Source organism: Dermacentor silvarum, chromosome 4 (assembly GCF_013339745.2).
Source record: "Dermacentor silvarum isolate Dsil-2018 chromosome 4, BIME_Dsil_1.4, whole genome shotgun sequence".
Taxonomy (NCBI): Eukaryota; Metazoa; Arthropoda; class Arachnida; order Ixodida; family Ixodidae; genus Dermacentor; species Dermacentor silvarum.
Genome location: NC_051157.2, coordinates 32,881,029 through 32,953,117, shown reverse-complemented (window position 1 = coordinate 32,953,117; position 72,089 = coordinate 32,881,029). Strand labels below are relative to the sequence as shown.

Sequence of the window (72,089 nt, the reverse complement as noted above, 5' to 3'; positions counted from 1 at the left end):
TGCCGTCCGCCAGAATTGACCTGAAAAGTGTTTCTACTTTCAAGCACGTACGACAGGCGCGCCACCGAGGGAAGCTGCTATATTCTGACTCGTCGGATTGCAAAGACGAGTGAATCTCCTAGTGTCTGCTTTGCTACAAATTGTTTACCTCCTAAGGAAAGGTAGAAGCGCTGAGCGCATGCACCTGCCCCGCAATCTGTCTCGACAACTCCATTCCTACAAATTCCACGACGAATAAGAAATAATAATAATAAAAAAAAACACCGGGCGGCGTAGTTTCCGGATTTTAACACCCAATGATGACGCGAATTTAGATGGCGTTGTCTCGGAACTATAGTCACTGTGTATCGATAAATAAGGAGTGCGTCGCGTTCGAAAGAAACCAAGGCCCACAACCTAGCAAAGTCTGTGTACTTTTGACGAACAACGACAGCCCAAATATGCGCAAACACTTTGCGTTCTTCAGTGTCCCTCCGAGAAGCCTTTCTACATTACAACAAGCTTCTTTTTTTTTTTTTTTGTCGCTTGGTTGTCTACGACGGTCAGAATATGATAAACCTAGAGGACGCCTGTTCAGGCCCGCGAATTCCTTTGGGAAATTCGTTCTCTCAGTTGTGCACCACAGGCTGCGAATAAAGAGGATGTGAGAAATACTGTTTGCGTCTCTTCTGGTAGTAAAGCGTATTACTTCCGACAGTGGCCTGTCTCTGAGTGCATCGTAAAGTGACAAGGCAAAACTAATTTTGATCCGCCATATTTTCTGCCCATTCGTATAGCACGATATGTAAAAAAAATTGGGAGGACGCTTAAGCTTCGCTTTTAAGAGTGGAACGCGATATCATTCAAAGATCCCTGACTGCTACTCATGGCTCCCGACGACTGCACCTTATGCAACCGTAATGGTTACTGGCAAACACTGGTGGCGAACGCTATGCACGTTCGCCACCAGCGAGCGTTTTGGTGGAAACGCGGCCTCTTGCGTGGGCCGATCCCGGAGATAGTGCACAACTGCGCCAATGAAATTACATCATTTTCAGGTTTCCGTATTTGTTTCGCACTTTTAATAATTCAATCTGAGAAGATTTACCATAAAAGGCATGTGCTGTGGGTGTTTTGTTTCATGACATTTGTTTGTGGATTGTCGTTCTCAAAATTCCGTGAAATAGCTTTGCCAAGAATGCAAGACAAGGTATGAGCAACATTAATGATAGAATGGTGTGGTATACCTAAACGTGGTTGGGGCTGACTTTCTCGGCCGCGGGCGCCAAAGCCGACGTCGACGGCGACGCCGGATTTTCTGCGACACGGGGCCCTAAACGCTATCGCGTTAAAACGTGAGCCACTCGCAATTGCGGTATATTTCAGATGTTAGCATGTTGTGTAGAAAGTCTCTAAAACGGCGCGCCCAAAGTTTGAGTACCAGCGCGTTTCCGGATTTTGTTTGCTTACTTCCAATTTGAGTGAGGTTACGGGAAAGAGGATCTAGGCTTCTTCTGTGAATCAGAGACATTTACAGCCTCGCATTTCCCGGGGATATAAATGCGGGACTCGAGAGGCGAAAGATTCAAGAGAATGCCGGTATATATAGCGTTCCACTTGCAAGAAAACCATACAAGAACTGGCTTTGAACAATCGGAGAAACCAACCGCCTGCCGGAAGGCATATTTCGTTCAGAAGAAAGCCTGCTTCCATAGTGCGCTTCACGAGGCTTCATGCGCTTGTAGTCTCCCGAATTCTTGGGAGTGGAGAACAGCGCGCGTTGCCATACATATGCGAATAAATAAACGAATACAATCTGTATTCAGCGTGTCAATAACGAGCGAGGTTTCGTTTTTCAAAGCATTCCGCGAACGAAGTGAACGCTTTCGAGGAACGATGGCCCTGTGAAAACGCATGGTTCTCTGCATACAGCACCATACGTTGTTGTATTATGTTAATGCAGCCTTCTAGCTTGGTTGTTGAAGAAAGCGGATATGACTTTCAATGTTATTGAGTTACAGCTACTAGATACGTCCATGCCGCCCGCGAGAAATGCCGGCACTCTGCCGTTGTGGTGCTCACGCTTCTATCTTGCACCTATGGATTTTATCGGACCAATGTAACAAGCATCTGTACCGCTGGCCTCTTCTGAATATTACACCGTGTTAAATATACAGGGTGTTCATTTTTTAGTATTACGGAATCTTTAGAAATCGTCTCTGGCAGATAGCATAATTCTTATCGTTGAGCTGGGTTATTTGAAGAGTTGGTCATTAGTAGCACGAGAAATCCAAGCACACATTCAACTAATTAACAAAAATTGACTAATGAACTTCTTAGTTAATTACTTTACGACACATATTGCAATTTACGAATTGTAGCCGGTTTGCAAGACGTATCCACTTGAAATGAATTTCCAGGATGACACCAATTTCCCAAAGTGTGGGACGAAATACAATGGACGTTCCAGTTACTTTTGTGCTTCAATGTACAAAACACCATTTTGGTAAGGAACAACAGTGCATTTTTACGGCGAATTTGATGGCGCATATCTCCAAACCAGTGTCATTCGGGATTCAAAGTGGATACGCCTGACAAGCTCACCGGCTACAATTCTTAAATTGCAATATGTGTCGTAAAGTAATTAACTAAGAAGTTCATTAGTGAATTTTTGTTAATTAGTTGAATATGTGTTTCGGTTTCTCGTGCTACTAATGTCCGCCTCATCGAATGGTAAGAGTTATGCTTCCTGCCACAGGCAATTTCTAAAGGTTCCATAAAACTTAAAAAATGAACACCCTGTATGTGCATTATCACACGCTCCATTCGCGGACTTCGTGGTGGCACTGCTGGATGGATGACGCAACATTGTCCCGAAGGGAAGCGCGAGAGAGGAGCTCGTTTGCGTACGCGCCTCAGACATGCCGCGTTTCGGCGTTGGCAACACTGTGCGTCGCTACATTCTTCAATGCTAATCGATTTGACGTCGACATTCATCTAGCGAATATTTTAGTGATTACATCAGCTCCTGCCATAAAGTCAACTCAACAAGACCAAGTATAAGCAGATAACAAACAGCAGGACATCTTTACATCATTCAAGCGTGCCATTTAAGACAGTTTATGTCGCCTCCAGTGATCTGAATATAAAAAGCGAAGGTGTTAAGAAAACGCAGTTGTTTTTAGTGTGAATTTACAAATGCATTAGAAAAGCACCGGCGAGGCCAGCGTAGGAGAACGTGGACACACTGTCATAGCCACTCTGAATAGAGGAATGTTTAACGGATTGGAATGTGTAGTATTCGACAATGGCTCTGCATTCAAGAGCTAGGCATTTGCACGGTGGGCAGCAGAAAGGGACGTTACTCTGAAGTCTAAAGCCCCGTACCACCCATCAGCCAATGGGCTCGCATAACGGTTCATCCGAAACATAAAGCAATTTATAAGTTTCTCTCCGGGATTCCCAAGAGGCTCAAAGTGTTGTCTGCAAGCAGCAGTGTCGCACCACAACAAGTGCGTTGGGATGCAGTCGTCAATACCCCACCTTTAGTGAGCCAGCGTACCTGCTTGCTGACGACATACTCGGTCTCACAGGGAAGTTTCACCTGGAGTACCAAGGAAACCGTAGAAAAGCAAACAAAGCACAGGTAAGTGCTGAGACGAAGACGAAAAATCAACATCGTGCTTGTATTCTGTTTAGCACAGTCTCGGAAAGTTAGATAAGAAATGCCGGCTGTAACATTATGACTTGTCGGGATCGCCGAGATGCCGTCGATTGCCATTGGAATGATGGGTCGATAGCCGGAGCCGCATGACGGTGTTGCATCGATGAGTGTAGCTGAAGAGTCACGAGATGTTCTGCGCATCTGGTAGCAATCTTGACCGAATCTTAAAAAGTCACCACGAAGCATGATCGGAAGCTAGACTGTTTATGGGAATCGCGGCAAGTGTACATGCTTTCTGAGGCCAAGGTTATACCCCTGACACACGGGCACTCTAAAGTCCTTTAGGTAAGGGGACATCTACCGGAAAGGCGTTCAAGCGCAGTGACACACGGCAAAGGAGTATCACCCTCCCGGCAAAGTTCTTTGCGGGAAAGAAGATCGGGCATCTACTTTTCGAGCGGAAAGGTCTACTCTCGCATACAGCGTGCACAACTCATCAATAGACGAAAACGTGTTACATAACTTCGGTGCCCCGTAAGTATCTTTTTACCTTGGAAAATGTATTAATCTTTAGCGGTAATGAGATTTGTCAAACAGTAAAGATTTACTGTAGCTATGCTCTCAAACGCTCGCACCACGTCGCTAGCGCGGTTATGTTGAATTCCGAATAAGCGCATTAGAAGCCATCAAAAATAGGGAAAAATGTTTTTAGGTTGTACAATCACTACATGTAATCTACATGCGCAGCTTCTTGTAAATGTTTTCTCGCTTGCTGCTTTAACAAGCAGCGCTTGTTTTTCTTTTTTTTCTTTTTTTTTTGCGACGTTCATTTGAGGAACCACCTAAAGGAGTTAGTGCGCTCCCGTGTGTCTTCGGCGCAACTCCTTTCTGCAAAGGGTCTTTCGGAGTAACAAAAGGGCTTTCCTCCAAAGGACTTTACATTTGGCTGTGTGTCAGGAATCGACCAGCGTTTAGTGATGATTGCAGGAAGCGCGGGCAAGTTCGTTGAGTACTGTTCAATTTGTTTCTTAGGCCGTGTAGCTCCGGTTTGTGAAGTTCAGTTGATAAATAGCGATTCGTCCGCGTTAGCCCTTTCCGCACCGAGAACGAGCCAGGCTAGTCGCCGAGATTTGTACCGCTCCTACCGAGGTCAAGCTGGGCTCGTCCACTAAAATATGCAAACACAAGTTGGGTTTCACCGCGCATACAGGGTGCTTCAGCTAACTCCACCCAAGCTTTCAAAACCCTCGTGCGAGTTACAAGAATTAACCAATTTAATATTGTTCGCTGTCCTCTTGAGCAACTTGAAGCATCTTTTTACCATGAGCTTAGGTAATTAACTAACAAAAATAATTTAACCAACTTTTACAGTATTAAATTATAATTAGAATCTTCTATGCAGGACCTGTAGGGCCTACTTAGAAATATCATAATAATTTCTTTCCATGATGATAGCTGCCGTGGTTTAAAGTTTTCTGGGCTGCAGAGAAAGCGCGCGAGATTTAAAATAATGTCCCGCGTGACTATGCCCTAACGCGCCATGACATTGGTGTCCTCAAACATTCTACCAACGAAGGATTGACGCTGCATGCAGACTGAAGGCATGAATAGGCCACAAGAAAAAGATCGGCCAGGGCCACACCCGTCATCTTCAATACATCGTCATCCACCACCTAAACGTCCTCGCCCTTACCGAAGCTTCAAGAAATGCCATGCGTTATTTATCGCATATCTCATTGCTTCAACCGATACGATATCTAGGCAAAAGTGGAAGCGAAGACCATTGTATTCGATCCATCTTCGTTACTCAAGGCCTGTTGGTGTTTTTGGTCTGCGTGCCGCATCGATCATTCGTTAGTGGCTTGTTTGAGGGCGCCAGTGTAGCTGCGCGTGAGGCGCGTTATTCACGCGGTATTTCTTTAAATCGCGCACGCTTTCTTTGCAGTCCGGAAAAAATTTAAACCACAGCAGCTATCACCATGAAAAAAAAAATTATTTGGATATTTCTTAATAGGCTCTACAACTTCTACATTGAAGATATTGCGTTTAAATGAATGCTTCAAGGTTTGTTAATTAAATGTTGTTAATTAATTACCTAAGCGCATAGTAAAAATGCTTATAGTTGCTCAAGAGGACAGCGAACACTATTAAGTTGGTGGAATTCTTGTAACTCGCACGAAGATTTTTTTTAAAGCTTGGTTTGAATTAGCTGATGCACCCTGTATATTAGTTAAGGTTCACTGTATGCGTTTTTCAACGTTGCGTGACAATAATATATATATATATATATATATATATATATATATATCGACAAGTGCACCTAGTTTTTGGAGCGGCAAGTTCTTGCAGTAGGCACAGTTGATTGTGGAGTGTAACAACACATTGGGTGGTGTCCTCAGAATCCATCAGAACCTCACTTACAACCCTATAGCGTAGCATACCAGCAGAAAGTTATTACCATAGAAATGTCCAGTAGATCTACAGATATGGCTCTTTTCAATGCCTTTGTCTGCAAGAAGGCGACTGGTCGGAACGAAACTTATGTAGGGTTTCACCCGAGTCTCGTAGATGCTCTAATTGACGAGAACTCCCTACCTCAACCTCACAACAAAGGGTACAAATCCTCAGAAGCTCAAATATGTCACTGCTTGTCGCTCGCTATACTTCCCCAAATCTGTTTCGCGAACTGCTAAAAGTGAAAAGCAAACAGGGGAGAGCTTCGTGTGTTCAAAATTATCCTTATGTGATTGGAAGAGAAGAGTAATCGATAGAAAACCACGGCGTGATGCGAAGGCTGCGGTGTGGCACGGTCACGGAGCAAGAAACCTTTAGGAGTGGAAACTCCGCCAGTTGCGGCGACCAGATAATGTCACAAGCCCGCGGAGCCACTATCATGCTGGCGGCACCTGGCGGCTGAGAAAGAAATTACCGCCGTCTTGGTTGCCAAGGCTACCGGTCACATGTGTTTCTCTGGTTCGCGGCCGCGCGCGTTGCTCCCGTTCGGCCGCGCGCCTCACAACTTCTACTGAGGGCACTCACACATCCCACCTGCATCCCATCTTAGGCTAGCAATTTCCGAACAAGGGTACACTGCACGTATCAGCGCTGTTAGTATTACGGCCCTCGAACAGACACCGACAAGAACAGTTACTGTTTGACTTAAAGGCCCACAAAAACAACGCTACGGCGTGCACGCTGAAGCGAACGCCGAACGCCTGTGTGAGCGCGGGAGACACGGGCGCCGCCGAAGAGAACGCGCCCGAGCGGCACCACCGATCCGCCGGGCTGCTGCTCTCTCTCTTTTTTTTTTTTTTCGCTGCTGCTTGCATGACGTGCCACAAGGCGCCGCCACTGCATGCGCCCCCGTCGACGCATAATAATGTGACGTTATCTGGTCGCACACGAGCGCCCGCGCTGACGGGAGTTTCTACTCCTAAATAATCTTCCTCCGTGGGCACGGTGCACTATTCCTTGCCTTGAAGCGTATCACTTAGAGGCCAACTTATTGAGCGGTATATAATACAAGCAATACGGGCAGTCACCGAAGTGATAAGTCATTCTATTTTAGTGCAATGAACACACCTTCTCAGCTAACCAATTAGAAGCTTGAAGCTATGCAGTGAACTTTCTATTAGTACTACCGTTAAGCATACCTCCAGATTTTTTCAGTATTTCTTTTATTGCGATAGCAATTATATGGACACTCAAAGAGGATTTCTGCCATTGGCGTTGCCGTCGCCGTCGTGGTCGCCGTCGCCGTGAGGTTCCGTATGACGTCAACGGCGATGAAATCGTCGCCGCGCGCCGGACGCTTATGTGCGAGTGAAAGGGCGCGAGGGACGCGCGCTTTCACGGGGAGCGAACGCACGGCGAAGAACAAACGCGCGTTCTGCGCCGCGATGTTCTGAAGGGCTGCAGAATTAAGCGTCTCTTTCCTTCTTTACAATCCCCATATATATATATATATATAGAGAGAGAGAGAGAGAGAGAGAGCAAATGCGACTTCTTCCGTCGCACGAAAGGTCGTGGGGGGGCGGGCTGGAGGGAGGGAGGGGAGGCGACGTTTAGCTGCGGCACCAAATACGTATTTATATAAAAACGTTGCGAGGAGAGAATGTGGTAAAGACTTCCGACGCTGCTTGACGAGTTTCCCGTTCTGATCTCGTCGAAAACCTCCGAGCCGCCCCCAGAGGCCCTGGCAACAGGCACCAACGCCGCGCGCGTTCAGTGCGAACGCGGGCAAAACGGCGACGGCGTCGACAAACGTTCTGCGCGTTGCTGGTGCTGCTGCATGTCCAAGTTTATACAGCTGATAAAACTACTATCCTTACTCCGTATAGCTCTCTACTAATTGATGCTTCGCCTTTCGGGTGAAACTGCGACAGTTTTTTAATATATTTTTTTCAAAGCCATCTACTAAAATAAAGATGTTCAATAATATTTTTATTAGGTATTTTATTGTGCTTATATGTTTGTTTGAACCATTAAAAACAATTGTTACATTTGGTTCGTTTTTTCCAGAAAGTGCGCGGTAGTGAAGGGGTTGACGGCTCCTCTGCTTCCTGCTCCTGGAAAGGGCTACTGTTGACCTTTGCCAGAAGCTTCTTACGTTAATAGGAGCTTGAAACAGCAGTTTTGCTCAGTGTTCCATATATTCTAGAATTTTTCGTTATGTCCACACGCAAGAGGAGGAGGAGGAATAAAGTTTATTTAAGGAAAAAAAATGTCACAGTTTCGCCCTAAGGGCGAAGCAATGAATGCGATAGCAACACAGCAATGTCATACGAAGTAAGGTGAGCGGCTTTGGTAGCAATATGAATTGTAGTAAACATGAGCTGATTAAGTAAGCAGGTGTGCTGCGGCGTAAGTAGACCGACATGAAGAGAGACTGGATGACCACGAGAAGGCGCTTGTGAAACGGTGGTGTTGATGAAAAGCGCTTCCCGTGGGCAGCGCGTGCGAAGGGACACACCTGTAGCGCTGCACTGCCGATCCGGGCAGCATTGCACGTGTAGCGTGCGTTGGAAAATGTGGCCCGACTATTACTAACTGTGGTGTGAGCGCGCACAAACAAACATGAATAGATCACACTGAATGACTGCAGACAACGACTGTCAAAACGCTGGCAGCAAGCGCATATGCGCCGCAGCGGGCGAAGGTACGTGCGGTCTATCGCTTCAACGGAAACTGAGCGGCGAATGCACAGTGCATAAAGGTCAGAGCCGTGTGGAGATAAGAGACGGTGCGGGCCAGCGACGCGCGCGGTTGTTGGCAGAGTAGAAGTGCCCGCCCCCCCCCCCCCCCCGCTCCCTCCGGCGCTCGCTTCCCGCTTCCTTGCTTGCGCGTGGGAGACTGAGTGCGTTCGCTCTCCGTGACAGCTTGCGTGCCCGCACGCTTCCGCTCGGGCATACGGCGCGCGGCGAAGATTTTATCTATACGGAACCTCACGGCGACGACGACGGACGACGACGGCGACGGCGACGCCGATGGCAGAAATCCGGTGGAAGTGTCCATATAATTGCTATCGCAATAAAATTACGTATTATATGAAAATATCTCTGCATGGCTCATCCAAAATATTTATGTTGGTAGAGCGGGAATTGATGCGTGGGGTCGCATTGATTAAAATGACACGCCGGCAACAAATGCTCCAGTGGAATCGTTGCCGAACTTGTAGCGAGGAATCGGGTCTTTTTTCTGATTGGTTCATCACACGGATGATACGCAAAAGTAGTACCTAACAAGCTTAGCTAGTGCACTACATTGTGCTAACAGATTAGAAATTATGTTTACCCCGAAGCCTTCAGAGCTAGAGTTTGAAATTATTGCTTTGTGAACTTCACTTGATTTTTTTTTCTACGCCTGCATTTCTTTTGTGAAACTTTTTCGAAAAACTTTGATATACGCTGTTATTTTTCAACGAACCAGGCTTTTTGGGGCTTCCCTTGTAGTTCACGCACAGCCCCATGTATGTATGGCACCCGAGGTCTAGCGGTGAGAAATATGCAAGGAAATATCGCACCACAAGCGAGTGTGGCTAAAGGAACGAGCGCACCTTCTTTTTCTGCTTAACGCTGGGAAGGCGGCAGTAGGAGAAAGACGGAGAGCCGACTTGATGAAGAGGAGGAGTGTCCATGTTGTTTTCATGCAATAAAGATACCATGTCAAGATATTTCATATACTGCAAAATCCACATGCCTTTGACCTCTAGATTATGCGGCATATCTTGCGGTACCAATATAGGTACTTTGCACCGGATAGAAGGCGCTATACGATGCTATCTTTTATCAATCCAGCATCGCCGAAGCTGCCCGCTAAAGGCGCAAAAACTATGAAAGGCCATTGCAAACGACAACGACCCGTAAGACATGTTACGCACCGAGCTTCGTCGAACTGGAAACCCCAGCAATGTTCAGCCTGCGATATCGATCGCAAACATGCCAAGTGAAAGCGGAGTGTGCGCACTCCGACATTTTCTGAGACATCGGACACTATTGAATAGTGATTAGCGATCGAAAGCGTCACGACGGGACCAATGTACCGCGCGGTCCTTTGTTAAAGGGAACACTGAAATGTGCACCTCTCACTTTTCTGGTGTCATACAGCTGCAAGTGCCTGCAGAAGCAATGTCTTTGCACTGCACAGGTGTGTGCAAAGGAGTCAGGGCTGCCAACCGCAAGTAATCTGCTGCAAATCTAGGCGGTTGTACTCCCGTGATAGAGGAAAATCTGGACATGCTCTGCACTTAAGTGTTCAGTTTTTAACCGTGGACTCCGCTGTACATCGCACCACTCCCTATTTGCTTCCACCGCTCGCTTGGCTGTGTGTTACGGCACTGCTGTCGTTGTGGAAAGCATCAGCGCGAGGTGCTTATATGCGGGCTCTGCAAATGATTTGTCATACCCGATGACCTGACGTTTTTGAAGCGCATGACTCCCACGAAGAATTGGGCTGCAGCGCCCAAGCTTCCCATGTTACGAAGACGCCTTTAACATTCCTGCGAGACACTGGCCTACACGATCGATCGAGGAACTTTGAGTTGCTTTGCATGGGTCTAGCTGTGGCGCGTGGTGCGAGTGTGGCGTTTTATTCCATCTCATTTCTCAGTGCGCGTTTGAATACGTCACCACACTTTAACAACCTCTTTCTCTTTCTATGGCAAGGACAAATATGTTTCGTACGTGATTTTCTGTAATTGTATTGAATACGTGGCTTATGAGGCATGATATTTTTTCGATACGGAAAGCAGGGAAGAAGACAAGCACAGAAGATTAATGACATGATTCAAATATTCGTTGCTGCCGTGACGGCGAGAACTGAAGTTGCTGAATGGCGTGGGCATTATTATCGTCTACAACGATCACCGCATCGTCTTGCGCGTGATATTGTTTTGGACTTCCGCCCCTTTTTGGAAGAAAATATTTTAGGTGCGTGGAGGAGAGTTCCAACGCACCATAAAATCACTCTTGAACTTTCTATGTGAGACTGGCTTAGACGGTCGTCTCTAGTACCTGTGAAAACATGTCTTTTGAGGCGTGAAGACAGTGCGAAATGTGTTTGGGCGATAACGTTTTGTGTGGACAAGATTATTCCTGCGTGTAGTGGGTCTAAAACGCACATCCGCGTATTGGACATGTATATATAGTAGCTCATTGTACCATATCATAATCACCTGCCACCTACATTTCCCTGTATCTCCCACTTCCCCTTACCCCAGTAAGAAGTAGCAGGCTAGAGACATGCTCTCCAGGCTAACCTCTCCTCATTTCTCTTCATTAAAATCTACTCCTCCTTCTATCTACTAATACGCGGCTCTAAAGGGCAGCTGACTGGCTCTAAAGGGTAGCTGGGTAGCTGGCTGTAATATCATGCTTACGGATTCCCTTTTTTCCTTATCCCATGTTTTCCGACCTTTTCCCTCTCGACGTCAAACCGTGCATGGCGCTCGCAACTTCACGCACTACTGCACATGCCTTGCTTACACTGAATGCACGTCTAGGCGCAATTACGCCACTCCTGCCGGTGCAGCGTCGGTTGCAGCCAGCGGAACGCGGCCGACCGGTTGCTGTTACGCGCAGAGCACACGCTCAGTGAAAACTGCATAACCGATTGCCTAACGGTTCGCCCCGCAAAAAAAAACGCTAGAGCGCCAGCTCATTTCCCGCTGTGTCGCGTTGCAGGAAGAAGGCGCTACCACTCTCTGGTCTCTGACAACAAGGGCGCAGGCGTGCGCGATCGCGCAGGCACGCTCAGCGCCCAAGGTAATGCCTCCTTCTATCTTCACGGCGCGTCAGAAAATAATATCAATTGGCACCACGTCGCCGCGATGCCATTGAGATATAGGGCACCCCGCTCGCTGCGTCGTCGTCGAGGTAAGTCCGCGGCAGCGTAAACGAGCCCGTAAGTCTGCAAATAAAACACCGATCTCCCTCTTTACTTCCCCGATATGCATCAACGGCTTTGCGAATAGATCCAAGTTCGGTCCTTCCGACGTCGCCGAGGGCAGGCGACCCTGCGGTGAGGACATGCGCTTCCAGTGACTCTGTCAGTCAAGGCCGTCCGCTCGAACGGCGCTGACTCGAAAGGGTGGGAGGGTAGGAGAGGAGAGGGAAGGGAAGGGGCTACGGGAAAGGGTGTGTGCACGGGGGGGGGGAAGGGCGAGGGAGTGAGAGCAACAAGTGCCTCAAGGGCCGGCCGAGAAGAGGGGGAGGAGGGCACAAGGTGGGGAAGGCATCGCGATTAGGGCAAAAAACTGCACAAGAAGCGCGCGCCGAACGCCCGACAAGGGACAGTCGGCAAAGTGTGCGGAGTGCCCGGAAGGAGCCACCGACCAGCTCGTGAACCTCTCCGTCGTTCGTGACAGCGAGTCTCGCTGAAAAAGAGCGCGAAAAAAAAGGAAAACACGCTCACGAGCGTGCGCTCTACACTAATCGACGCACCGCCCCGTGCTTCAACACACCGGGGCGCTCAACACACCGGGGTGCCTGGAAGAACGTGCCTTATAATACCTACGAGTCTGCGTTTTGCCTGGTGTGCGCCGAAGCACGCGGTAATCTCGTGCGCCGAACATCAATTGATTTCCTTTTCTTGCCGTTGGTGTGCGTAAAGACTTGCCGACTGCGGCCCCCATCAGGATGCGAGTCTCCAAAAGAAGCGGATGGGTGAGTGACCGGATGACGTGCTCAGCAATTGGACGATTTCGCTTGTAGTCAAAGATGTGAAGTAGAGCTCATCGCCGGAGTTGAGAATTGTTTGAGGCTTCAGCCTAAAAGCGAGCTGATTCATTGTGAACGAGCGGCCTATGAGGGTTCCGAAGCACTAATAATGCGCTTGGTTGGTCAATGATTTCCACCATATTGTAGCACGGGGACGCTGTAGCATTGCGTCAACTGGGGCTTAGTTCACGCATGCGAAGTTGACGGTATACTGACGTTCTCGTTATGTTGCATTGCATACCAAGAAGTCCCGGGGGTGCCGCGCAAAGTTTACTCAAGGGCTTAGAATCTGGCATGAGCTTCCTTACTGTTCGCGGCGGCTATAACAAGCCGCACCGGCAGTTGCCATCAACATAAATTAAATGCACTAGTCAACATTAATGCCTACTGTAAGTTTGTCCATTTGCAAGCGACTGTGACATTGTAGTGATCAGGAATTCAGCGCGCAGGTTTAGTACGACAGTATGTTTTCTTTTCTTTTTAAGCGCGTGCGATGTGCTTGAGCATCTCATTTGGCAATCACCGTGCGTAACGGGCGCTTTTTTGTTATATATATATATATATATATATATATATATATATATATATATATATATATACATACATATTTGCTGCTCGCGTTTCAATTTCTTCCAACTGTACACGCATTCGGTGCGACGAGTGTATCGTATACAAATACATGATGACGCTGTACAACACTGCGATCGAGATCGTGAGTACACACAAAATATAGGTGCAACTTATGCGAGAGCGATAAGATTACTAGGCTTATCTCATGGGACACAGAGCGCAGCGTATAACTACTTATTTTTGTTTGTTTGTTTGTTTGGTTGGTTGGTTGAGGCCGCTTGGGCAGCGTCAGATGTTACCGACGGGATTGTGTAGTTTGCCACTTGTTTATAAGCAGGACGTCCTTCTTCCTGAAATTCTAAACCCCCTTCCGAAAAAAAAAAAAAAGACGTTCGGAAAAGCAACGTGGCATCCGAATTCCTCAAACATTTACTAGAGAGGTAGGCCCGAACGCGAAATTGGTACGAGTCTTTTTTCGCACTGGGAATTTCGAAGAAATATCGGTGTGTACCCAGTGCACGGGTTCAGTGCGATGCTCTATATGTGAGCGCCACGATACGTACTATACCTATTTCCGAACGATTACTGTGCCACCGTGTCCTTTCTCTCTCTCTCTCTCTCTCTTTCTTTCTTTCTTTTTTCATCTCGTAAATGTTCCTGATGTTTGTTCCTGATGTTTGCTCTTGCGCTCTCGCGCGCATTCCGCCTGGGTGATATTGTGTCCGGATGCGGGGCGATCGGCAGCACAAGACTCCAAAAGTTCGACGGGTCAGTCGCTTGGCGATTGCTTTCCGAGATTGAAATAGATATTTACGCAGCTGCTTCGTGCTTCTTTGATGGAAAACTTTCTTTTTTCGGCTCATTGAAATGTGGCCGGCGCTATTCGTCAGTAAAATGGCGTACGACGCACATCCACAGGGAGCATGTTTTGAGCTTGCTAGCGGAAGTTCGAAGTCACGTGACATGCAAGCGTACGCACCCTTCTCGTAGACTAATATATATATATATATATATATATATATATATATATATATATATATATATATATATATACCTGTTGGACAATGTGCCGGGAACTAGATAAACGAGGTTGGGAAAAGTGATGGAGGATAAAAAAGGGACAACAACGTGAATCATAAAAACTTTGCCAATGCGTAGGGGAAGCACCAGATAGAAGGGTATGCGTCGCGCCGGCTAATCTGCGGACGCGCGATCGTTTCGAAGCGAGCTCAGATTATCGTCGTCGAATTTTCATTTGCACCAGAATCTATTCGATGCAGGAACCCTTATAGTTCAAACAACAAGGTCTTCAGTGCAGAAAAATCGTTCACACGCCACTGGTTGAAAGCTCCGACTTGTGTCAAAGACTTTGTGCACTGCTCGAAGCATGCATTCGTGAAGGAGAAACAGAGGAATTCGTTGCTTTACGTAATGAACCTTCCGCGTTCGTCTATTATACGATTTCAGAGACGAGTAGAAGTACAGACATGATCAGTAGTTTGTAAAACTACTGGTCGCGCTCGCGTCATCGGGCGAATTTCGATACCATTCTTACACGACATCATGGTCACTCGGGCGATCTTCATTATGCAACTTCGGAAGTCGCTTTCATGACTTCGAGTCTTTTATAACAACAAGAGGAGCACCAAAGAAAAAGAAGCCGAGGGGAAGCACGTCGAGCGACCACTCAGTGAAGAACTTCGGAAACCGTTTACGAAAACCTTTGCAGCAGAAAATGAAGAACTTGCTCTTCCTATCGTGGCTAACCCCTAGTTTATCTTAGTGGTGTGTATTATAGTTTATGCTTTGCTACACTGCCAAGTATACTAGTATTCAGTTTAAATGCCAAATGTTGCAACAGTACTGTTCCATCTTGGTTGCTTTTTTATTATATTGTGACGATATGATGATATTGACAGTGTTACCAACCTTCATCGTCCGCATTTTGTTGTCTAATGAATATACAAATGAGTAAATAAAAACACACAAACACAATGACGAGCACTTATTGTCAACGTGCTTAAATCGATGAGCAATGTAGCGATCGCGACGAAACACGAAGTGCAACGCAACATGCACCTAAGTGTTCAATCGAGGAAAACAAGCAATTGAAGTTATACTCCCTAACGCTACTGTTTTTGTTCCTACCAACAACTCAAAGAAGTTCGTTTCTAAGCTTTTTTTTTATTATCCCGGAGATTGTGGCAGCTATAGCCATGTCTCCTATGCTCACGATACCTGTATAAACTAAATAACGTCACGTTCACCTTGGACAGCAAGAGCGTCGACATCTTTGAGTAAGGCGACAACAAATGCGTCTCATAGTATTTCTCAAAAGTTTCGAAGTCGCTGCAGAGATGAATAAAATGTATTGTCGCACGACCTTACCTAGCGAACCCGGCAACTGTCTGAAGCTGTAAGAGAGAGAAAAGCATTGTCTGTTAACCTCAAAGGCTTTGAAACAACGCGATGCATTGGAGATTGTTGTGGAAAGGGGGGAAAAGTTGGGTTAAGCGCAACGCGATAACTGTCTCTCAATAGAGGACACCTCAACCGCGTTGCACAGGGGGGATGTGGGATTGACAGTTAGAGGAGAGAAAGATGACGCAATGCATAACAACTACGCTTTTAATCGCCATCGAGAGAGAGAGAGAGAAAGTCTTTCTTAGGGTATGTTTGTAAATGACCAACAAGTTGGCCGACGATTACCGCAAGATCACGAGAAAAGTGCTGTGGACGGAAGTAGCACAGCTTGCGAGTTCTTCGGCACGTGGTCTTTCCCACACAACTCGATCACGGAGGCCATGCATACCACAGGAGGACCGCGCCGCGCCTTGTATATCATTGCTGATGGCAGACGCTTTCGCAGAAAATCGAAGTGTAGTGTCAAGTGTTCTTTGCTGAGGAGTGGCACGAGCTGCTCAGTGAAAGGAGATTACAAGAAGGAAGAAGTAGCGCAGTGTTGATGCATGCGCCCTGCTCGAGTGTCTTGCAAATAAATGAAATTGGTGGATAGCAGGCACTGCTTCGTGCGCATAAAAAAAATTGCCGCGTATCTGCGTGCTTCGCTGCAAATGTCGTCGAAAGACGATAGTCTTCTGCCGGCCGTACTACATGAGTGCTGGTCTGATCCGCGGCCACCCGTGATGCTGTTCTCGTACCATTTCCGTCCTGGCATGAAGGTTTGTTTGAACAGATTTCATTTTACCGCATTATTTCATCAAGCGGCCATTTATGTTTTGCCCTGCCTCAGACAGCGCTTCCTTTATGTTGAATCGGCCGCATCTGGCTGGCATTGATAAAATTGAGGAGGCGCTGCGTGAGACATGGACGCCATCTGGCAATACATCGGGAAACATGAGCTTGTGCAGAGGGTTTACTTCCTCCATGGCAGAGGGCGCTCGTCGGCGCGCAGTCGGGGAACGTCGTTCGTCGGCGCGCATAGCATGGCATTTTCAGCGCAGCTTAAGAAACTAGGGTCTTTAGAGTTACGTATCTATGTATTTTCTATTAAAGGAACACACCTCCTAATACTTACCTAGTGATGTTGCGCCTCAGATATGCGTAATATTTACTATGTGATCGATAACGTTCACAAGTATGAACAGCCGTACCAGTTTAAGTAGTGTGGGCGGTAAGCAAGTGGTCCAACTTTGGCCGGGTGGCTGAATCGGGTGACAGACAGACAAACAGACAGACAGACAGACCAAATTTTCAGCGTTTAAGTTCCCCAAGAAAGACTATCGTCTTTAAAAAAAACGCACACACTTCCTGGGCAGTAGAGAGTTATTTGAAGGAAGGCAGAGATGTCAGCCTGAGCTAACGGGCTCTAGCCTGAATGGTGCCGTCAACACGTTTTCACTCGCATTTGTCGCGGAAAGCTGCCACACCAAACAACGCGTCATTGTTATTGTTAGCACAGATGTTGACCAACACGCGATAATTTTGTGAAACTGCTTGGTATGTTGCATAGAGGTTTCTAAGATTATTATTGTGTGGTATGTTGGTATGCTGTAATATGTACGGGAAACGCTGTGAACAGGCGGCCCTCCTACTACGGTGGCTACGGATGCAAACGCGGAGCGGGTCCGAACTTAGCATTCCTGCATACGAGCTCGAGGGTGCTATGACTGAGTATTCTACATAAAAGTTGATCTAAAGGTTCTCCGCGCCGCAAGAAATTATTCACGTCCGCATTGCAAGCGCTGCGCGGCTTTTTTTGATTAGGCACTCTGTGGCGTCGTCGACCATAAAAGACATTGGTGCCGGTTCTAAGGCCAAATTTTGTTACACTAGCATCAAAGACACGACGCGTTCGTTTTCAAGTTATCATTGATGCATCGTTGTAAGTGCGCAGACAGCAACTGTTCAAGTGGAGAATGAAACAAAGCTTCTGCATCTGTTTGTTTTACCAGCGCTTCAGCAAATATGTACAGGGGAGTTTCATAACTGTTTTCGTGTGGCAGTGAGGTCGCTATCTAATAATACAAGCCTGCAACGCAGCCTGCAACGCAGCCTGCAACGCAGCCTGCAACGCAGCCTGCAACGCAGCCCTGAAGCGACCGTTTATGACTGGCCGCTGGAATGCACAGCATCGGTAGCGGCGCAGAATACAGAAACATGCGTCGGGCTGAGCTCGGAGGTATATAGTGATTCATTTGCATAAACTCTGGTATAGCGAACAAATCGAACCGAATATAGTGAGGTGTTTGCAAAGACTAGGGTAGATTTCCGGCAGTGGCAAAGCAGACCCTTAATACTCCCGGGTGGTTTGAGAACTCTGTTATACGGCTTCGCTCTCTTTTAGGTGCTAAATAAACTGGGGCCACATTCACAAAGCTGTTATTTCGTAAGTTCACTTTGCCATTGGCTGACTGCCTTCGCTAACGATATGTCCGGCATCCGGACTGGCTAAAATTCTTTCTTACGAAAAATTCGAGCGTAAGAAGATTTTGTGAATTCGGGCCCTGGTCCATATCGACTGTGGGCTACTACTCTAGCCATGTATACATAGGTGCACAGTTGGTACAGCATCGTCCTGGTTATAGAGTCGCTGCCGTGCCTCGCAAAGTTCGCATCGATATTTCTTGAAATATATATATTTTTTTCTAAGCAAAACTTCCCACGACTGGTCAAAGCCACTGGGCACACTCGTTGCCTTGCTCTTTATAGAACACGACCCTTGAAGAATAAAGTTATTCTCAGAGGAGGAGTTATCTGCAATTTTAGGTAGGAACCTTCGACTCTTCATGTTCGCGTAGACCAAACCGCTTTAGCGGCTAAATTTACAGCGAGTAAAGCGATAATCACTTCAAGGTTTCTTGAAATGGGAGAAACTCGTTAAAAACAATGTTTAATGTAATGCTTTAACGTCACTTTGCGTCTCTCGTGCCCGTGCAAAAATGGCTAGAAGACTCTGCCCACTCGCCGTGCACTGGTTAGAAAAGCTTTTGCGGTGTGAAGCTCCAAAGCGGTGCTTTCCAAGAGCTCCCGCTAAAAACGGACTTAATTGGCCTCAAGATGTTATCGAATCGCTGGGAACGTTCCTTGCCCAAAGTCGAGGTTCTTCGAGCGCCCTCCGAGTTGACCTCAGAGCACAGTTTGCTCGCACAGGCTAGACGTGATTGCACAGTGGTTGACCGATACCGAACTAAAGCTTGTGGCGAAGGAACGGTGGAGATATGCAAGATTAATGCAGCAGACTCTGGCATTCGAGCAACGATAACGGTGAAAAGAAAGATAGAAAGAAAAAAATGAGCCAGCACGCATCTAATGCCTTCGGTCATGCTAGGCGTCCTTAAGTCAAGCAAGGCCAGAGATGAGGGCACGCGTTTGTAGGAAAGAAATGCGCGCGAGCGACAACTTCCTAATCACTGCTGTCGCGACCCACAAGTGCGAAGGCTGCGAGGTGGCCTTCTTGGTTTTAGTCACCCGTCGCCGTGGATGTGTGTTTAAGACGCATCCGATCGCAAGGTCGCGGACTTGACTCCTGGCAGTGGTGGCTTTATCCCCGAAACGCTTCGTGTACGTAAGTTCGCGTGCACGCTTAAGACATGTCATGCGCCTAAAATTGATCCGTAGCCTCCAACGCAGTTTTCGCTCATTAATCCAAATTTTTAATATTGTCGGTATATTTATTACCTGTGTTCGTTTACGAAGCCTTGCTAGTGGTTCGTTTCCCTTGACATGTGCCGGTGTTGGGGTGCTATGTGAAAAATAAAACCCGATTTGCACTCAATGCCGGCCAATATTGATTTATTTGTTTAAGTAATTAATAAATGATTAATTATTCATTTATTAATTAATACTTCAACTCTTCGCAGGTATCTGCAAGTGATGTTCGAACTTGTCAGTATGCAGCTATCTTTGCTTCGATTCTGATTTGGCGCGTTCATGTTGGTGCATGCTAACTTATCCGCCTTGGTGCAACTCGGAGGACACGAAGTCTCGCTGTTGAGCAAAAGATATCCGCGGGTGCATTCTTGGCGTGGCGGCCATTTTCTGAGGGACAAGTGGGGATGGGTGTCGAGATGGTTCCTCCACAAGCGCCTTATTAAGTAATTATTGGCGACACAGTAGTCTCAAGCGTAAGCCAAAGCTAGGCATGCGTTCTAAACGAGCCCCTTTATTTCAAGGCCACTGTACGTATGTCGTCGGCGTATTTTCATCGGGCGGCGCTATCGCCTTCCGATCTTCCGTCCCGCTTCGCGTGCAGCGCTCATCGATTGGCTATGTTTCGTTACTTCAGCGCTAGCGGCGTGTGCGCCCGCAAGGTCAATGCGCGCATCTCACTGAGAAAGCATAATTTGTTTTATCGGCTGTGAATGTATTTTCGAGAATGCAGCAGCTCGAACGATTGCATCTTTGGTGGTCGCATAATTGGTGCTCTTATATAGCGCGTATGTGCAATGTTTTAACGTCACTTTGCGTATCTCTCTCTCTCACACACACACATGCACAACAATCGCACGATTATGGACACTAAAGAAAGCTAACTAACAGCAGACCAGCAAACTGGCTATGGTTGGGCAACCACAGGCCAAACTTCGTCAATCATGCGCCAGAGCGATTAATGAAAGAGCGGAATAAGTAACAAAATATTAAAGAAATTGAAAAAAAATTAACTAATAAATATAGTAATGGAGCAAAAAAATCATCTCTCGTACGTGGACAGCAAGTACAATTCAGGGGTCCTTACGTGTCCGCATTATGGCCATGCAGGCATCCGCCGCTATGGTCAGCAGCAGTGCTGGTTAGAACTCTTGAATTAAGAGGCAACCGCACAAGCAAGGTTGGCCCAGTTTCGCTCCGTGTACATGCCTCTTTAGAGACAACAATGGCTTGTGTGTGGCACCAGAGAGGAAAACATCAATTCCGGCACCAGAAAAAAAAAGAAAAAAAACGAAAAAAAAAACGTAATCTCATCACTTCTCAGTCCCGCCAACACCATTTATTTACATTCGCTCGCATTAAAATGAGAGAGTGGTAAGGAGGGAGAGACGCAGGCGCTATTCAAATGAATGCTGAGTTGGCTACCTTATATACTTAGGGAAAGGGGGACAGAAGAAATCTGAGGTAGCTGGTAGGGGTAAGAATACCACCATGTGTCGCAGATTAGCAGACGACGAAGAAAAAGATTGGATCGTGGGCTGCTGCCTCCGCGGCTGGCGCCAAGAAGTGCGCGCACCTTTATCATCGTCATTATACCTTTTGTGTTCGTTTCTCGCCATTAAAGGCTTTGTTGGGTGCCTCGCGGCTCCGTCTTTTCTGGCGACGCGACCTGTAAGTGGCCGGCGTTCCGCAACACCATGTATGTTAGAATGACAGCCATTTTGCTCGCCATGGTTGTCTCCTCTCATAAAGAAGACCGTCCACCTGCAACAAACCTGGATACCGCAATCTTCTATTTTGAAAAGCAAAAACTAAAGACTTTCTCAATGAAACCGGCCCATTGTATGCATCCTGGCGCACATGATTTGATAATGATTTCTCGCTATCTAGTCTAAGATGACCTGCAAAGTCTGTCAAGGCTGTTAAACGTATCCAGTTAGGCACTCAGCTGCAGAAAAACAATACCCGCTATCCCTGCTTCCTTTTTTCTGTGATATCTTGTTGTCGCCTGAGCTGCGCTAAGCAGAAGAGTTATGCCACGGCACAGACTTCTCACGCAATAAAGTGCGCTCAAACAGGGCATGCTGACAGCCAGTCCAGTGCGCGCGCTAAAGTTCATATCAAGGAAGTCTACGACTTTGTGAAGCAAGGGAAGAAAGAAAAAAAAATGCAGTCCATTGTTTAAAACTCGAGAGCGATTATGCCTTACTTCTGTCTGCGACGGAGACAAAACGGTATCTTGTCGTCACGATGGTCACGGGTTAAGACAAGCCGAAGTGCTGGCCCAGACGGATAGCTGTCATTGGCTCAAACGCGAACTGCAGTTCTGTTATGAACAGTCCAAGTGACAAAACGTAGCAATATTTGGCTGCGAAGGGGAAGTACCGCTTTTATTGTAGGAACCACCTCAAGAAAATTAGGTTCCTGACCTTTCTGCGCGTAAAATTATGGTTTGACATTTGGCATGCAAGAGAACGAAATGACAGCGAAAAATTGTGTCTAGTTCAGCCAAGGCGACCTGAGGGCCAGTCATTTTTGTTACTGAGCAGCCGTTTGTCGTTTCTGGAGGGACCGTTCACAAATACAATTATATTTTTTTCAGGCAGATAAACTTCGCATGCAGCACCCGTGAATTACATACCACAAAGCAGCAAATAAAATAAATAAAAAAGGGCCTATCTAAGCCGTTATGGAGCCACTACGCAAAAAAGTAAAGCTTACTTTTTTGTGTTGTAGGGAATATTTGCTTTTCAGACTTTATGCAGAACTTCTTGCGTACATGAAACTATTACATCATGCAAAATGTTTCAGCCACGCCCTGCACTGTATACGTGGAGTGAAATAATTTATCTTCTTTCACAACTTATTTGGCGTGTACTTATTAAAAAATAATGAAAGAGAGAACTTTTCCAATAGATGAATCTCAATGTACACTCATCGCGTTATGTAACCGTGCTGTTAAGACGTTCAAAAAAAGGTTCTGCAAGAGTTGGAGCCGGTGGTCCCTCAAACGGGCAGCTGGCCCACGCCATCATCTGCATGATCCATGCCATGGAAGATACTGAAGTATGGAGTAGGGGAGCACACGGGGAACACACGGGCTGTCCTCAGTTCAGACCATTGGCCTTCCCAATGGCCCTATACTAAGAAGCTCGGAGACAGGACCAACGGCCAATCAGGTGGCCGGTCCGTGACCGTCGTAGGACTCCGCACACACGGCTTGACTATCGCTGTCGCCGCCTTTGAGGGGGGAAAACTCGGAAGCTTGAAACGGTACGCGCGCCGTCCCTCCCCGCAAGGTGGGCAACGGGCAGCGGGGGCACAAAAAGGCTCATCGTCCCAAAGATGCGAAGGGGAAGAGGTGAACGACACAGGTTCGCCAAAAGAAAAAAGGCACCTTCGAGCGCTAACAATGTGGCTCGTGACCCTCGCGGCAGGGGCTCTCTTTTCCCTGGGTGCTTGGGGCCGTTTGCGGAAGTTGAATGAACCCTTTTAACGCACTTTTCAGCGGAAGTTCACGTATAGACGTCATGAGAACCGCCCCGTTGTCAAAAGTTCGGACCGAGCCTCGCCTGCAAGATGCTTTGTATGGGACGGAGTGGGTATACCCTCAAAGGGGTTACTGCGATCAGTAGTAATTTACTTCCCCACATTTTCCTTTATTTATCTGTCTTATTTATTTAAATAAACAACCAATTACTGGCACTACTGTAACATATCTCCCAAGAACGTTATTACAATGAGTAAACGTAGCTATATAGACGGACCTGCCAAACTTCGTGCCCAGTAGCCTGACGGTCACCTTGCTGTGTTTAGTTGAGGGTAGCCAGTCATCGTAGGCGTCTTCTCTGGTCTGAATATGTCGGTAATCGCACCGCTGGAATGGCTTTCCCTGGAAAGCTTGGTCTAGCTGGTTTTCCTGTATGCGCTTACTGAAACGCCCTAATGAAGTGACGTAAACGACTCACACGCAAAAAAAAATTAATATAATAAAGCAAAAGAAGGAAGGGACGTGAGACAGGGCACGTGCGTTGTATGTGAGGTTTAGCGCGTTTTAGTCAACGACCAACTCGTGCAAATTACTCCGCGTCATGTATCGGTGCTATAGCTACATACGTAAAAGACATAGTTTTCTTACCAGGCGCGCGAATGTCTCGAATATTGTAGCGACTGAAGTACCGCCCAAGAGCATCGTTCTTAATGAAGGTTGCGCCATCCTCTCAAAACGTTTCCTTCAAGCATTCTTGCGAAGGCACCTTCGAGTGTGGCTTGTTAATGAGCGTTTGCGCGCACATTTAGCTTTGTATAGAGCTCGAGCGCTCGTATATCCTACGTTCTGCTTCATGCTTACTTGTACGCTCAGTCTTGCCCTCTCGTGGCATGACAGGTTACAAGCTACTCTGCCAACGTGGACGCGCGCTTGCCCGAACGAAATCGTAAACAAGCTTGCGCAGAGGGTTGCTTTTACACTCTCCCAGACATCTCTGCAGACGCGCCTACAGGTATCTCGGGGAGCGGGTTCCGCCCGACTTAACTATGACGACGTCGACGATGAAAAAAGAAAAAAAAAGAAAAGAAAGGCACAAAAGCTTGTTTATCCTTTGTGCTTTGATTGAAAGCAATTTATATGATACGCCGCAGTACATTTGCGAACCGAAGATACTCATCTGAGCCATCGATAAGCTGAAGCAGGCAATTAAGCGTGCCGGAGTTGCCTGCCTGCCTTCGAATGTTTCGTTTCAATAAATCAAGCTATCAATCGTTCTTACACTGCCCTAGCTCGAACACAACAACAACAATAATAACAACATGACGGTACTTTGCGAGACTGTACACGAAGATTTCTCACTGGCCTCTTCGCTGGCACCGGCTAAGGTAGTTTTGTAACTTAAGCATTGCAAACTGCCTTTTAAACAAAACACCAATACGCAGCCTGTGCCTGTTGCGGCGACTAACGCGTATAGTTTCTTTTTCAAGCGAAGCTTGTGCCTGCGCCGGCGATGTAACGCTAAAAAAAGATCGCAGTTTCGACCGAAAGGCGAAGCATCAATTGCGATAGCAAATTAGTAGAAAGCTATACGCAGTAAGGATAGTGGTTTTATCAGCTGTATAAACTTGGACATGCAGCAGCAACGCACAGAACTGTTGTCGACGCTGTCGGTGTTTTGCCCGCGTTCGCACCGAACGCGCGCGGCGTTGGTGACTGTTGCCGGTGCCTCTGGGGGCGGCTCGGAGGTTTTCGACGAGATCAGAATGGGACGCTCATCTAGCAGCGTCGGAAATCTTACCCACCTTTTCACCTCGCAACATGTTTATATAAATACGCATTTGGTGCCGCAGCTAAACGTCGCCTCCCCTCCCTCCCTCCCGCCCCCCACCCCCGGCCTTTCGCTCGATAGAAGAAGGCGCGTTTGCTCTCTATATATGGTGATTGTAAAGGAGGAAAGAGACGCTTAATTCTGCAGCCTTTCAGGGAACACGGCGCAGAACGCGCGTTGGCTTTCCGACGTGCGTTCGCTCCCCGTGAAAGCGCGCGTCCCTCGCGCCCTTTCACTCGCACATACAGCGTCCGGAGCGGGGCAATGATTTCATCGCCGTTGACGTCATACGGAACCTCACGGCGACGGCAACGGCGACGGCGACGCCGACGGCAGAAATCCGCTTTGGAGTGTCCATATAATTGCTATCGCAATAAAACAGCTGCTCTCAGAGCTGCACAGATGGCTCGTGTTCGGCATGCGCTCGTGCCGCTGCTCCCGCGTTCGTCGTTGTCATCCGCTTGCTTCCTCACCTGGCTGCGTTGCCGCTAATCATTCCAGCGTATGTTTTCACTTCTCTTCTGTCGTCGTAATGGGGAGGCCGCGTTTGCGGGAGTATGAGCCATTGCTTAAAGCGGCATGAGCCTTTTATTGTCTTACGTAACGGACAGATTAAATTTTGAAGCAATTTCATGGAAATCCATCCAGAATGAACGCACTCGGGAAAGGGCTCGTCGTCGACGTGCCGATTCTAGCGTGAGGGCTTCCGAAGCCCAGGCGAAACGTCAGCGAAGAGCCGCGGACCCCGAGTTGAGGGAGCGCGATGTTGAGGCCAAACGTCAGCGTCGTCTTGCCCTCCAGGAACCCGGCAACGGTGGTGCACGCCTCGGCAACGCTAGCGCCAACTTTCCCGGTGCGACGGCCAGGTTTCAACGCGAGTTTCTCAACCGGAACTTCGGAGCAGCTACGCTGTGCGTGTGACCGGTTGTGGCTCGAGCACAACGTAGTACTCGTCAGTGCAATTCGTTCGGAGGAACACCGAAGAAACAGCACGACAAGCTTCGCTTACCCCCCTTTCCTCGACAGGGGAGGGGCTACTGTTTTTTTATTTCTTTTTATGCTTACAGGGCGAGTGATACACGGTTGCACTTTTTCCTTTCGTCTGTTTTCCATAAGAGCTGCCCAACGTTGAGATGGGACGAGAGAGAACAATGAGGAAACAATTCGTTCCCTGCCTCTCTGACTTAAAGAATTGCACGTGGCGAGCCACTTCCCGGAGCGCTCGGCTGTTATTAACTGGTGACCTTCAGAGTGGACTTGTGCCTGCCGTGTCGTGATGCTGGTGCCGTTGGCTGCGGCATCACTGACCTTGGTGGTTATATTGCTAATTTGTTTAGTAACTGGTCATTCGCTTGTTACCTTTTGCTTAGCAGCTGTTTACCCGGGTCTTGCTATATATAGAGGCGCCCGTCCTCTCCTCCTGCCCCTTTATTTCTCTCCGTATAACTTCCCATGGCCAGTAGATATGTGACCGCTATAGCCTGACTTCATATTATAACGTAGCGCATGATAAACAAGGACAAGAGAGAGAGAGAGAGAGAGACGGGGACAAACGTAGAGCTATATGTAGCACGTTTGTGCCAGTGCCTCTGTTTTATGTCCTTGTTTATCGTGCGCTACGTATACGTGATGCTGTACCAACCCACCCAAACCGCTACACCTGCGGATCTAGCCGTCTCATAAGCGGCGGTCAGAACACAAAACATTGCCGCAGCAGTATATGCGAGAACAGCGCGGGAACTGTTGTCCTAGGTGGTGCCGAAAACATGCGACAGAAAGCTATCGAAATCATGCGAAAGCATTCAAATTTATTCATCCAATGTAATGGTGTGAACAAATCCCTCCGCTTAACTTTCCTCAACACCTCAGTCCTACAACTCGTGTAGCGTACAGTCGCCGAGCGTTTCAACTCGGCGACTGTGACCGTCTGCCTGACGGCGAGAGGACCAAAGCAGGCGGAAGACCCCCAGCTTGAAACGTTAGTCTGGCAGTGTGATACTGGCATTGCCCCGGTTTTGTCATAAGCCTCGTCTGATGTGCAGGTTGCAGATACATTTACATCCAAAGAAGGAACAAGAAAACTAGGAAAGTGTTATCTTGACTGTAATCCGGCCTTGTATACAACCTTCAATAGCAAATACGACGCGTCTTACCCTTATGAGTCTTGGTCGACGAAGAAAAATAATGCCCTGAAGTGGTTTAACATGACATGTCAACCAATCAGCCGATGAGTTGACCTTATTGCACACCGCAAGGGGTTTCCCCAAACACCTGAACAGCAGGCAGGCGTTGTGGCCCTTCCAGTAACCCTTTTCCACTTTTTGTATGTTCACTGTTCTGTATAATGGCAAAGATGATGATGAAGATAATAAACGGAGTCACTCGCTAATATGTCGCGTGTTTGTTCCAGTACGGAAAATTTCGCAGCCATAACCTCAGCTACACTATGGATTAACCTCTTTTGGAGCACGGAGAACGCAACGGTTTCTCATGCGCGGACAACCGGCCCTCGATTTTTTTTTCTGATAACTATCAACCGACTTCCGCTTGAAAAGCAACAGCCGTCAAAGATGCACGACGAGATCGGCGTCCTCTGAGTTTGCAAACAGCGTACGGGAAACACCAGACGCGACGTGAACAGTTTCAAAACTTTCGCATGGCTTAAGCAGGTCACAATCATTGTCTGCAACGGAGTCAGGTCAGCTTGATGGGGTGAACGCGCCGGTTGAGTCACGCCTCTCCACCTTTGAGAAGCGTTATGCAACGCTCGTGCCGACGATCTTATAGGCACTCAGGCACTCAAGCAGACAAAGCCTGGTTCGTGACTTCACTGCTGCGTGAACTGTTGCGATAGAGAGCGCACCGCAGAGGAGTCGCTACGCGCTAAATTGTGCGATGTTGTAGGATTTGACAAAACTTCGTCAGATCGAGTAGCATATTGAGTATAAAGTTGCGGCCACAAATCGAGTAAAGTTGAAAGTTCACATTGTTGCTTGGAGCGTTTCTTTGTAACGTTGCTGTTTTGTTTTGATTGTATACATATAACGTTTTAATGTCGCTGTGTGCGCACTAACTGTCCTTCTATTCGTTCTTCTACGCATACTATGTGCATAAGCGTACAAAACTATGTGTGTTACTGTACCACCTGTTCAAGAGAGAAGGAATAGGGAATAGCCGGCGCCGTACTTGTGCGCTAACATATCATCTTTGTATCTTCTCAATTTCATTCAATAAGAAATATAAAAGATTACTGGCTTGATCAGAGACCGCAATTTCTTATTCGGTGTTGTCGACGCTGCGTGCTGAAGTTGTGGCTATTGCGCCTAAGGAAGTACAGTGTCAAGTTTGTGACAGCCCTGTCCACGAGCTGCTCTGGCGTGAATGCGCAAGGTTTCGAATGCCGCTCTCGATCCTCGCCCGGGAATGGTGCAGACAACAGCATTTCGCGGTTATTCCTCAGGACTTTGGTTCAGTGTTGTCGCAGCTACTGCTTTATGAGTAGATCTGCTGATTTTAGAAATGCTTAGTGATTCAGTGATAGCGCTTCGGAATTCACTGGTTTTTGGCAGCTTCCAGAAAAAAATGATAGTGAGATCTACTACGTTCCGAAAATTTTCGATTTTTCCTCCTACTTCCTACCACTACTTTTTCGTTAGATAACTGCTAAAGTGCGATCAACCTTTACTGCGCAACAGCACCGAGTGATATGTGCATATTCTTTATTTCTTGGCTTAAGCATAATCTAAAACACATTAAGCACTTAAGACTTAAGGCATCAGATGTCGTCTGATGCCTTTCTGACACTGGTTTGAACGTTGGAACAAGGCGTCCTTGGCATTCAAGATTAGCTGTACGTGCGCGGCGTGGTTTTTCAAACAATGCACCACGACAAGAATTTTGGAGGTCATTGTATTGTGTTACTGCTTCGCCTATGGCACATAATATGACTAACAATAAGCATTTGATCTATGCTGGCGAAAAACCTGCTTAAATTACCTCTTTCGCCAACTTAAAAAATCTTCTGATCTCTTAATTGTCGAACAAAAATATATGCCGCTATGCTTTTATGGCATGTGGCAACACTGCTTCGGTTGTAAATCGTCTCTGTGGCACGTGACACAGTGACTTAGTGGCTATGGAAATCTACCTACTGCTGATAAGCACAAGGAGGCCGGTTCGATCATGCAGCGGGCCACTTCGTGCACAGTGGTGGAAGACTCGCTTACTCGCTTACTTGTTGCAAAATACTATACGATCCAAAGTAGTCCGGCGCCCTCAACTACTGCGTCCCTAAGTCCACGTAAAATACCACCAATCAGCAATCAACTAACTTCAGCGGTTGTCGACAGTTTCACGAATAAGGAACGAGAACGGGAGAATGCTTCTGATTGCCTGGCTGACACCTCCTGGAACGCCAACACCAACGCCGCATAATGTGTGGTTTTGTCCTATCACGTTGTTGTAAGAAAAAAAAATAAACTGATATTAATCTTTTTTTTTTCTTTTTTTTTAACATCGAGTAGCCACGGCGTACTGCAAAATTGTTTTATTGCGTTCGGGGAGCACTCTTGAAAGCTTTGGTAGGCTTACTACCCAAGGTTTGTGCGCAGCCTTATCGCCGTCTGAGTAAGCAGAGCTTTGCTGGGGCGTCGTACGTCGACACGGCTTCGCTGTAGGCTGGAAAGTGTTCCTTTCGGTGTAGATCACCTTTTCGCGCTGTTTGTCTTATTTCGCTAGGTTTCACTCGGTTTAGTTTTCTTAACAGTGGAACGAACCTCTAACTGAAGTGCAAATGTCTCGCTTTGCTTCAGATGTTGTGTGACGAGATTTGACCTTCACTCGTTTCGTGCCCAAGGGCGCCTCACTATTTTCTAAAGACGGCGACGAGATTCCTTGCGTGCGTCCTGAAAGACCGACATCCAGCGGTGTCTCAGGTTTCACCGTGGGCTGTTGAAAGCGCAGTCGGTCGCTGCACTCGCAAGTGCGACCAGGCGCGGCTTCGATCAATCGCAGTTGCGACAGTATAGCCGTCTCAAATGTCGCTATGGCGAACCTGTTTACCCTCGGATGGTGTTTACAAAGCCCGTATGGGAGCAATCCGTCCTTCGGCGGAAAGGTCGTCCACTTCTTCAAGGGCACTGTTACAACTGTCCGGCTTCTTCGTTTTATATGTGGAGGAACTGAAAGACCGAACGTTCGGTCAACGTCATGGGGCAAATTTTCTGTAGAGATTGTGCTGCTTCGAATCACTGCAATGGTTAGATTGCTTCTGAAAGCGGTTGCATACGGTACGACGCTGATTGCTTTCCTATGCCCGAATGGTGGGAAGGATGGTACTAAACGTGCGCGGCAACGCGACGTTCGCGTACCAAAGATGAAACTATATCAGCAGAAAGAACGTCCCACCACCAAATTCGCGATACAAATCCCAGATGAAGTAAGATCGCAGTACTATCCGACAGTGCCGTCATCTGATATGATGTGAGTATCGATATGGGTTGTCATCGCAGAGCGACGCGTGTCTCTAGATTCCTGACCCTCAGGGATTCTTCAGCGGACAAAATAAAACAGTCCAGGAGGAGCATTTTGGATCTCTGCCCCCATAGGAATGCACTCATTGCGTCGGGTAATCGAAGCCGCGACCTTGTGCCCTGCAGTAGAGCGTTACACGCACTGAGCCACCAAATTAATGAATAAAAATGCAGAATGGGTAAATTATTAGTGCTGGGGCAAAGTGAACCCCCCATAACAGCATTGTATATCGAAGAATTAGGTACTGCCTTGAAAAAAAAAATGTCGCTCGTAGTCATGCGTAGACGGCGAGCGTCAACCCACGCGTGTTCTCCGCAGACGACGACATAGCGTGTTCTCAATATTTCGTCTATCGTTAGCCCGCTGGCATATTCCAACCCTGTTGTTTGCTTATCTGATTAGCAGGACTGTGACTCAATATTAGCCTGGTCGCGCTCACTCACCGCAGTCGCCCAGTGGCTATGGCGTAGTGCTACTGAGCTCGAGGTGGCGGGTTCGATCCCAGCCGCGACGGCCGCATTCCCATGGGGAAGGAATGAAGGACACCTGTCGGTACCATGCAATGGGTTCCCGTTAAAGAAACTCGGGTGGTCAAAATTAATACGGTGTCGCCTCTACCGCCCAATAATTTCGGAAGCAGCTTTAAACATGTAGGCTTCGTTCCTTTGTTGTCTATGTTCACTACTGTTAAACTGTCATGCTTTAAGTAATACGTGCACGCATTAACTCGGCGGTGTTTCCACTCGTTAAGAAAATTGCTCCATGATTGCGCTTCCAACTCGACACTCCGAAAGTCACGCGGTGCACTGTCACGACTACATGGAAGGGTTTTGCTCTATACTACGTTAGAACAGGCTAAGTGTGTCGGAGGTGGTGGTGGAGGGCCAAGAACAAGGAACTACAGGGTTAGATGGACTGATGGGACTGGGAAGTTTGCAGCAGGCATAATGTTGGTACGTTTGACACTTGGAATGGGTTACGAACATTTCTGCGAGAGAGCTCCTTGCCGACAGTAGCACCTGAATACAGGCAAGTCGTGATGATGGCGAAATATCCGTGTGAATACGTTTATACGTAAGGAGGAAGCGAACAGGAAAATCTATTTGCAGGATATCTGTAGAAAAGCCTCCATCGAGGAAAGCCCTCAGCATCATCATTTTTACGATGAAGCTCGTGCTCTGCTTGTCCCATTTGCCTCAAAGTGTTCTAACAATATTTTCGCTGCGCTTGTGAATTTTGTTAGTGAAGCGGGCACTGCCTTCTTCTAGGTGAGCGTACTTTCTTTTATTGCGATAGCAATTATGCGGACACTCAAAGTGGATTTCTGCCGTCGACATCACCATCGCCGTCGCCGTGAGGTTCCGTATGAGGTCAAACGGCGATGAAATCCTCGCCGCGCGCCGTATGCTTTATGTGCGAATGAAAGTGGCCGAGGGACGCGCGCAATCACGGGGAGCGAACGCACGGAGGAGAGCAAACGCGCATTCTGCGCCATGCTCCCTGAAAGGCTGCAGAATTAAGCGTATCTTTCCTCCTTTACAATCACCACATATATATATATATATATATATATATATATATATATATATATATATATAGAGAGAGAGAGAGAGAGAGAGAGAGAGAGCAAACGTGACTTCTTCCGTCGCGCGAAAGATTGTGGGGGGGGGGGGGGGCGGTAGGAAGGGAGGGGAGGCGACGTTTAGCTGCGGCACCAAATGCGCATTTATACAAAAACGTTGCGAGGCGAGAAGGTGGTAAAGACTTCGGATGCTGCTCGACGAGTGTCCCGTTTTGATCTCGTCGAAAACCTCCGAGCCGCCCCCAGAGGCACCGGCACAGTCACCAACGCCGCGCGCATTCAGTGCGAACGCGGGCAAAACGCCGACGGCGTCGAAAACAGTTTTTGACACCCCGTTCACCTTCTGCTCATCCATGCACATGGACACTAAATCCTATTTTCTTCCATCTCGTCAAGAGCTTTATTGCCTTGATCATTTCACTCAATTTCGTGAATAGACGCCGCGGCTGGCCGGCGATTGATGTCCCGTGAATGTATTTTGCCCCTATGGGACACGAATGTTTTCACCGTGTGTCGTTTGCGTTCGCTGTCTCCAGATATACAGATGCATCTACCGCCTGGGTTACCACGACGTGAATAGACCATGTTGTACCGTCTGTGGCTAGACGTAGAGAGAGAGAGAGAGAGCAAGGAGAGGAAAGGCAGGGAGGTCAACCAGACGAGCATCCGGATTGCTACTCTACACTGGTGATAAGGGAAAGGGGAATAGAAAAAGGAAAAGGGGAGAGGGGGAGTACTGAGTGCACGTGGGATGATGCACAGGGAAACTATTTCATTTCATTTATTTTCCCATCTTACAGTACAGATGGAGGGGTTGTAGAAAAAAGCTGCGCCAGGACAGGTTGACGAGTCTACAAACCTAATGTTCAGCAGGGGGGCAGTACTGGAACTTTTTTAACTCTTATGTCTTCCTTATTGGAATGGTCAACAGCCCCACGTGCGACACAAGCAGCTGTGACAAGACGCTCGCACCCATTATCTGTGTCTGCCCACGCTATTGAGCCGAGGGGCAAAAGATGTGCAGAGTGATGGACTGATTGGACAATCGTCCACTATCAGAACTGAAAGCTTTAGGTCAGTGCTCCGAAAGAACATCCGCGCAGAAGGCCTTACTCGCGTTACTAAGGTTCCTGCGGTCTACGGGGCTTCACGATAAACTTTAAGAACGCCGCTCCCTACCACTCTATAGTGGGCGCGGTTTGTTCGTGCTCGTCTCTCTCTCTCTCCCTTTCTCTCTTTCTCTTTTTATCCCCCTACTACTTCTCCCCGTGCAGATTAGCCAACCGGCACTACTTCTGGTTAACCTCCCTGCCTTTCTTTGCATCCTTTATCTCGCTCTCTCTCTCTCAATCACGCTATGACTAACTGCTGCTCGTCGCCAGTTCATCATTCCGTCCCTAGAGGTTATCTTCAACGACTACCACGCGATGTAATTTCGTGCACGCGCTTGCTATACGATTGCTGTCAGAGGCCGGTTTATCCTTGCGGGCTAATTTCCGGCATTTTCTCGATCCAGGCTTCCGTGGCCTTCGTGGCCTTCGTTCCATCGCACTCCTGCATCGCACTCCTGCGGAACGTGGGTGCGATAAGCAGAAAATAACGTATTCTACCGTCGTTGCGAGGTCCCTTTTCTCTCTAATCAGATATTTATCTCCTCATTTTCTCGCGTGAGGTTTCACATAGTGTCCACCTCTCGCAAAAATTAAGCTGACACACGGGTGCGCATGTTTATACGGCGATGTGCGAGCTCTTCCGAGGTCCCCACTCGCCAAAAACATAGGCACTCGCTAACAAACATTTCGTGCAGCAGCAATACAACTCTCGAGCAGCTAAATACAGTGTCAGGGCGTGGCTATACCCTGCAGCTCTGTCACCGAGGTAAAAGGACAAAGAGAGGGGGAGAGAAGAATGACACGCTTCGTGCTTCGCATGTAAACGAGCAGAGGGAGCAATGTTTCAACAGAATACTGCGAGGTTGCATTAAATGTCTTCAAGGAATAGTTTTCATCTTTCATTACTTACAAAGTGAACTATGTTCATGAGCCATGTGTAGTCACAGTTGCTTTGATTTGGAAACTTTAGCAGGGGAGGAAGACAGAGAGAAAGATAATTTTTTTTAATGGATGCTAGAGATGTTTGTATAACCATACGCGTAGCACGCTACAGTAGCACACAGGATCGATCAACTTGAGGCCACGCCGCCGACGTGATGTCTCTTTTGGTGGGACAGTTGTCGAAAACCTGTTCCAAATTTGATCCTCCATTAAAGTTTCTCTCGTGACGCCACTAAGTTGTCAGCATATCAAAAAGAGATTGCATAAGACTATCTCTACTGACGTGAGGCTTTTCGCACGACCAGATTAATATTTGGAGACACGCTTTGAAAGGTTGTTTACCGAATAATATTGTTGAAAGTGGCCATCAGAAAATAAGAAGCCAAGTGGCAATGGACGTTTCTGCTCCTTTTCCTTACGATGTGCGCTGTGACGTCCATTTGTTTACACTCTCGCAGCTTGCCTATAGAAGAGTAGTTCTATCATTCATACTGCATCCAGACAAAAAATTGGTCATTTCACCGAATTAATGGTCTTCACTGGCCAACAGAAGGACTGCCTGCACAGTGTGATAAATTATAACGATAGTGTTGTGACGGTCTTGGGAGAAGTGGTGTTTACGAAAGGCTGTTACACGTCACATTAACGACGCCCGTTCCCCACAAAGCGTCTCTTGGGGGATTAAATGTGATTGACAGTTGCCGCTTGAGAACTACTAGTGCCTTGTCAGTTGTGCCGATCGACACATCGATGGAGGCTGACGAGGACAGAGGTTAGTAAAGTAGTGATTTGCGCCTTTAAGTGCAACTTGAAAGGCGGAACAGCACTGAATGACAGCAGGCGATTGCATTTTCCGGCGGCCTCGTACTTTATTGAGAAGCAAGCGTGTAGCTTGTACAGTACGTGACGCTCTTAGGGCCGTTTTTCTTGCTTCAGAAATAGGGCATCATCTTCGAGAATGTTTGCTACTGTTTCTACGTTTACAGCTCTTTCCATGCACTGTCATTGTGAGGCAGTACAAAGCAAAGAAAATTGACGTCGTGATCAGGTGCCGTCGCTAGATTTGTTTTGTTCTCCGAGTTGTTGAATGCCAACCGTCCAAAGCATCCAGGGCGCATATTTTAGTTTCGGGGCAGATTTCTCTGAAGCATTGCAGTTTCTATTAATTTGCACTGTAAGAAACCTTCAGAGTTCTTTTTCGCGTCACTCATATAGTGTTTTATGTTAGTCTTTATGCGAACTCGACACGCTCCCTTGTCCCATTTTCCGCCACACAAGAGTTGACGTCCCCCTACCCAAGCTACCAGCAAACCATTAACCTTTCTTAACTACACACAGCTTCTGTGACATGGTCCCTTCGACAATAGCTGACGCGTAATAGCTCCAGCTTTCGGCAAAGGTGCATTGAGGCATACGTTTGCTCGTTTGTGCGTTGAATGTGTCAGACGTGAAACGTTCGAAGCGATAATTAGCCGCAGGATGCCGCCCGAGAAACGGGGCATGAAAGGTCACCTTTTCCGCGTCAGCCTCGATCGCTCGTCCGCATTCGCCTGACGAACTATTCCGGAAATTGTCCGCGAGCAAACTGCCGCTTTCTCGCCCCATGTTCTATACTAATTTCTGCGTAAGGGAACTGCGTTTTTCCGTTTTGTCTGAGTTAACCAGTACAGCGGCAAGAACGTCCAGCTGACCTTTGCGTGGTTAAATTACCAGAAAGAGGAGCGTACTTCTATTACCTTTACGCCCACGCCCTCTTGCTACCGTTACTATACTTCATTATTTTCCCATCCTCATCACGGAACCCGTTTAACTCCGAGGCATCGGTCGCCTTTTGTGTTGTTTCTACGCAAAGCTCTGAATGATTCGTGGGCGTGCCTCCTACTTTTTTTTTTTTGCCGTACGTAGTAAATGGGGCGGAAATCGCGTCGAACTCTGCGGGAACGCTATTGAGGCGCGAAGTCAATAGAGCGTTAATTAAGTTGCAAGGGAGCATAGTGTAAACACGTATGGCAGACGAGCAGCTACGTCATCGACTTGGACATCGCCCACGTCCCATCCGCAGCCTCTATACGAAGCGGCTCGCGTAGGCACCGGAGAGGTCGATAGGCCTGTTCTGACGCACTCACAGCGTCATTTCATGGACCAAAATCCAGACACTACCTAATCCAGGCGCTCTATATAGTAATGTAGAAACATTACCAAAAAGTGAGTTATACAAAGACACCACTAAAGACTGACACTGAATCAGTCTATGCTGTCAAAATATTCTTCCATAGCCCTATTAGCATTTATTTGGAGATAAAAAGTCGATTACTATAGCACTGCAAATGCAGGACAATTTTTTTTCTTAGCAGAATCGAAGGGGGTGGGTGAAGATGTCGCGCGCGAGTATCGACGACAATCGCTCAATATAAGTAGTTTCACGCACTGTTATGCATTTGGGTCGCTTTTAGCCACAAGATATCACCGAAAGTTGTTGAGTCTTTGCTTACAGCTAGACGCAATGTAGTCGCTGTATAATAAGAGAGCGACTGTCTAGTTTCGCGCAGACACTGTCAAAATGTATGACGTCACCGAAAGCTGCTGCGGAAATTTTCATATGACGCCGCCACTCAATTTCCTTCATGTCTCTCATCAAGTCATCAGTGGCAGTGATACTGAACTCTTCGGTGTTCTGGAAGCGTAATCTACAATTTCAGATAAGCTTTTTTTTTTCCTTTAGGCCCTAATGTCATGCCTGCAGTGTTCTTTCCACGTATGCAAACATGTTTGAGTAGTCTTTCCATGTGTATACAAGATTTGGGAAAGAAAAAAAATACATTTTGTCGCATGCGTGCTTGTGTCGCATAAGAGACGATATTTTCGCGTGATATATCGCATATTTCAGTTCTCGAGCCAGGCTGAAAGCTTCAAAAGGTGTACAGTGTGTAATACTGGATGAAATAAGTTGAACAGTTCAACTAAGTATTTGTGCATAACCTGAAACTGGCATTGAAAAGCTATACAGGCGAGCGTGCGCACTAAAAAAAAATGTGGTTGATCCCTCTTATATAGGAATCGGTATAGAACACGAAAGTGAAACGTGTCTTCACAGAAGTAGTGTAATGTTTATTGCACATTGATATATAATGTCTATTGGTGTTTTGTGGCTAAAGCGCCCTTAGGCGTTGATGCACCCACGCTGACGCCTGGTGGCACGTCTCCTCCATCACGACTACCAACGTCGATGACCATGAGCAACCGTCGTGCATATGGAAGCTGCACTACGCTGCACACGCTAGCACAACGCGAAAGACGAAGCACGTAACTGACACACTAATACAACGCGCAAGACAAAGCACGTAACTGAATCGTCACCGAGTCAAATCAGCGCGTACAGCGCGTCGTAATTGCAGCCTCCGCGATCAACTTCAGAAACATTTTCAGAGCTAATTGCGGAGGCCACGCTCCGCTGTGCTGAGTACGGTGAACGCCACCTAGGTGGCGTTGGTAGTGCTTCTTGATGCCAGCGTCCCTTCGAATGCTGGCATCGAGGCGTCGTAGTGCTGAGACCACCGAAGCGTTCACTGTCGGTGCGCGTTAGTGTCATAATGCAGTACTTCTCTTTTCTGCTCGTAGGCGGCGGCACCGCCCCGAGCAAGAGCGCGGGTACACGGAGGAGTGTTAGATATATAAGGCGCGTCTGTGTAGCTCTCTGCAAATGCGTTTGTGGCGCAATGGGTTAAACGCTCGGCGATCTATCGTCGCGGACCGAGAGGTCGTGGGTTCGATTTCCAAATTTTGCATGTTTGTGGAACTTTTTCTTCTGGTTTCTTTCTTTGTATTATGTTCTATGACGTATTTCCGTGACGGAAATACGTCTCACAGACTTCACTGACGTATTTCCGTGACGGAAATACGTCAGTGAAGTCTTGGTGGACCCCGGCATAAAACACTTTCGTGTTAAAAAAAAAACATTAGAAAATTTCAGATTATAAAACTTAGCCCGAAAGCAGCGTTCTGGTGCAGAAAATAAAAGGCAATTCTAGAATTTTATGCATTGCTTTATTCTATGGTCACTGCCCTATACTAATATTAGTGATGTCGCGTCATACCCTAAACGTCGATTTTGTTATATTGTCTTCTGCAGCGAAAAATTTGTTCTTCATTACCAAAGCCTTATTACTCGTTAATCTAAATGCAGTATATTTGGCTAAAAATACTGCCACGAGACAGTGAATGGGTCGCTACTTAATACCTTGCTCAGTCACGGTGTTTGCTAATGAAAGTGATTTTTACGTGCTCTAGTGTGTTGGCCCCAAGAAGGAACCTATTACCCTGGCACAATGGCAAAGTTTCCTTTCGTCGTGTCTTTTGTTCGGTCCTGATTTGGGGCGCCCCCTTCTATCAAAAAAAGGTTTCGTGTGAGAATGACGTCTTGAAAGGAGGCTTTTTACAGTCAAGGAAAAAAAAAGGGTCTTTTTTCTCACAGATCACCAAGTTGAGTACATTTCTATGTGCACGTCTTGAATGTGGCTTTTGTGTTGGATCGGAGCCGCGAAGACTTGGCAGTAGATAAAATCAAGGCAAAAAAAAAAAAAACTTGATTGCTGTCGACAGACCCGTCTTAATGAGTGTCGGGCCAGACAATGTATTGCGCGCAGACAATGCAGAAACGAATTGAAAAGTTGCTCAACGGCTCGTGAGGTATATTTTAAAATTTTCACCGGAGGTTGAACGCAGCAGACAACCTCTGAACAAGCGCTCAACACGTGACCAAAGTGTGTGATGAAAAAAAAAAAGAGTAATGAGAGAGAGAGAGAGAGAAACGGGAATGGAAAGGCAGGGAGGCTAACCAAGGACGTGCCCGGTTGGTATACCCCACGCTTGGGGAGGGGGAAAGGGGAAGAATATCTAAGAATGAGTGAGAAGAAAAATGTTTGGCGCTGAGCCGTGCTCCCTCAAGGGCTGCAGAAGATAGCGCCAACCTTTCCCTTTCCCTCAAGAACCACTTATCAGAAGAAAAATAATGAAGAGTCACTCAGTCGCAGAGGAATGTCCACTGTCACAAACGCTTATACACTCCAGTCGCCTTCAAAAAGTGCAGAAGGGCTTTTGTGGCATTTCGCATGCAAGAATGCATAGGCCATAGTCCCAGGATCTTTTCCTCCGAGAGCACTCTATTATCTAAAAAGTTGAGTTGAGCTCCTATGGAGCATGTCGTGGAGCGTCAACGGATGGGCAATAACACAGAAGGTGCTCTAGAGTCTCATCGCACCGGCACAAATTGCACGCCGCACTGTGGAATGAATAGGAATTTGTAAATGCGATGCCCAACCACACGCGACGCAGTAAAGTTGTTTCGCGACGGGAAAGTCCAGGTGGCAGGCGAAGACCCAAGTCAGGGTCGAGAGAGTGCAAGCGTGAGTTGGTGAAACCAGGTGAATTCCATCATGCATGATGAATTTCGACAGAACTAAGGAGCCTTGATGCAAGCACACATGGCTTGAATGAAGGCTCCCTACAACTAGCTATTCCGCCTTGAAACCTCGCGGGAAAGGTGTGCGCGGCGTGACCTGAAGAGGGCAAATTACGACACCGCTTTTTTGATTATCAGCACAAGGGCTGCATTCTATAAACCCAGCAGTTTTCCAGTATACAACTTTCAAATGAGCGTTGATTAGGGGAGCCGACGGAGGCGGATGTGACGATAGGAACGGCGCGCGTAACATGAGCATTTTTATATGCACGTCGCAGACTTTTTGCTTGCTGCGTTGACACGATTACGGTTAATCCGGCAAGACTTCGTTTGCTAGACGAAAACTAAAGCATTCCTTTGGAGTGGTTGATACTAAGGCGCTGGTCAAGAACATTTGGTAGACAATACAAACGCTTTCGTTGTCAGCCAAACACTATTCGTCCATTTCGGGTATTGCTTGTCAGTATGAGCATGTACCGGCTCGCTGCTTGTAAGTTTCGTCTTAACAGAACTGAACTGCATCGAGAGAAGTTCAGAGTCGTGGAGATAGCATTCAAGGTCCAGGAGACAAAACTCGCCTACTGCCAAATAGGCCGTCAGGAATAAAGTTTGGAGCAAGGTTGTTTTCATGGCTGGAACTGCAAAAAAGAGCAGCGCATATATCGCGTTTTCTTCTTAGTTCTCGTCCTGTGATTCCAAGCCATAAATCAGTTTTAACCTACCCATCCCGCCATTCTACATCTTCTCCTCCAAATACCCAAGTAATGCCCCCTGACATAATATCCTCAGTTAGTAAACCCCAGCACCGGCTGCAAGTTTAAATATGCCAGGACACAGTCGACGAAGTTCTCAAAGCCGAGAAGATAACGATTAAGTCTATGAATGATACGTATAAATATAACCTTGTCAGAACAGGCGGCCCTACACAAAGGTGTGCAGGCGGAGGAAGAATGGGGCCAAGGCATAACTCGGGTAAATGTACAAGTTTGGGAGAAGCCTTCCTCCCGTAGTGGACTTGCATCGGATAATTAAGGTCAAAGAAAGAATAAGGCCCAGCTGTTTCTATATAAAACAACAACAACAATGGCGGTTCTCTGGATCGCGAAAATAAGCGCAGATTACCATACTCACGAGCAACGGTTTGGACACCAATGGGGTCACTAAGTTTTTTTTTTTTTTTATGTACACCCTGGGCTTCTCCAACCAATACAATGTATTGAAGCAATTCCACGTTGCGGAACTGCGCTGCAAGAAATTTCTTTCTTAACGCGACAACGTTTAGGGCCCCGTTTCGCAGAAAATCCGGCGTCGGCAACCGGCGTGTGATCGTGGGTGGCGGAGAAAATCATCCAACCACATCGACTGCGCAGGCCCTCCACGTGGTGCAAGGTTTTGGTGAACAAAATTTGAATTTCTCACAGTGAAATGCTTCAGACAAATGATAAAGTACGACTTTACCATTCGGCATCGGATTCGCCGTCGGATTGTTTACCAATCGGCGTCGGATTGTAATTTGAATGTACGAGAAAATCTAATTCTGCTACGAGGAAACTCAAACACAAATCCCCTTTCCAGCATTCTACCAGACCTGCGCGCGTCGGGACAACACCACCTAGATAACAGAAGGCCTGTTCACTCTGATCCATTATGTCACGCTACCTGGCCCGAAATTTCCATTGCCAAGGCTGACGTGACGAAAGCGACGACGTCAAAATCTCTGTTGCTTACTCGGGATAGAGTGACCTAGAGTTCCATGTTCTAGTACACTCTACTCGGGAGCATCCCCATTAGATTCTATGGCAGTCAGGCCAGGTATCATGACATCATGGATCGGAGTGAACAGGTCTTGTGCTATCTAGGTGTTGTTGGTCGATTGCAATAGCAAACAATTAATAAAATAATTGTAAAAAGGTGCTAAGGCCTTCGCATCTTAATATAAGACCACTTATATTGCCCCTGGAAAAACGTCTTTCCAGAAATGCATTTTAGTTTAAAAGTGAAGCCGACTTTAGGAGATCGGTGTAAGCTTGGTCTTTGTAAACTGGTTTTCCCGCGTTCAGTGTTGCAGTGAATGAAGCCTACTTGCCGTATGCGAACGATGCGATACGAACGGGTCCCGATAACGCTATCGTGTTCTACTCTTAAAGGCAAAGCTTAAGAGTCCTCCAATTTTCTTTTTTTTTTGTGAATGCCGTGGTCTCCACACTTTTGGCCGCGAGTGCACATGGGAGAGCGCTTTCCGTTGACGGAGCTGAGAATAAAGCAAGCCCCAGTTGCCGTGGTAGCTTAAAGGGACGATAAAGAGAAAATTCATTTCTTCTGCACCAGTAAATTACCCTTCTACAATATAAAAAGCACCACTCTTACTACGGTGAGACGCTTGGCATCGGTGGCGACGCCCCCTTAAGTTCCAGCACCAGCTCGCTGTGACGTCACGGATTTTGACTGCGTTTTCATTACCGATAAATAAAGACTACACTGTGTTCGAAAGGAGTCAAAGATTGAACATGGCGAGTTCCGGGAACTTTTGCTGAACCAACGAGGCCTAAGTATGCAAAAATAATTTTAAATCTTTGACGTTACAGTGGCGTCCCGGAATTGGGGATTTCGGTGCGAAATTTAATAGCTGAAACTCTGACATTCATTTTCTCTTCTAATAATGAACATAATATTTCGAAATTAACGACAACGTAGTTTTCAAGAGAACGCTTCATCCGTCTAAACTGATTTAGTGTTTTGCTTTGGTGTCCCTTATGGATATGGCGTTTCGCTGCTGAGCTCAAGGTCGCGGGTTCTATCCGGTCCACGGCGCCGAATTTCGAGTGGGGCGAAACCGCAACGAGAAAACGCTCGCGTACTCAGATTGGGGTGCATGTTAAAGAACCGCAGGTGGTCAAAATTAATCCAGATTCCCCCGCCACGGCGTGCCTCATAATCAGATCACGACATTGCCCCGTAAGATCCCAGAATTCAACTTAATTTTAGAGCAAACCTTCAGTAACTATTGAAATCCGATATAAAGTAACATTTCTGTATTGTAACTCTAACCTGACATGTAAAAAGAAATATCTAACCTGCGCGGCGGCCCTCTATGATCTGTCTCATGCCTGTATTTTTTTTATTTTTCGTCTGACTACAACATGGCACAGAGTTCCCGTTCCTACAAATACAGCAGCCATGCGGCGTAGGCTCTCATCGGCTTTCGCCGGAATTGAGCCGCCTTTCTGCGGCGGGACGGAAAGGGTTTCCGAGCACGAATAGGGGGGAAGAAAAAACAAGTACAGAGCGATGCAGCGGGCGGCTGTTAATTTCCTGAGGCGGATCGCGTGACCAATGCGCAATTGTCGAGACTGCAGTGTAGGGGCGGCAGCGCGTACGCGAGCAACCGAGACGGGCCGGCACGCAAACCGAGCTGAACCGAACGAAGAATGACGACCCACGCCCGGTGCTGCTGATGCTGCCTCGATTTCCTCGTCTGCTTCCTTTTGTGCCTCGGCTTACCGCTTCATCGAAGCTTCGTATTCCCAACGTTACTGCGAACGGCTGGCTGGCCGCGCCTGTCCAGAGTATACCGTACTTGTTCGAATATAGGGGTCGACCTTCCGGAATATACTAACCAGAACCGACCGAGGAGGAGTGATTGCGAGAGAGTGGATCGTGGTTGTGCAGCATCGACACGCATTGCCTACGTTCTTGCCGTAAGAGGAAGCTCGAGCTCGGGACAAACTACGATTTGCCTATTCGAATACACGCAACACGCAGAAGTACGTTTATTGAACGACCGCTGAACCAATTTAGGTGACAATTGTTGCATTTGAGAAAGAAAGTTATATTCTAGTGACTCTAGGCAGCCGAATTTCGCATTCGGACATCAAATATTTTTTACAAAGTATTTCCCGAAATTGGCAAGTTTCGAAAAGATACAAGCGCGAAGTTTACAAATTTGTAACTCTGCACCGAAAATAGATGTCGAAGTTCTGTAAACTACATGCGTTAGAGCATCTAAAGCAGATTTACTTGATATATGAATATATAGCTTACGTGAGGTTGGTACACTTCTTGCGAGGGTTTTGCAAAAGTCCTACTCACAAACTAGTGGTATATTTAAGAGTGGTGTACAGTATAATACATCATGTTTGTTCGCTTTAGATGTATTATTATAGGTGCAGTTTAGTTACAAAATTGAATTGCGTTTTTTTTATTGCTCAGTTACCGAGTTGTAAACTTGACGCATGAGTTTTTATCATTGTTTTTAATCTCGCCATTTTGATTTTCTTTTTAATTGACGTCTTATATCACAAATTCAATTCCAGCAGTCACTAGAGTTTCGTTTTCTTTTTCCCTTCAACTGCAGTAAACCTAATCGAATTCGGTGCAGCGGTTGCTGAGAAAAACAATTTCTCAATTCCCATTCATTTAGATAGGTGACCCTGAGCGGAAGCTTCCTCTTAAGAGAGGTCTAATTGCCGTAAACTTACTACCGTTTTACATACCGGCCTATCGGAGCCGGTGACGGCTACAGCAAAGCTCGTAGATACATTTTGTGACCATTTCTTCAACTACATCGCGTTTGAGACGTTTTAATGCGTGAGTGTTTTCTTTGGAGAACGTTTTAATGCGTGAGTGTTCTCTTTGCGTGAGTGTTCTCTTTGGAGGAAAATGGTAAACATACTGCGAGTTACAGGTAATGTTGCTAACGACGCCTTAAACAAGCATTTAACTAAAATGTGATGGGTCGCATGCAGTATGCGTCACACGTATGCGTTACACGATACGCGTGTTTGCGTCACACGATGACGCTACCAGCGTTCTTGCTGTTTTACACCTTTTTTGTAATAAATACGACGCTCCACTGTCCTCCACTGTCCAATTTGGCGAGACTGTTGCTACCGTGTAATGAAATGTACAGTAGGTGGAAGAAGAGCGAAGTTGAATAAGCACCATCACTTTTCTAACCCCGCTTAGGCGGTGCTCAAGGATAAGAACAAGGTCGGTCAAATGCTTTTCCAGAAAGTAGAAAAAATGTTGCAGCTACATTTTCTCGGCTTCTAATGGCATTTTGCATTCCCAAAAAGTGAACGGCCGTGCAAATCCTCAGCTTATCGAAGTCACAGGAAGCGCCAGGTTTACATAATGGTTGACAACATATCTTGCGCACAAAGATCTGTAGGATCAGCTAGCGCACAGAAAGCTAACCGAGCGCTGATGTTGATTCTGAACACATACCACCCACCAACGGCTCCGAAGTGAACGCCGATGTGTGCGTGAAGCACGCAGTTACTACCACTTTTCCCATTTCCTTCGTGGCCCTTTTTTCTTTGCTCCAGAGTACGGTAGCCAACCGCGTGTACATACATACGCGAGCCGCACAGCCACTTATTTTTTTCACGAGTTTTCCAGTAAAAATCAAGGTTGTAACGGCGTTATTGAGCACCCTAATCTTCACGCATGTACACGCCTTAGTTAAACTTTCATCACCTGCATAATTTCTTTCTTTGCTTAGGAATGAACCAATATTCACCTTATTATATACTCTCACTGAACTCCTCACGTGAGGCTGAAATGGGTATGCTGCATTCTATACCACGTGAATAAATGCGGTATGTGTAAGCAGCTGCGCTTTAAATGCGGTTTCCGCCCATTGTGAGTCCCGAGATAATCGCATACTTCCGTGAGGCCGCATACCAGCTGCCACTTTATTCTTTCTCTTCATTTCGTTCTCGGCGAAATTCTGAAATTGCTATTTAGTGCGGCGCTGTACGGATGATATCGATTCTCGCTGTGCTGCTCTGTTGGATCGTGAGACGAGCGGTGCATTTACGTCACCCACAATTTACTGCACGCACGTCGTGCAAGCGGCTAATCTTTGTGTAATATCAGGGCCGGTATTTTGTAGCGATGCATTTAAAGTAATAATGCCTTTTCGCGCTTATCGCGCTTTGTCAGTGGTCAGAGCGACGGTCTGCTCGCGTTATCAACGGGATCAGCCGGCTGTGAGCGGTGGATGATAACACTAGTGTAAAATAAGTCATAAGGCATCGCTACAAAATCGCGGCCCAGGACAGAATGAAACGCGAACAGCGATACTTGTGGCTTTCGGTATAAACGCTGCGCGAGAATCTGCTGCACATGCGCAGTTAAGTTACGGGGTTGGCAACATCGCGTACTGCTCACATGTTCTCGATCGTTGCTTTAAATGAAGGTCCTCGACCTCAAAACCCTAAAACAAAATACTGCCCAGCCTCATGGCGACCTAAATAATTTATTACAATACTAGCCTTTTTACGAGCCAGTTTCGGTTTTGTTTCCAAAGGGGTGCGTGTTTCGTGACGTCAGGATGCAACGATGATCACGTGGGAGCAGAACAATGTGACGTTTCGGCTCCCGCTCTGGCCAGCTCGGTCGCCTGCTATGCTGCTTCATTGAGCCACACAACGAGTAGCAGTGTAGGAGACGATCGAGCTGGCCTTAGTGAGTGCCAACACGTCACGATGTCCTACTGCCACGTGGCAACCGTCATCACGGAATACCCATAAACCTCCAGGGCAAACCAAACCGAAACGTGTACGTAGAAAAGCTATTGTAATAAATTATTTAGGGTGGCCTTAGGTTTGGAAGTATTCTTTATAGGGTTTAGAGGTTGATGACTTTCACATAACGAAAAAAAAAAGTCGCCAATGTCATGTTATTAGGCGTTTAACGCAGCACCTACGCAAGGCGCAAACGGAGCAGTGGGCACCGTCGTCGCGGAGCTATTGGAGCCCGTCCCGTAAAGGCTTGGTGATTCTGTAGTCCCAACCCGTATGCGGACGTATTTCATCTTTCCTTTGTTTGTCCCGCTGCTCGCTCACGTGCATCGCATTACAAGGCCGCTGAGGCGGAAACGCTTGCCCGCGTCACAGCCAGCCTCGACAAAAAACGGCAGACCTGTGCGTATACCCTCGGGGCAGCCGCACGAAATCAACTGCGGTAGCTTCTACGAGATCTCCCGTCGGGATCAATGAGGAATTCCACATAAACCTTACGGAAACGTTATAAAAACCTTGAGGAACTATGTGCAAGTATTACAAAACCGCGACCGTATGTTTCGATAAGTAAGACATCTTGGGAGGCTACTTTTATGCTCTTAAAGACAAAACAGTATATATCCGTACATCTTGTCCGTAGACGTCGGAGCAGAGATGCCATGAGGACGAAGGCGATTTATGATGCTTGTCGTCGTCTGTAGCATTCCTTTCTCCCTTCCCCGTACAAGGTAGCCAACCCTAGTATCCTCCGGTGAACCTGCCTGTCTTTCCGTTGCTTTTCTCTCTCTCTGCCTCTCTCGTCATGTTGGGGGAAGAATGGCGATGAGAGATGTGTGCGCTGAAAAGTACGACAAATATCGAGATAATTTGTGGATTCTGTACGTCTATAGTGTCATAGTGGTCATCTGCCCACTATGACAAGAATGGGCACAGGCCGAGTGACATATACTGAATGGCACAAGTATGGAGTAGGCCAAAACATGAGAAATTTTGGAAAATCAAGGAGACCGTTCTAAAGCATGCCCTATTTCCATAAGAGGCTTGCGTGCCCAATAAAGACACGCATGGACCGGCATTATATGGACAGGCTTTATGTAGTGATTTATTTTTTTATTGGGCAGAACATGGGTGCACTCACTGGCACTACTTCCTCGTTCAAAGTTCCGTACTATATGCACAACCTTGCGAGGACGGACACAACCACGACATGCGAAATGTACAAGCAGTTTAGAACGGTGTTGCTTGCTAAGAGCGAAGATTTCTCTGCATACGTCGCTGGCGTGTCGTTGTTGTCACGAGTTGTCGCTGAATTAAAAAAAAAAACGCATTGTACAGAAACCAACGTCGATAGTTGGCAACGTAACCGAATAGCCGGTCGTTTTTTTTTTTCTTATTATTTTTAAAGCTATTCACTCTACTAAAACAACGAAGCGCTTGGAGGCCTATATTCGTCGCAGCGTGGATATTCAGGCTGCGTTATTGCTTCATTGCGCTATGCCGCAGAGAGCGGAGCTGTAAACCAGCCCACCAGTACCAGTCTAAGTGGCTGTACGTATAAGCCGATTCGTCATGCATGTGCTGTCTCCAGCTGTGCGAACACATCGACGTGGAAGGCGACTGTTATCCTTCACTCCCGGCACTCTCTACCGCTGCTGCTATAAGGGGAGAGGGTGGCGGCAGAAGAGGAGGGCTGTCCAGTCGCACTAAGAGCTTCGCTACAAACTGAACACACGTGTAGATGCTTTGCACACAGACAACATATGTGCGAACTTTTGGAAAGACTGTGTAATATTGGTACAAACATGCATCAATGACGAAGCATCGAGGGGCGTGCGGTACATTCACGTATGGTATTGCAAGATGGTGAGAGATATCTTGGTAATTTGTATCTGCATTTATTTATTGCACTTAACCCCATAAAACATGACGATTCTGGCTTTTAAAAATCACAGTCAGCCCATGAAGAGCCTTCCAGTTTGTTGTTGCTACTTTTTCTCCTGGGATAGTTGCAGCTTTGTGAAGAAATTACATCGCAAATTATCCGAGAAATGCTATATATTTAGCACTTCTACGCTCAAAACGCATAGTTCTTATATTTAAACACCATCAAAAGCACATTTCAATAATTGATAAGAAAGCAAAATGCTTCCGGTTAGAGGTGGCACTGGTGGCACTTCCATTATGGTAACACGGACGAGAAATACAACGTCTCGTACGCCTCGTATGCGGCTGTTCAATCGCCGCGTAAGAGCGTTGCCCGCGCTAGTGGTTTACGTCACTGCGTCGCTGTATATATACATTGCATCGCCCGCTGATGCGAAAGGTCAGATAAAGTGTAAGACGGCTGTGAGCGGGGCGATTTTTACGGCCGATCAAGAGGCTTACGCTTGGATAACGGCAAATGCATTCGGTTCGCCTATACAGAAAGGAACAAGGGCAGGAAGTTGCTCTCGCTTCGGTTTTAATATGTGCGCACACGAAACGTCCCAGCTACGAGCGATACGAACGACACCACGTGGGGGGGTCTTAGGGATCAACGAAAGTGGAGCGGAAGCATCTTTATATATAGAAGCTTGGTACGGCCAACATCCCCGGCCACTTTCGCCCTCGACGTAAGCCACACCGAAGGGATTACTCTGAACGGATAAGCGCACATGTAAGCTGTACGAGATTGTCTGTGTTGCGGTGAGACCGTCATATATGCAGTAATCAAGGATGTTGCAGTAATCGCGGTGCCTTCGAAAAGACTAAGCTATAACGGGAAGTGCTTGTGCGGATCGAGCAGTGTAGAAAGCGCGTCATTTGTGACCTTTCGTATATATCGCCTCCGAACGGCCATCTTGATTGAATATCTTGCCTTAACGTGCTGAATGGTGGGGCGACGGAAGGGCGAGGGGGGTCTGTGAGAGGGTTTCGTTATTCTTGGAAGTGATGTTCTATTGCGGTAATTAAATGACAGGAAATAATCACTCGCTCGCAAAATGAACTATTTTTGTATCTACCTACTGGGGTGCATTGTTGTCCGGGTGGAATAATACATGTCTGCGTTAAGGTGACGCTTCAAATTTAGCCTTCGCTATATACACTGTGAGCTTCTATTGTTACCAGCCATGGTGGCGCAGTGGCTATGGCGTTCTGCTGCTGAACACGAGGTCGTGGGCTCGATTCCCAGCCGCGGTGGTCACATTTCGACGGGGGCGAAATGCAAGAAAGCACTCGCGCGATTTAGATTTAGGTGCACGTATATGAAACCCAGGTATAGTCAAAATAAGGTGGAGCGCTCCCTACAGCGCCTCTCACAGCCACGATGTTTCTTTGAGACGTCAAATCAATCAATCAATCAATCAATCAATCAATCAATGAAATGCGATTGTTTTATTGCGATAGCAATTATATGGACACTCAAAAGCAGATTTCTGCCGTCGGCGTCGCCGTCGCCGTCGCCGTGAGGTTCCGTATGACGTCAATGGAGATGAAATCGTCGATGATAAGTGGTTCTTGAGGGAAAGGGAAAGGTTGGCGCTATCTTCTGCAGCCCTTGAGGGAGCACGGCTCAGCGCCAATGAAATCGTCGCCGCGCGCCGAACGCTGTATGTGCGAGTGAAAGGGCGCGAGGGACGCGCGCTTTCACGGGGAGTGAACGCACGGCGGAGAACAAACGCGCGTTCTGCGCTGTGCTCCCTTAAGGGCTGCAGAAGTAGGCGTCTCTTTCCTCCTTACAATCACCATATATGTAGAGCCAAACGCGCCTTCTTCCAACGCGCGAGAGGCCGTGGGGAGGGGGGGAGGGGAAGGGAAGGGAGGCGACGTTTAGCTGCGGCACCAAATGCCTATTTATATCAGAGGCTCCGGCAACAGTCACCAACGCCGCACGCATTTTGAGCGAACGCGGGCAAAACGCCGACGGCGTCGACAACAATTCCGCGTGTTGCCGGTTGCTGCATGTCCAAGTTTATACAGCTGATAAAGCTGCTATCATTACTCCGTATAGCTCTCTTCAAGTTTGCTATCGCAATTGATGCTTCGCCTTTCAGGTGAAACTGCGACAACTTTTTAATTATGCGCTGGATCACAATGTTTGAGCTATAACTTTGTTATATACAAGGCCCATCATGGACTTCGCCAACACTACTATCTAAATATATACCACGCGCTTTGTCCGCATTAGCCATGCGTAGAAGAGGGGCTATAGATATTACGGTTCGAGAATGTAAGCTGTTCACGCATCATATAGTGCCGGTGTATATGTTCACAGCATACCAAAACATGTTGGGCAGCATACATCGGGGAAACGGACATAGAATGATGAGCAGGGAAGTTAATGCAAGCACGCTTGCACACGGTCAAAAATCCATTATTATTATTATTTATTTATTTTTACATCGATTGCCACCCGGCAGAATCAAGAAATTACATTATAGCTATGTTTGATTCACGTGTGGTGCACGACACTGGATCCAAAAAGTTCCGATGGCTCCGAAGATGCTAATGCAGCACGTTGCACGAGTTTTGAATTGAGCGCCGAGATGCAGGCCGTGCATGTCGTCTACTTGGCCCAATCGGTTGCTGGCCTGGCGCCAGCGGCCGCTTCTTCGGTTCAGCGCGGGCGTCCCTTGTTTACGCAGTACCTTTAAATCGGAGCTTTATATGTCTTGGCGAAATCGTTTATGGCTAGGCGAAATCGCCTGTGTACAGAAAACTATCATCATCAGCATTGGCTCGAGCGTCGTCGTCTTCTTGCGCAGCTGGCTCGTTGGCGCCCCTCGGGTTGCGCTTGTGCTCGTGCTCGGCACGCGCTCGTGCCACTGCTACCCTGTAGGAATACCGTGTGCCACTGCTACCGTGCTACCGTGTACCACTGCTACCGCGTAGCATTTCACTTCTCTTCTGTCGTCGTAATGGGGAGGCCGCGTTTACGGGGGTATGAGCCATTGACAGTCTTACAGTAACGGACAGATTTAATTTTGAAGCAATTTAATTTCCAAGAATTGCAAGTGGCAATGGGCGGACGAATGCTGCTAATCACGCCGCCGAGCAAACTCGAGACATCGAACACAAGCGACAACGGCGGACTGCGGGCATACCGTCAGTGTCGTCGTTCTCTCCGTCGCAGCCGAACGTGTGTGTAACTTCATAATTGAGAAATACGTCAATGAACCCTCGGGAATTAGCCCAGTGACAAACACCGGAGACGCACGTTTCAGCTTCGCTGGTTAACCATCTTCACGGAGTGGAAGGGCTGACGAATTTTATATATATATATATATATATATATATATATATATATATATATATTGTGATGAAGAAGACGTACACCATGCACGATGTTGCACACCACCACCACCAAAAAGATGATGATGATGATGATGATGATGATGATGATGACAAGCAGCGCAAAACACGTAGGGTCAGCTTTGGAGTTCCACGTGACTGCGCTCCCCGAATGGCAGTGGAGCCAGCGTTAGTGTCGCCACATTGCGTCGATGCTAATCACATTAACAGTCATAGCGAAATGGGTTCTGCCGTAATGTTTCGCATTGTTTTAACACAGCCAGAGAGGACAGAATAGGGGTAACCGACGGGCCTCCATTTTTTTTTTTTGCAACTTACTACCAAATAAAGCGAACAGACAATGAAGCCACAGAAAGCAAAGGAAAAAAATTACGGTAATTTTTATTTGTAGTGCAGAAATAATAAAAAAAGAGAAATCAAATTGAACGAAACGACAACTCCTGCGGTGCTTTAACCATTAAGCTACCGCGTCGACCATCATCCCATCATTTGTATTTGCGTCTGAGTACAAGATTAGTCCTGGGAGTGTTACAAAGCACCATCCACTGGCTTCATTGTCCATTCGCTTTACAGATACACTGTTGGAGTGCCTTATGAAATGCGTTGCCTATTAGCCGTCGCTAATAGTAGCCAAGATGGCCATTTATGTAACCTAACAGACCTTACTGTTTGTTAACTCATACTCATTGTCACGGGGCTCATATTTCTGTCAGAGGCGGTCGCATACGCCAGCAGAATCCGCATAAACACATCAGTGGTGTTGTGGCAATCGATTAGTAATAAGCACTTGCGTTTGCTTGTGGACAACCAGGTGCGTATCGGGGGACATCTGTTGACTTGCGTCATTGAAGCGGAAGCTTAACGGCGCGTATCTCGCTGCCTCGCCTCCTGCCGAAACGATGTTAGATATTAGTTACGAGCGCCGCATACGCGGTGTCTGCAGCACGCTATATATAGTCGGGCATTCGCGCCGCTCTTCCGAGAGAGGAAAAAAATGCCTCGCGGGGGGCACGAACGTCCGTGAAAACTTCTCCGAGACCATATATACGAAGAAGGCGGTCGTCCGACCTCGCAGAATGGCCTCTTCCCGACCTTATATACGCTTTCTTCGATCGAGTCACCAGATTGCGCGACCGCCCGCACAGCCGCACCGCGGAAATGTCGAAGCTTTCGGTGCGAAGAAGGGCTTTTGTTCGTAACCGCGCAGTCGCTTTCGCGTCCAAAGTTCAATTAATCGTCGAAGGAGCGCTCTTGTAGTGCCCCTGTGCCGGGAAAGGTGATGGGTCGTAAATTACGGAAGTGGCGTGCCAGCGCGGCCGCAATATTTCTATAGGAGAACGCGAAAAATGACCGCTGACGCGCGCGCTACGTTACACGTAGCATTTCGCTATATAAGGACGCTGCGCGGACGAACGTCGTAAAACAAAGGATCGGCAATTTCGTCTAGAGAACGGTTATTGCAGATGCTGTTGAACGGCTGTATTGCTACATTGTGTTTCGGTACAGGAAGTGGCGGGCTTAAGTGCTTGTTGCAAGCAGCGTCGTTTGTTCCACGCAGTAGCGAGGAAGGTGATATAGGAGGGCGCGTTGCACGCAGCATGCGAAAGAGTATAGAATAAAGCTGAAGCTGACGCGCTGGCTCTCATCCACACATCATCAACCACAAGGCTCTGCATCTACATCCCTCAGCCGGAATCCTTGCCCGTTCCTTATGACGAAGCCTGCTCTTTCTATTGAGAATTCCCTGGTGTTTACATACCGCATGCGCTGTCATTGTTCGCTTGTGCGCTAGCCTCCGTATGTGTGTGCCTGTGTGCATACATGTGAGAGACAGACAGACAGACAAATAACTTTATTGATGGTCCTGAGGAACCGCTTTAGGGTACCTCCCTTTTCAGGGAGTTCCCCGCAGCCATCGCGGGCCACAATCGTGGCGGACTCAGGACACGTGTCAGCAGCACCTGTGAGAGGAGTTGATCTGCTTTCTTGCTGAGCTAAGAAAAAAGAAAAGTAGTTTTGCGTGCATGGTGGCCTTAACTGGGAGATAAGGCGTGCAAAATCGGTTTGGTGGAAGGCGGCTCCTGAGAGAGAAACGAGGAAAACAACAAGCTGTTTTGAAACAATGGACAGCAACAAACAACTGTCTAGATCGTAGGGTCGGATATGCAAATCAGGAAAAGGTATCGCTGCCTGCGTGCGCGCGCACTTCCTCCTTTTCTTTTCGTTGTGTGCAGCCGGCACAGGTGAGCCTCTAAAAATGGGAACCTTATACTTTAAAGGAGCGGCCGCCAATGAGGATTAAGGGCATGCCAGCACTTTGAGAATCAGTGGATTTACCCAAAAATACCGGTCCGGTACGTGCATTGGGGGCGCGCTAAAGATCCCCTGGTGGTCGAAATTAATCCGGAGTCCCCCTCTACGGCATGTCTCAGTCAAATGGTGGCTTTGGCACCTAAAACCCCAGAATTCAATTCAATCCAACCGGATGTATAGACATCGCCGAACATAGCTACTTTCACAATATTCTTGCCATGTCCTTTGACGCCAGAGCCAGAACGAAGACATTTACTTATTTTGCAGCACGCTCTTCAACTTGTTGCCTACATTTAAGAAAGCCAGGTGGTCAAAAATTAATCGTGAGTCCCCAACAACAGCATGCCTCATAATAAGATCGCGCGTTTGGCACGTAAAACCCCAGACTCATCTTTTTTTTAATAACTTTAACTTAATGTCCGATAGCGTTAGCTTCAATGTAACATGGCATCAGTGTTTCGAACTGACCCTGTCTGCAGGTGTGTATTCTTCGGGTTCTCCTAAGAAACTTCTTTCATTTATAATCTTTTTTTTTCTGTTTATGCAAGGAGTCTTACATAAACCGTGAAACAAAGGTTTAAAGATTAAGGAGCAGAAAGAGAGAAGGGCGGAAGGAGATGGAGGCACTAACGCAGGCATACGTTAGAAGTAGCACGCAATACACAGTTGCCACTTGCCAGACAGTCGCGTTGTCCTTAAAAAAGTGTAGCAGAGCATTCAAAGTTCGCTGTATGAATTCACGCCACGATTGGTCTCTTTAAAGTGGCAGACGTCATAACTGTCAAGCACGATAAGAACAGTTGTAATGGCACGCGAAATCGACGACACTATTGCGGATCATATGCACAGTTGACTATGGCTAAGCGATTGAACAGCTGCGGTGATTACGTTCGGCGGTCGTCGTATCGAATGCCGTCTGTTCAAGTCCGTCGCAGGTGTTATGCCGTTAACGCACTCGAACATCGCTATGAAATAATTGTCAAACTCTTAAATAATTGAAGCGTCAGAATGAGGTTGATGACTAATAATGACAGACGATTGTCTATGACCGTCAGGAAGAATTCATTTCCAAAATCTGCATGAATTATTCTTCATAAATGTGAAAAGAGTATTTTCATAACAAAATTATCTAGCGCGCATTTTATGCTCTTAGAGCAGATTTCAGTAAGCTCGACACTGAATCTTTACCTCCTGGAATTTGCCGTCGGCGAACCCTTGTTATATGCGGAAAAGTTGGATTATTTTTCTGCTTTACCAGGCGTGATTAGGTTTTCTTTTCGAGCACTCTTTTTTGTACAAACATTGTAAAACTTACCTGCTAACATAGTAACATAACAGTGCACAGCTAATTAAAGAAGCAATAATATTCAAAGTGACCAAAACGGCCTTGGGGTCAGACAGAGTCTTCGACATCACATTGAAAACTATGCACGTGCAGTTGTTCGTTCACAAATACCAGGCTAGGAAGAGCGCTTTCAGGTATAGGGAAATGAACTACTTAAGCAAAATCAAATGAAATTGCAATGTCAATAAGCAAGTCGCATAGTACCTTGTCGCGACCGAGTGACATAAGCGAGGACCAATCGATTCAAAGATAAGTTAAAATAGCCGCTTAAGACCATTTTGAATTCGTGCAATTTGTAGGTTGGTCTGAAATCTTGAACAGCATAAAGTGAATTATCCGTGTTCGGTGGGCGACAGATTGCACTACAAAATTGATTGCAAAATTGCACTGGGTCCAGAAATAAGTTTGCACCACAAAGACTCGTGTCCAGGCAGCTCCACCACCACTATACCGGCACGTCCATCGCTTCGTATAACGCAATAGCCCATTGGCAGAAATTCTGAGTGATATGTTGTCGTTCTTCCATGTTCGGTAGCGCATATTAAGAGAGGGCGGTAGGATTCTATAAGCCCATTGAAATTAACAATTTTATTAGCCGAACTGCAAGCATTCACCTTCAGCGCGGTTAATCGAAGGTTTCTAGAACAGTTAAAGTCAAGTAACATTACTAGTAGGGCGTATTTTTTAGGGCTTTCACGAGCAAACTGCGGTCATTATCCCACACAAACCGGACTCCATCGATTAATAGCTGATCGTATTGTATAAACATGCTTTCCTGGCATTCTTTCTAAGCTCGTCGGAGCTCCCGAGGCATTTGTCGCGCTTGAGCAGAAAAATCTTCGTTGCCATACTTCTGTTGCCTTCAAGTTATCATGCATTATCCAGTATTCTTGTTTTGCTCTGGAAATTGAGCAGCTTCAAAATGACCGGTCTATACCTTGTCTGCTTGCACATTCCAAGACTGTGGCATCGCTCGAGGTCATCGCATGTGACGCCCACTTTTGATGTTATCAATTTCATTACCGTTGACAAGTGTTGCTCAGGTGACTCATCTGAGGTGTAGACGAGTCACCTGAACCGGCACCTCATCCGGCAAACCATATACCACAAGGTTGTTCCGCCGGGAACGGTTTTCTAGATAGTCATTTTTTGCACTCGAGTACGCGAACTACCTTGTTGACGCCGGCAATGCATTGCTCTAATTCTGGCAATCGCTGACAAACATCGCTAGTGTTCTTCGCACAGGATTCTAAATCTCCGAGGCGTTCCTCGATCGACGCAACTTTGTTAGTAAGGGCTAGTATTTCTTGATTGATGCGCGTTTTACCGCCAGTAACTTTGCGAGCATTTCCTTAGTTCCAGGACCAGGTATGCGTTTGAAATCCCCTGACAGCAAAAGTAAACATTTCAATAAATTCAAGAGGCAGTACACATTGTTACAATAACACAGGGGTCCCGGCAGCAGCAATAAAAAGCAGTCATCGCTTATGTAACTCTTAAACGTGTTCGAGTCAACCCACCTGTAAAACGAGGCAGAAAAAACTGTAATGGTCGCAAGCCATGCCGCTGCCGGACCCACTGAAGGAATTTTCTGTCGGCGACGCCTTCAAATGCAGGACAGACAACGTAGGTGTCGTTGCAGTTGCACGCCGAATGACGTAACAGCAGCTAGTCAGACCTGCTGATAGGCGAGCAGTTCGTAGAGGCTGTCAGGTTCCAGTGAGGCATTGAAGCGGGACACGTGGAATAGCAGGACTGATTAGAAATCAGTTAAAACGGGCGTGAAGTGAGCTTAGTGCGGTGTGAAGGAAAGCCTCCCAGACGATAGTAGCTGCTAGCGTTTGCGGCAATCTGTAAAACGAAGCAGAAGAAAGTGTGACAGTTGCAAGCCATGCCGCTGCCGGAGCCACTCTTCCGTGCTATCGTGCGTCGCTTTGTTTTCCTTCAGTGTGAAATACCAGCTCGCTCAGCATTTCACCCGTGTGCTTTCTCAGTAAACCAAACCCATTTAATGATGATGACCGTAGCTATGTTCCTGATGCTAACTCTGGTTGACGTTGCTCTTGCAGGAGGACTTCTACCGCGAGCTCACGGTGTACCTGCTGACACCGACGTTGACCTACTTGGCGCTGCGGCTGGTGCCGGGGCTATGGACGCCGCTGGTGTACGCCTCGTGCGCCATCGGACTGCCCGTAGTGTGTGTCTTCACGCTCGGCTACTTCTTGTACAGTCTGCTACCGGACTCGGGCGTATCGGCTGCGGGAAAGGCCGTGCTCATCACAGGCTGCGACTCCGGCTTCGGCCACCGGCTCGCACTGCGCCTCGACAGGCTGGGATTCCAGGTATGTGCGTACGTACGTCGCCCGCCCGTTCGCGGTTTAAGTAGACTCACTGTACGACACCGCGTGTGATCCTGGTTGCAGTCAATCGTACGAAGAGCCGCATTCGCCAATAATTTTTGAGCAGTAAACAAATTTGTGCGTCAGAAAATCCGATCCGTTGGACAACGCGTCAGAAAGGTGGAAGCTTGGACTGCCGGAACACATTGGAAGCTTGTTAGATGCTTTGATGGAATGATTAGTGGTAAGATGAATCGGATGGTTTTTACGCTTGCGCGTCTCGCGATTTGAGCCATCGGTGCACTACGCAGCGGTTGTACCGTTGCAGCTGGCAGTGACTGAACGGATGTCTGCAGCACCACTTGGGTCATCGGAAGAGAGGCGTGTGGCGATAGTCTTCCGTGGCGAAAGATGAGCCTCGCACGACGTAGCTAAATTGCAAGAGCTTTAAAGCGATGACGCAGACTCAACAATGTTATTATTGAGACTCAGAACGCTCCTTCTTCCCCACCTTCTTGATCACTCAAGCGAAAATGGCACGTGTGGCCGCTACCATAGAACTTAACCTGGACTATTTCCCTCCGAATCAGAGAGCTCACTCCTATCGCTCCTTTTATGAGGTACACCACTGCAGTTCGTTAATAATATAGCGCGAGCATCAACCGCACGATGTGTCGGTGGCCTTGTAGCGGCGAGGTTTGGCTGGATTGCCGACAGTAGGCGTGGGCGTGCAAAAGGATTTCTATTTCTAATGGCAAGCCGCCCTCCTCAGCGAGGCACCCGAAGACCAGGAGTGGGCCGTCCAGCGGGCCAGGGCTATTGCCGAGGATCTCGAGAGATTTTTCTCCGGCGATGGACCCCTGGCAGCCTAGCCCCGGGCACCAACAGCCATATCCGCTGGACATATAAAGTTTATTCCTATCCTATTTCTAATGGATTCACTTCAGGAGTGCCCCTCGCCACTTCACGGCAGCTGACATCCCGTGCGGTCGACGCTCGCGCGATAATATTCAAAGAATTGTAATGGTGTACTACCACTTGAGACTACACAAGCGATAAGATAATCGCAACACAAGAAGGGAACTTCTTTTAGAGCGATAGCTCTACTACTCAAGGTACAAACCCAGAAAACGCCTGGTTCCGTAAATCTGACCTTCAAGCTCAGTCAAGGTCAAATTGGGACTAAGCCTGCCACTATAGCATCGGCTGCTGCGCACGCCGCGTGGGCGCCCATGTCTTGAAAGCGATCTGCGATGTGGGCAAAGTGCGCCGAGTGCTGGTAGCTTCGTATGCTCTGTGCTTTCGACGCTTCGTTCGCGTCGAAGGGAGACGCAGCATGAACGTCAATTCGCTCGCTGCTGCTGCCGCGCCGAGCAGCGTCTGTGTGTTGTCTTGTGGTGCAATTGTAAATGTGGTAGTTGCTTACGGCGCCTATAGCAGCGTCTGTGTCCTTTCCCAAAGCAAGCAAAACCGTGCTATCGCTCGACAAACTTGGAAAACGAGGCGCACGCGCGTCAGAGGGCATAGCATCGCGTTTAACTGGCCATCAGGCCGCTGACAAAGCAGCTCGCACCAGCACACGGAGTGCCTGTGCAGGCGGTGCGGGGCTTGGTAGATGCGGTAACGTTTGCGATGCAGCGATCACGCTGAGCTAAGGAGATTTTCGTTTGCCTCTGATTTCTGCGTCCCACAGCGCTCACTGATTCTTGTGACTGGAATGGCGAACCGGGCTGCCCGCCGCATCTGCGATTGAGCTATAAACAGCGCAAAACAGTGCATTAAGATGAGGACGAAAATACACGTACACGCAAGACCAAAACAACGCTTGGGAGAATATCCGTTTCTCGATCAAGGGCTCTTAGGAGCCCTATACTTTTTCGGTCGGATAGGCAGGAGAGCAATACCTTAGGATTGTGATATCGCACGTAGAAGCCATGCCCGGGGCACATGGGCACAGAAAACGACATTAACTTGCTAATGGCTTGAATTTTTTCGTTGACATTGCACTGCGCGGCCAACTTTTCCAAGCCATAAAGCACGTTATGAAGTGTTGAATTTCAGCACCATTAATGACAGGAAAGTAATCCACCTTGCATTTTTTTTTCGTTTTGTCTCTCTTCTCTATCTGTGTCTGATTTTCGGTTACCGCTTTCTTGTCCGCCAAATAGAAACGCCAGGTTTGACGTGCTACGCTATTTTTTATCGCAGATATGTACATGGTATCCACGGTATCACCGTTGCATAATGAAAAAAAAAAAGCTTAACTTCTCTTTGTAAACAAAAACGACTTTCATAGCAGGATCACAAAGAAAGGGGAAATGGATAGGCTATCAGCTTCGCGATATTCAATTTGCCGTTTAATTTCAGAGCTCGTGGTCGTGTCAGTATTGAGCTTTTCCGAGCATCTCTTATTTCCAGTTATCTTGCGACATCATAGAAACATTTTTTTTCGACTTGGATAATATGTCAGTCGGCCCCTGAGATAAGCGAAAGGATGTTCCCTACCATTTATAGACACAGCTACGAATGCACTGTGAAACATGAAACATTGCTAACTGTAGACAATTCCAACTAAGATGAAACTAAGACAGCCGAAAGACAGGCACCATAATTCAATTTGTTGAAGTCCGCTGTAGGACAATTTAAGGCCTGTGTCAGATCTCGATTACCGCTGTACTGCGACGACAGAACCAGTGAACTCTGGACATAAAATTTGGTACTTCCATCTTTCTGTGCCGACGGACCGGGGATAAACCCGAGTAGATGCCGTAAAAATGCGTCAGCGTGCGGGTATTCTACGGCAATTTCACTACCGATTTTCCGGTAGCGATATATATATATATATATAATCCAGACAGAGAGAAAGGGCGACGATGGACGGATGCACTCCTGTTTCGTGCAGATTAATTATAGCTTCTGTTCAATGTGCAGGTGTTCGCGGGCTGCCTGTTTCCACATGGTGAAGGTGCCAAGAATCTCCAGCTGAAGGCATCCAGCAAACTTCACGTGGTACCGCTGAACGTTACGAAGGACGAAGACTTCCGCCAGGCCGTGGATTACGTACGTCAAAACCTCGACGGAAACGGTGAGCCTCATTATTCACTTATAGCATTAACTCGGACGGAGCACAGAACGGCAAAAACACTTTTCAACGAACCCTATTGGTCTCGTGCGGCACCGATCGCGGTGCTGCGAATGTGAGTCAGGGTCATGGTGTGCAGCTGAGTGATGGTGGAAGTAAGCGCCGCATTTAATTACCTTGCGAAGATCACTACTGCAGCACAAGTCTGCGTAGCCTTTTCTGCTTTGCCCACAAATTTTGTCCGCCTCTCTGCCAGACGTCCCCGACATTTCATAACCGCCGCAAACTTGTGGATGTGCGGTCGGTGGTACCCATTGACATAGACAGGATAGCGCTTCGATGGCAAGTGCGGTCAATTTCCTGGTATTGAAGCCTACCCTCTAAGTTGAATGAGTTGATAACGTACTCCTCCGTGTACTTTTTTATTGTTTTTTTTTAATTTTCTTTTGACGAAAAGCATAGAAATTTTCTGTAGAAAGTGAAAGATGCACAAAAGGCCCAGGCAGACGCTGGGATCGTACACTTAGCCACAAATTCATGTTCTCAAAATTGCATCGCTCTTTCTGATGAGGAGCAGCTTGCATCGTGCAGGACCATTTATAACTGCCGATCCATCATTGACTTACCCACGTGCAGTCATGCCACACTGTAGCCAAATACCGCATTTCTTCTGCAATGCCGCTAAAGCATCGCATGCATTGACATGCCGCTGCACCACCCAATTTCTTTTAAAAAATGGCATCAAACATCTTTCGTGATATGCTTAAAAGCGCTGAGCAGCAACAAAATTGAGGTGTCTGTGGGAATTGAGCATTCGTAATTTCTGGAGTTTATTTTTTATGTTGGTTAGATCGCCGGTGCTTCGATGGCTCATTTTTCGCATCATAACTTCGCATCATAAACAACACCGACAACATTTAAATATCTAAAAGATGCACCATGGATTGGAGAAATCGCTAGTACTAAGAAAGTCACTTTTCTTTTAGGACAAAATGTAATCAAGCTGTACTCACTTCAGGCCTCTCCTCTTTGTGTGACGTGGATTCATTCATGAATTGATGAAGCGGGCGAGTTGGTGGGTATTCATTGCTAGGGAAAAAGCGCGAACGGAGAAAAAGAAAGCTACTATAGAAGCTTTCGTTCTGTGTTTTCCTCTTGTCTTCGTCTGTTCGCGCCTTTCGTAACAATTGATTCATTCTTGCGACATATACGGCTTGCCAGGCATCTAAATTTGATCGTGACCTAATAAAGCATCCCTGACTGTCGCGTTCTGTCCCAGCGTATGTTCACACTCTTTGGTTTTTCCCGTTGGACTAGTTTTTGTGATAAAAATTCCCTCCCTAGACGTCTCAAGTCTGTAAACTTGCGAAATATATGCTTTAAGAAACAATCGTCAATAAGTCTTCTTGCAATGCTGGGCGTTTCTACAGGCCACTGATAAAAGTAGAAATCTACCCGTGTTTCGTGTTTATTAAATAATGAAAGCACGAAGAAAAAAAATACCGAATGTGTAGCCCACTCTTCATTGGCAGTTAGAAACCCGCAGTGGGAAATAATGTAAAAAGAACATAATCAGGAAAACAAAGTGAAAAGTTGAAAAACGAATAAAAGTTCATGCACTCGCATAAATACGCGTGTTTGTGGTGTGCATGGCTGTGCTGCCGAGATAAATTGTTCCTGGAGCACAACTCGGCGAAAACGCGAGACCCCTGATGGATTTTGAAGCACCCCATCTGAAAGAACTTTTTTTTGGGTCGATAATGGTATCATGTAGTGACACATGACCTGCGGTATAGTCGTTTCGAGCGCGGAGAGTGTCAAGTGTTGTCGCAAACGCTCACACCATTGTATTGTTGACGTGTCAGCAAACATCCTTTGAGTATACATAATACCGAGCCCTTGGATGTGTTGGCGAGGCTGTTTGGTTTGCATTAAAAACGAATGAAGAACCACTTCTTGCGGGGGACACTTGCGGTGCGCGTTGGGTATTGTTATTTTTGAACTGTTTTTCTTTCCAACTCAGAATTGAAAGCTGGTTGTTTTCTGTTCGCACATTTTCTGCACTACGTGTGCAGCATGCGGTGCTCAACGTCGTTCTTCCTCCCCCTGAACGGAATAACAAAAAGAATGAATAATTCGTCGCGAGAGGAAGACGCGATGAGCCAGCGTACTGGCATATTGTTGTTTAAGAAAAAAAATATTGCAACGTGAAAAGCAATTTCGTGAAGCTGTAACTGTTTAACGACGATTACAGCGAAATTTTTGTACTGTATTTAATCAATTATTTCAGTGTCAAGCACTCCTTGACGATGTTTTCTGCTCTCCTGCCGTACACGTGTAGTAGTGCTTGCGACGTAAATCTCTCTTAAGGCTACGTCAACTTCCGGTAACTTTCGGCAATCATACGTGAACAGAGTTCACTCGTATGACTTCCCTCCTATTTAGCCGCATGAAATTTAACCACCTCGCAAAGAACTTCGCTTCCAGCATGTATACGTTGCATCTGCATAATTTCTTCCACTCTCGTCACCCCTCTTGAACGGCCGCTATCTTCACTGTTAACATTTTCCTTCACGTTCATTTCCATGGCCTGTCCTGATCCCTTAAAACATAGTGTCTTATCTCTACGCTCCAGCGAGATGCTTCACGATAGCCCATAAGTTGGGCCGTCGTCTTCTGAATATGTTAAGCTTGTGCATCACTTCTACGGTGAGCATGGCTTATCGTAAAGTTCAGTTTAGTTACGCCCGTGCAAACTTGCTTCCGTTTGCCCTTCATGCAGGTCTGTGGGCGGTAGTGGCCAACGCCGGCGTGTTCGGTGCCATGGAGCTTGAATGGTGGAGCATTACCGAGATGCAGCAACACTTCGACATCAACGTGTTTGGCTGCGTGCGCACCGTCCAGGCCTTCCTGCCGCTGCTGCGTCAATCTAAGGGGCGGATTGTGCTCACCGCAAGCTATGCCGGTGCGTCGCTGGGCGGTGCTATTTCAGGAGGCCCATGCTAACTTCCTGACACTGCACTTTTTTTAAAGATGGCTAAGATTAAGATGACCACTGTATGCGAATGAACCCGTGAGTTTTACCTGAGTTAACGAAATTGATTCAATACTCTCGGGATGGCTTAGAAAGATACGTAGTATATATACGTAGATGCTAGTATAAACGGACGCGAGGTATTAGTGTCTCTACAGGCTTGACATGTTACTGTGGATTAGGGGTGAACTGAACTGTAGTATCACAGCCAAGGTCGTACATTTTAACGAATACTCTGCAGGCAAAGTCACTACTTTACTAGATGCAGGTTCCGCCAAAGTCAAATATCCACCTAGTTCTAGCTTGCAATCATTAAATCAGTACAGCCCTATGCTGGACGCATACGTTTGAAATACAGACATTTTGCTTTTTCTGAGATCCCGCATACCATAAAATTTTATCCCTGACTGTACATTTAAATCTGTACAGGGACGTGCAGAAGCGATCGAAATGTGTTGCGAAAAGAAACGTTGAGAAATAGCGAGTGCTTGTGCATCGTATCGTTTGAGGATATTTTTCACCGCATCAAAAAAGTGCGTGGTGGTGCGACGGTCTTGCCTTATTGCAGGTCGAGCGACGGCCTCGTGGAACAATGTGTACAGCATGACCAAACATGCCGTGATCTCCTTGGGCGATGGACTGCGGCGAGAGCTGATGAAGTGGGGCATCTCCGTCATCCTCGTGGAGCCCACCTACTACAAGTAAGCGGACGTGGTTGCCGCCCATGAATAACCGGGAAGCCTCGGATGCCATGTCCTGCTGAATAGATATTCTATTGCATACGAGCTTATGTTTATCTGTCCTTGCACTTAGAGCAAGGCAGTGTAGGTTCAGTGGGTCGTAAGAGGAAGCTTTCGCTCGGGGCCTATACTCCGATGCCGCCTGTTGAAATAAATGTAAAACGCATAAATGCTCTCATGAGAAAACCGTTGGGCCGATTTGAATGCAATTTGTTGCATGGGAGAGAGAAAGTTAAGTTCTAGCGGCTGTTGGAAGCGGAATTTTGATTTTGAGCTTGTAATTGTTTTTTCAATGCTCGAAAATCGGTAAGCTCAAAAAAAAAAGAAAAAGAACGAAAAAAAAAAACGAAGCAAGTTGTTTACAAATCCGTAACTCTGCATCATTAGCAGATACCGCAGTTCTGTAAATTGAATCCGTTATAGTATCTAAAGCGGACAAATTTGATTTATGAATTTACATCTTACGTAAAGTTCTGATAATGTTTACAAGTATTTTGCGAAAGTACTGCTTACAAGTTAATTGTACATATCAAAACGGCGTGTAATATATATCTGTTTGTATATTGTGCATATCTGAACTATTAGGGGAAGTTTACAGAATTGTAATATCGTCTTTTATTTCTGTTAGAGTTGTAAACTTGATGCATGTTTTCTTCTTGTTCTTTTTTTTCGTTCAGTTCAAATATTTTTAATTGCCCGTTTTAGTAAAAAAAAAAATTGCTTTCTACAGTCACTAGGTTTCAACTTTTCTTTTCAATGCAACATACCTCATTAAACATTGGTGCAGGGGTTGCTGAGAAAAGCAATTTCTCTACGTATTTATACATAAGCTCCCCAGCTATAGGTTGCTCTTGAGCAAAGAAGCTGTTGGCTCTTATTGATTGGTTCCTACGCTTTAAAAAAATAACTGATTGACTCTACATCCGTGAAGTGAAGATCATTACCTGTCTAAGCTCGCTCCAGCGTGAAAGAACGCTTCTAGCTGGCTTTTACAAGAGGACCGTTGCACGCAGGCGGTAGACAAAATTCCATCCACCTACTGCATCCAACATTAACTGACTGGACGTTAGGACATCGAACGGTGACATCAAATTAAATTTTTCATCTACGAATTTTTATCATTTGACAGCGTACCGTGGTCTTGGTTGGACTAGTCGTTGTATATCTTTGTATTCTATTTCAAGCGCGCCTCTGATACGGCCTCATGTGCAAAATGCCATCCTATAATGTATATTCTGCTTGTTAAAACAGGGGTTGCGAACCTCGTCAAACATTTTTTTTTTGTATGCGTTCACCTCCTAGTTTCTGGCATACCAAATTAGGCCTAAAGCCTTATCGCAAGATACGTCTACGCGTGTAATGTGTCAGTAACCATTGCGCCTTTCATTTCTTCCCCACACCAGGACTGCTATACTCCCGAAGCCGGAGAACATCGTCAAAAAGTACAAGGAGAGCAATCTGCCCCGGGAAGTGAAGGACGCCTACGGCGACGACTATGCCACCGAGATGGCCGACATTTCGGTCAACACGATGGCGTTCTTCGCGCGTGACAACGTCGACGAAGTCGTGGACACCCTCGAGAAGGCGGTGTGCTCTCGCCACCCGAGGCAGATGTACCGCTGCGACGGCTTCGTCCGCTGGCTCCTCGTCGTCATATTTCTGTGCTTCCCCCTGGTGTTTCAGGACCTCCTCGACTACCTCTTCCTGCACCACCACGCGGTCGGACCCGACGGCAAGTTGGTCAAGAAACCCTCCGTGCTCGAGAGGATCACGAATAAGGTGAAATCTATTTTGGCACCGCAGAAGCTCAAAAAGTGAGCGTTAGTTCTCTGCGTGAAGAAAAAAAAAAGAAAACAAAAATGCGAGCGGAGGTGCGAAGAACCGAAGTGTTGCAGTGGCGATTCCCAAGAAGTAAGGCAAGCCAAGCCAAGCCAAGTCGCAATCTGCGATCGCACTGTCGTCGCAATGCGTCTGGCCTCGCAGAAGGCCCTGGCTCTGGCTGGAACTTCACGACGTCGCTGAAGCAGCTGTGCGAGACACCTAGGTGTGCTATACAGGCATTGTGCACCGGACGTGCTGAACGAACTGCAGTCGAGTCGTATGCAAGAGGGTGTTTGGAACTACAGACATGGTGACCGTCCTGTGCTACTTAGATGACGGTGGACGAGCAGGATGTGTGCGGATGTGTGCGGAATAACTTTATCGTGGGTTGTTTCATGAGTGAAACCGGAACTACTCTGCTAAGGTGCAACGAGGAAAAGGAAGAAAAAAAAAGGCATTGAGAAAACGGGACTGAGCGTAGACTTTTGAATTTGAGGCAATAAGTCATCCTACTGAAAAGTTATCATATGCAATCTAATAACTGCATGCGTTCTTCCTTTGTTTCCGTAGCATTCATGCAAAATTTATTAGTATATCGCATATGAATTTCGCATCATTTCTGTAATAATTGTATAAAAACATACGGAATCAATGGGATTTATACGAAACGGCTTAGTAGTGCTACTGCAGCAACAAATTTCATGCGCGATGTCAGAGGGGAGCGTTGACGCATTTGCCATAATGCGTAATAGCATAGTACAAAACATTCATTTAATCGGGATGGGAGAACTAGCGTTGATGTAGCTTGTTCACTAGCCGGTGGTTAGGCTGCTTCGTATACCGAAGTACTGCGGCAGTAATCGCCAATCATGCCCGCGTTAGCAAGCGGAGCTGGTCGCGTGGGCCTGAGCTAGCCAGATCTGCTTCCCACTGGTCAGACAGACGCTGATTAGGGTTAAGAAATTCTTCTAAAGAACTTCCTGACTTTGAATCACGATCACCATCGCTCCCAACCAGCCGACATTTCGCCAGACTCCGTGCATTAATCGCTTGCTGGCGCTTCGCGCAGTGCTTGCTCTTGACATTTCTTGTTCATTAGCTTTCGTCTTTGTGCTTTGGCGTTGCTTTTCAGTTTTCCGGAATGCGCGCGCCTATGCCTTTTTCCTCGGCGTGTTGAAACTTCGCAGCGGCTAATCTGCTCGGGACAATAACAGGCAGGACCGATCGACCACGAATGTGCAGCTGCGCCAGTGTGCTACTAACTATACATTTTCAAATGGACCGCAGCATGTGCATCTCTTTAATAACCACGCGTCATTTCCATTTGATATGCGTTTTCGGCGGCATGACTTACCTGAGAGTCTTGCTTGAGAGACTCACTAATGGTTCCGCAGAAATGGTAACCGCCTGCACCAGTTGAAATCGCTTAAAACTGAATGATTGGGACCGACATTCTGTTTTAGTTATTTTACGAATATTTGTGGACATTCTTTGAGAATAATAAAGACAACTGTGGCGCTTTTATTTTCGTTCATTTTGCATGTACCATACGCATGCGACACAAATTGCGACAGAAATGTCTATTTCAGACGAGCTTCGTCAATGACATTGACAAGCGTTGATGTTTGGCCTCGTTCGCAAGGTATACTTGGGATCGTTTAAGCACGTGCGTGTGTGTGTGTGAGCGCATTTGCTTGTCCTCGTCATAAATGTGCTTAAGCAATCCTAGACAACATGTTTCTTCGCGTATACGAACAACTTATTTTCTCCAGCAGTATCTCAACGAGTTGGTTAATCTTACGGATAGCGTTCATAACTGAGCAGAACCCGCCGCTATAGCTGATAGGCCAGGCATTGCGCTGCTGAGCTCTTAGTCAAGGGTACGATGAAAAATATAAAAACGCGCTCGTGTACCGCGCATTGATTGCACGATAAAGAACCCCGGTTGGTGAAAATTAGTCTGCAATCACCCACTACAGCGTGCCTCGTAAATCAGATCGTGACTTTGGCACCTAAAACACCAGAATTCAATTTTTGTTTTATAATAGCGCAATATATACGAAGGCGCAAATGAACCCCTAGCTATACGACAGGACGTGCGCTGAACCGAGTGTCGCTCGACGAGCAACAGCTAAATGTTGCTATGTTGCTTGTTGCCTGTGCTGTTGCTCTTCAGTAGACGATCATAGTGGGTCAAGATCCCCACACACTGTCACAGCGCTGGATCTCGAGCAGCAGAATGAAGGCCAAATAAGGTATGGACAGATGGGTAAGTTGGCACGTTTGCGTTCTTGAAAACTGCGTAGTTAAGGACGGCACAAGGGTAAGAAATTTGACTGCGCCAGTCCTTGTCAAATTTCTCACGCTTGACCCGCGTTTAAGACCACAGTTTCCAAGAATGCAGCCCATTAAGCCTAACGCTGTTCTTGCAGGTTTGTTGTCTTTAAGAATGGTGGCAGTGCCTTCGTCGCCCCTGCTTTCCATAATGGTTTGTTCCGACAATTGTTTGTGATGAACGGGAGCTGCATAGCCAGTCGTATCCACCCGGAGGTATGGCGCAACAGTTCGGTGTGGTGCCGGGTTCGGTCAACACTACCTAGATAGCACAAAGCCTGTTCACTCCGATCCATGACGTCAATAATACCTGGCCCGACTGCCATGGAATCTAATGGGGATTCTCGCGAGTAAACAGGGGTGATGACGACGTCAGTGCTTTCGTCACGCCAGGCTTGGCAATGGAAATTTCGGGCCAGGTAACATGCCGTCATGGATCAGAGTGAACAGTCCTTGTACTATCTAGGTGGTGTTGGTTCGGTGTTCGAACCAAGACAAATGATTTGATCATCTGCGAAGCTTTCTTTGTATAACCGATATGTTCTTCTGTGGTAAGTGTGGCTGGATGAGAATGGAGCTTTTTTCAGTTAGTGATCCCTTACAGCGGCTGCCGCTTCAACTAAATTTGATTCACAAGACGCGCGCACTCCCGCCTCTTCTCGCTTCTACGCAGTGGTAGAGTTTGACCAAGCAGTCTCTCGCGACATTTTTTTTCTTCTTTTCTTTCTTATTTTTGTCGCTTGTGTTTTTGAAGTAGCTTCTCATCGGCCTGCTCTAGTGCACGCGTTTGTGTGCGTATTTGCTCTCGTGTAACATAAAACCCTTTTCGATTTACCGACGCGAGGGCAACATGCCGAATGTGACGTGCGGGCCATTTGGAAGCAAGATTTGAAAGCTGCACCAGCATTTATTCTTGAACAGATTGGCCAGTACTTTGATCCAACTGGGTGGAGACATACGTGAGAGTCAAACGCTTCGCGGCAGTAACTTTCTTGAGGATAAACTCGCCTTCTTTTATATACCTTTTCATCGGGCGATGTGGAAAGGGCGCGCGAGGAGACTTTCCTCCTCTCCGGCTTGTGCGAGCCGGCGCGGCGCGGCTTGAATGTGTTGCCGGTCGCGCGCAGCGGAACGATTTGGAGGTGTTTTAGCTAGTTCCGAGTGCAAATTACGGGATGTCAGTTCTTACGAGGTGGTCGAACAACCACTGTGTAGCCTTTAGGTGCAGCAGTAGCTACAGTATCTGGAAATTTCTCTTGGATGTGCAAAAATGCGATGCGCATCATCAGTCGCGGTGTGTGTATGTGTTGTGAACTATGTTGGATGCATCGGTTTTCACTGGACGAAGAGTTGTTGTGAAAAACATTTCCATCAGCCACCGGCATCGTTCTCGCGCATTTGAAGTCTAGTAGACTTCAAATCACTATGTCTACGTTAGCCTACGTCAAGAGGCCGAATGCGTTGCTCAACACAGCGAGCACTGCGGTTGGCAAACCAACATGATACACACAAGCTTCGTGCTTCGATCGGCATTGCCATTTTACTCTGTAAGGCACAATATACAAAGGGGATCACATAAAGAGAATCCAACAGCTTTTTGTAAGGACACAATTTCCGCAAGATGGGTGAATGCGTCGTAGATGACTGAACTTACGAGACTGAAAAAAAAAAGAAAAAAAGTTAATATGTCGGCCTTTTGCGGCAAAATAAACCAGAACAGGGGATACGACGCAATAAGACTTCCCGTGGTCGTGCCGCATGCTTGGACCACTTGGACCATGCGCTATAGAGAATCTATAACACAGTATTTAGTACTGCCTCGGAAGGTCACGCACTTTGCAGCTGGTCGTTCGACCACTCGAAAAGTTTGATTCACACTGTACGGTATGCGGTTATTATTAACCAAACTATTTTGTTTGTGGGCGCAAAGCTTGCCCAGCAAACAAGGCAGTCGCCCAATGTATCTACAGATAACAACTTGAACGCTTGTCAAAGTAAACAGTACAACTTAATCACCAGCAGAATGGTACCCACGCTGTTAGGATCGTCAAATGTTTCGTAACTACTTGTTGCAGCTAAACCAGAGCTTAGAATTACAGTGCTGAGAATGTTGCAGTATGGTAACATTCGTGAAACGAATTTTACGAAATACCCAACTGATATCCGAGGCTGATTGTAAGCTTGAACAAACACGTACACCTCGCACTGGGTGCTCCGTCCACCCTAACGCCAGCAGAAACTCCAGCCGCTTAATTACTTCAGACTTAAATTCCTTCACTACGCCTCACAGGACCATACCTCAAGTAGAAGACGCCATTTCATGCTAAATAGACCGCGCGAGTGCGAAAAAAATCACAGCATATCCACGAAGTGAATGATGATGAGTGGGCGAAGCACCGGGGGATCATTCGGGTAAACCACAGCTACGGACGAGAGATAAAGAGAGCGCGCGTCGGAAACGAACGCCCTTGTGCACCGCAGCGCCCCTAGCTACGGACGAGAAAGAAAGAGAGCGCGCGTCGGGAACGAGAGAAAGAGAACGCGCGTCGGGAACGAACGCCCTTGTGCACCGCAGCGCACCTAGCTACGGACGAGAGAGAAAAACGCCGGAAGCGTTCTCCGGAAGCCGGAAGCTGGCTTCCAGAACCGGAAGCGGAACCGGAAGTGGAACCGGAAGCGGAAGCGGAAGTGATAACGGAAGCGGAAGTCGGCTTCTGGTTATACTATACATATACATATATATGTATATATGCGTATACATACATACATAGCGGTCTCCATGCCAACCAGAGCTACGGACTCACGTCATCTAGTGAACACTTCATAAAACTACAGGTGGCTACATACTACATCGGAGGAAGGACAGACCCACGCCCTAAGGAGCTTCGCCCCTAAAAACCCACCAGAAACTGCCGCCGAGCGTATACCATAGCATACATACAACACGGGTGTTCGCCCAAGCCAGCATGCCAACTGCCCATAGATGGGCAGTTGGCAGTTCATGGGCGCCACTGCCTACGCAATGGTGGCGCCCATGAAAAAACGGTCTATAGTGGCTCGACTTGAATGAGGCGGTCAACATAAGCATGCACGTGCTTGCCCTCAAGAGCCGGCACTGCAGGCAGCTCATAATAATGAACAAACAACGTGCTAAAGTTCTGCGAGCGTGCTGCGAGTGCACTGCAGGGCAAGTGTTGTTTTTCTCTTGAGCCAGATCACGCGCCATCGGCGCTTTTGAATCGGCGGTGAAAGACCGACCAGCGCGATGACGGCTGAAGAGAGAGAGAGAGAAGAAAGGCAGTGAGGTCCAACCGACGGGCTTCCAGTTTGCCATCCTACACTGGGGGTAAGGAAAAGGGCTAATAAAAAGAGGAAAATAGGAAGAGACTGAGCACTTGGTACACGTGGGAGGATGCACAGGAACATTATATTTATAAGCAGTCTCTGAAGTGGGTGCACTTCAAGCACTGCACTAGTGCCCGAATCTCTTTTTGTGCCAGTGACTGTTGTGGCCACGGTCCAAGTATCTTTGTCTCAAAGAATGGTCTCGAGTCCAGTCGATTTAAAGTTGTCTGGAGATAGAGGCGTCGGACGTCGCAGCGAGGGCTGACGCACAATACAGGAGTGCCACGTCGGTCTGTTACCCACTGCCATGCGATAGGAGTAAGCGTTCGTAAACACCACTCCCAGCAGCCACAAGCGGCACAGCAGCGCTGCTTCGCCGCGAGAAAGGCTACATGGCAGTTATAGCCGCAGCAAGAGGTACAAGCTTACGCAGT

At 47.2% G+C, this 72,089-nt stretch overlaps 1 protein-coding gene across 3 annotated transcripts; it reads left to right on the top strand.

Annotated features, from left to right (window-relative positions):
- The first annotated feature begins 12,410 nt into the window (after nt 1-12,410).
- LOC119449729 (short-chain dehydrogenase/reductase family 9C member 7) lies at nt 12,411-67,498 on the top strand. Of its 3 annotated transcripts, none has more exons than XM_037712973.2 (6): nt 12,411-12,804; nt 57,030-57,302; nt 60,231-60,384; nt 63,164-63,346; nt 63,984-64,116; nt 65,559-67,498. In XM_037712973.2, the coding sequence occupies exons 1-6, from the start codon at nt 12,778-12,780 to the stop codon at nt 65,971-65,973; spliced, it is 1,185 nt and encodes a 394-aa protein (XP_037568901.1). In that variant the 5' UTR covers nt 12,411-12,777; the 3' UTR covers nt 65,974-67,498. The 3 variants fall into 3 exon arrangements, with proteins under 3 accessions (XP_037568901.1, XP_049521366.1, XP_037568900.1); XM_049665409.1 differs by lacking the exon at nt 12,411-12,804 and adding an exon at nt 47,740-47,873; XM_037712972.2 differs by lacking the exon at nt 12,411-12,804 and adding an exon at nt 56,566-56,884.
- Nucleotides 67,499-72,089: the final 4,591 nt, after the last annotated feature.

Coding starts and splice junctions, on each gene's coding strand:
- LOC119449729 (XM_037712972.2), top strand. CDS start 56,852: ATGCCGCTGCCGGAGCCACTCTTCCGTGCTATC. Junction 57,303..60,230: donor TCGACAGGCTGGGATTCCAG/GTATGTGCGTAC, acceptor TTCAATGTGCAG/GTGTTCGCGGGCTGCCTGTT. Junction 63,347..63,983: donor GCTCACCGCAAGCTATGCCG/GTGCGTCGCTGG, acceptor GCCTTATTGCAG/GTCGAGCGACGGCCTCGTGG.